Genomic DNA, 72,089 nt, shown 5'->3' with positions numbered 1-72,089 from the left:
ATGGCCTGAGGTCCCCGGGCCTGGCACCAGGGTAGGGGATGTGTATTGAGGTCCCCCATCAAGCCCTTCCAGGTGGGGGGTGTGGCCTGAGGTCCCCGTCAAGCCCCTCTGGACAGAGGGCATGGCCTGAGGTCCCCCTGGCCTGGGTTGGGGGCATGGCCTGAGGTCCGCCATCAAGCCCCACCAGCTGGGGGGTGTGCCTTGAGGTCCTCCATCAAGCCTCACTGGGCAGTAGGCATGATCTGAGATCCCCCATCAAGCCCACTGGGCTGGGGGCATTGCCTCAGATCCCCTGGCGCCGGGGTGGGAGGAATGGCCTCAGGTCCCCTGGCCCTGTGCTGGGGCTGGGGGCATGGCCTGAGGTCCCCCATCAAGCCCTACCAGGCAGGGGATGCAGCCTGAGGTCCCATGGCCTGGTGCTGGGGTGGGGGCATGGCCTGAGGTTCCCCAGCCTGATGCCGGAGCGGGGGGTGCGGCCTATCAAGCCCCACTGGGCGGGGAGCGCAGACTCAGGTCCCCTGCCTCAGCCCAGCGCCATGCAGCCTCAGGTCCCTGCTGATTGCTCATTAAGGCTCCTTACAGGAACTCGGCCTCCACTGTGGGTGCAGCCATCTTGTCTTAGGGAAATACCACCTCTGCTGTGGGGGCCACCATCTTTGTGACAGCGTGATAGTCTATTTGCCTATTCCCTCTTTATTAGATAGGACAGTCTATATCAGTGATGGGCAACCTTTTGAGCTTGGTGTGTCAAACTTCGCCAACAAACTGAGCATAACTCGGGTAGTGTGTCACTTTGAGGAAAAAACATTATTTCGCAAATGTTTCATCCTCGGCATGCGGCCGCCTCAGCTCAGCAGCCACATGTCATCAGAAATGGCTACACGTGTCAGTGCTGACACGTGTCATAGGTTCGCCATCACTGCTCTAAGGCAATATAAAACATATATGCCGGAAAACAACCATTGTCTCACTAATAGAAAAGATGTAAAAGGCTGATCAACCTTGAAGCTCTGAAAGGTCAGAGCCAACCACTCCCTATCTAATTGAAACAATGGTAACAGGCAACTTCCCCATCTTGTAATCATGTAAATCCTTACTGATATGATAATCTGCTTATTACCTGCCTAAGGGGTATGGGTGTATCCCAAACCTGCTTAAGGGTAATGCGTGTATCCCATAGTCTCAATAAAAGGGATAGCAAGGCCAGGGCCTAGCGGCAGTCCTCCCACTAGAGGTGGGCTCCCGCCTGGCCCCCCATATCACCAAATTAAATTTCTTCTAGTCTCTTTCATTTGTGTGTGGCCCTTCTCCAGAACCCGAACCTTGAACCGGAACCCTGAAACACATGGGACGTGAAAGGGGTTCCCATATCTGCCGCCTGACCACGGGACATCTGGAGGAGAAGGTATTTTTCACCTAAGAGCAAAGGAAGGAAAAAGTACACCAAGAAAAGGTGTGGAAAATTCACCAAAAAAAGGTGAGTGAGGTTCAGCCACATGCAAAAGCCCATGGCCAGCTGCAGAGTCGCGATCTGTAAGTAGGATGGGAACGTCTTTTTTTAGCCAGGCTAATGGGAAAAAAATTAGGTTATAAATATAAAGTAAACTTTATTATAGACTTTTGGTTTGCATACTTCAAGAATGTGGTTTCTTGTTCAAATTAAAGTCTTAGTTTGTATTTGGAATTTAAAATCTGTAATAAGAAATCAAACTCCACTGCTGAAACTGCCTCTGGTGTGGAGAAATTCAAAGGTGGCAGGAGAGGGCAGGGCTATCTGTTCTCCCGCAATGAGATTACTTAAGATTTCATTTAAAAATTATAAAAGAACTCACAGGGAAATGCAAATCTTGGCCAAATTGGGTGCTAGTTATTACTTCAGAAAGCTAAAAAGAAAGAAAAAATTTAAGATCTGTCTATCTTTTAAGCCTGAAAAGAAATTCGGCCAGATCTGTTGCTGAAACTTCCCCCAAAGTAAGCAGGATGTGGGGGAAGGGAGAGACACGTGGCAATCCAATATGGAAGACCACTCTCCCAGTATGCTAAATTAAAATTTCCTTCTCGCCATGAAAAAGTCTTAAAAATTTAGAAATGTGTCTGGAATTTCTGTGCTGGTGGGGAGAGAACCTAGCTGTAAGACAGAATGTGTGCATGTTCCGATTTCGGACATTTAGATTGTCTTCAGCTGGAATCTCTCTGCAAAAGCTATAGAAAATGAGAAACCTAGAACTGGTTCTTTTATCTAAGAAAAATGGCGAAACAGTCTTCTTGAAAGAAATTCAAGCTAATTCCAGCAACAGGATTCAAATTTCCATAAAAAAGGGTAGTTTTTAAAAAATGCTAATGAACCTTGTTAAAAAGTTAATTTTTTAAGGCCTTCAAGAAAATAAGTAAATTTGTCTTTGTTATAGAATTTATCCAAAGTAAATGCCTTAAAATAATTGGAATTGGATTTGAATCTCAAAAATTGTTGAAATATAGATAAATAATGTATTAATTATAAAGATATAAGTAGCCCAGGTAACTGGCTACTCCCTTTGTTAATGGAGGAAGGGGTAGACGCCCTTCCCACAGCAGACAGATAATCTAGTTTCCTGCCAGTAATCATCTTTGAAAAATGTGGTAATTTACATTCAAATAAACCAAACCTGGTTTTCCAGAGCTACTGGCAAATAAAAAGTAAAGTTTAAATTGGCCTCATAAAAAACCTAGAGGACAGAATTGAATCTATTAATTGATTATGTCTTGTATTTCTCTTAAAAATGTAAAATGTTATTAATCTAGGAAACACTAAATATATTTGATTTGCCGGATTTAAAAGATCAAAATACAAATTAAATTGGGAGAAGTTATATAGTTGTGGTAATGAAATGTCTAAAGTATAAGAACTTATTTTTGAGAAAATAAAATGTGTTTTCTCTAATAATTAGGAATTCAAAATAAGTTGCTTATTATTGGTCTAATTAAAAAAAAAGAGGATTAATTCTGTAATTCCAACCAAAATTTTTCTATGCAAAAACTAGTTTAAAATCTAATTGATAGCTTAAGATAATTGTAAAAAGTATTATAATCTTTAAATCATATATATATATATATATTTGATGGTTTTTTCTATGTTAAAATTTCAAGGCTGTAACAGAGAGATGATTCTTGGAAAGCTACAAGGGAGCCTGGAGTAACATAAGAAATTTATTCTCTCTTCTTAAAGGAAATCTTTTTAAATTTAACAGATCTAATATACTTGAAATTGCATGGAAAGCCTTATCAAATATATTACTTTAAATGTTATGAAGGTTTTGGCCTCTAAGAAGGGCAAACATGAAGTAACTAAATATCTCTTATAATCTAACAGCAGAATTTAAAATGACAAAAAGCCCATAGCCGCCTGCATTCTTAATTAAGCTAGAATCCAGACAAAATTTACGGCCTGTGAATCAGATGTAAACATTTACTAAATTTGCTTTGCTTTTTAAATGAAGATACCTACTTTAATTACTTAAATAAATTAGCTTTTTTTTTAAAAAAATGTATATTTTATTGATTTATTACAGTGAGGAAGGGAGAGGGATAGAGAGCTAGAAACATCGATGAGAGAGAATCATCGACCAGCTGCCTCCTGCACACCCACTACCAGGGATGTGCCCGCAGCCAAGGTACATGCCCTTGACCGGAATCGAACCTGGGACCTTTCAGTCCAAAGGCCGATGCTCTATCCATTGAACCAAACCGGTTTCGGCTAAATTAGCTTTTTAAATTATAATCAAGGTTTTCAGCTAAATGAAAAGCCAATATTTTTATAAACAATTCTAATAAAGACCAGAAACAGCTAGTGAGATTTTTGTTTGTCTGCAATATAAATTTGGCTGTCTTTTAAAAGAATGGATTAGACAGCCGTCATGATGGCCACATGGCTTGCCAGTCCCCTGGGGGCCGCCATCTTGAAATAACAAAGGCCAACCATTTCCTTTGGAATAAGCCAATGTCTTTGTAAGCAATTTGATTAAGTATTCTAAGAAAGTTACTGGAGGCCTCCCATGATCCCTCTGTGGATGCAAAATAAACCTAAGGGGATACTCTTTTTAAAAAATAATAAAATTCTGCCGAAACTGGTTTGGCTCAATGGATAGAGCGTCTGCCTTCGGACTGAAAGGTCCCAGGTTCGATTCCGGTCAAGGGCATGTACATTGGCTGCGGGCACATCCCTGGCAGGGGGTGTGCAGGAGGCAGCTGGTCGATGATTCTCTCTCATCGATGTTTCTAGCTCTCTATCCCTCTCCCTTCCTCTCTGTAAAAAATCAATAAAATATATTTAAAAAATAATAATAATAAAATTCTAGCTTAATAAAAAGGAAAAATTTGAAAAATTTTAAATCTCTTTCACTGGTATTTACAGGATAAACTGAGGATTGTTAGTAAAATATTAAATCTAATTCGTACTAGTGGTCACCATAACCTTAAGAGAAATTGTTTCATGGGACAAAGATTGTTAAATGAAACTCTCTGTAGCCTGAAAAATTATTTTAGAAGAAAATAAAGAGAGGTTTCCTTCAAATATCATAAGGATTGTAATTGATAACCAATGCTGATTGTAAGAAATGCCTGACGCCTCTGAGAAGAAATAGTACCATTACAGAGATGATTCAAGCTTGTCAAAATGTGGGATCAGGCACTTTTCAAGCAAATTTACTTGCTGCTGCAGTAACAGAAATAAGAGGTGTTATAAGTGTGGAAAAACAAAACATTTCCAAAAGGAATGTAGGAAAGCGAGAAGGACAGAAGGTAGTACTCTAGGAAGAGGCGTGAACACTCCACCTCCAGATTTAATCATCTCTTGGTGTCCTAGATGTCAGAAAGGGAACCACCTGGCCAGTTTTTGTAAATCAAAATTTCATAGAAACGGGCAGCCTCTAGATCAAGATAGAGGGCATGGTCAATCTCCAGGAAAGGGCCAGAGGGGCATCCCCCAGCTCCATCATCAATAGGGGAAATCTGTCCTACAAGGCCCACAGTGAATTCTATCATCCGAGCAACTCCAGGAAGCACAAGCCTGGATTTTAACACTATTGCGGTCACTTTGACCCCTAATATTGCTTGGCAAACTATTCCTACAGGAATTTGGGGACCTGTGCCACCAGGGAACTTTAGGATTAATCTTAGGGAGGAGTGGAAACACTCTAAAAGGATTAACTGTTTTGCCTGGAGTCATTGATTCAGATTATGAAGGAGAGGTTAAAGTTATACTGGAATGTAATCATGTTATGCAAACTGCTCCAGGACAAAGAATTGCTCAGATAATACTTCTACCTTAAGTTCAACAGGGTGAGGCTACAAATAGGAAAAGAGGAATGTAAGGATTTGGAAGCTCGGATATCTATTCGATACATGAAATTAGCAAAACCTGTCCTATGATTAATTTATGAATAGAGGGAAAACAATTTAGGGGTCTAGTGGACACTGGTGTGGATGTTAATGTTATCAGTAAAGAATTCTGGCCTCCAAGTTGGTCCACAGAAGAAACTATGGGCTCAGTTAAGGGGGTAGGAGTTCCTGATAACACACAATGTAGTACCACAGTGTTAAGGTGGCAAGATGAGGAAGAACAGACAGGATGGTTTCAGCCCTATGGCATCTCTGGAATTGCAGTCAACTTATGGGGCCGGGATATTTTAGAAGGATTACAAGCATGTATTATAACCAGAAAAGGAAAGCAGTTAATAACTCAGACAGGATATCAACCTTTTTAGAAGCGGTCACTGCTCAGTCTCCTCACCCTAATGCTGATCCTATACAATGGAAAGATGATAGACCTGTATGGGTGGATCAGTGGCCATTAACCCAGGAGAAATTAAGTCATATTCAAGAATTAATACAAGAACAAATAGAAGCTGGTCACATAGAGCCTACCAATAGTCCTTGGAATACACCTATATTTGCAATCCCTAAAAAGGCTAAAAGAAAATGGTGATTGTTCTTAAAGATTGTTTTTTCACCATTCCCTTGGAAAATATATCAATGGAAGGTTTTACCTCAAGGAATGGCCAATAGCCCTACTTTGTGTCAAAAATATGACTCAAGCTGTTCAGCCTTTAAGAGACAAATACTCCCAAAGTTACATTATTCATTACATGGATGACTTGCTCTTAGCAAGCCCACTGGAAGAGCAGACTTTGGCCATGTTTTCCAAATTATAAAAGGAGTTCCCTAAATGGGGCTTAAGAATTGCTCAAGAAAAGGTACAGAAATATCTGGAAACCATAATTGAAAACCAATGCATTAGGCCACTGAAGGTGGAGATAAGAAAATACTTGTCTTAAGTATTTTTGACTTATGTTCCTGACCCTTTATGGGTAAAAACTCTTATGTGAGCTAATCCCCACCTAATGCAGTAATCAATAATTCCAAACACCTTGGTTTATCCTGGAGGAACATGGGTGGGGCAAGGAAGTATAATTACACAGGTGTCACCACCCAGTTTTCCTTTTGTGTAACATAAAATCAAATCACTGCTCCTTTGTGTGTAAAATTAAAAAGAGGTTTCTGGTTTGGGTGGATACCAATGAAGTAGGGGATTATCACTACTTGTTTCTGGGAAAGGATTAAAAAGTAACTAGATCTTGTATATACTAAAAGAAATTGACAGCCAGTTTGAAATTAAATTATCATGGCTTAGAGCAAAGAATATCCTTACATGATATTATTCTACAATGTCATTATAATTTTTGATATTTTATAACAGCATATTGTGTAATTATTCCAAACAAACTAATTCTTTGAATGATTGGCACTAATATAAAAATGACAGGAAAGGATTTAATCCCTTCCACTGTATGGAAGGCCCATTGGGAAGGCACTTGAGCATTCTATATTGGCCCCTCTTGCCCTTTTTTGCCAAGAGGAACCCTTTTCTTACAATCCAATTGCCCAGAGCTGTTGCCTGAGTTTTCTGTTCATGCTGAGGTTGAAACCTCGTGGTGGCTGGTACCATAAATCTGTCTCTTGCACAATGGTGTGAGCTGGGCCCTCCCATGGAGAAGAAACCTGGGTACCCCAAGACATGTGATCAGTGCCAGGGCCCCACCGGTGGCCAAGGTGGGATCCCAAGGCAGGTGCTGGGCATGGAGGCTACAGGGGCAGAGACTACCAAGGAGACAGAAATGAAACTCACATTACCCTGTTTGGCGCTGGAGGATGGCTGGTTAGCCAGAGATGGGTAAGATTCCTCAAGGAAGGAACAACCTAAGACAGGCACAGTCACAGAGGGGCCATCAGGAGAGAACTTGGGGGTCAACAGAGGTGGGGCATAGACCCTCACCACACCAACCTTGCAGGGGCCTGAACCCTAGCACCTTCTGAGGGAGGTCTCCTGCCCCATGGCTGCTTCGCTTCTCATGCCCAGCTCAGATTGGGACCCGGGTAACAGACACAGGCTTCGCCCAGCTCAGATCAGGATCTAGCCAACAGATAGAGACTTGACCAACAGCATCTGCCCTATATCTAAATCCAGCATAGAATCGGGAATACTCGGGGCCTACTCAAGAATGCAAAAAAAAAAAACCTTTTCATTAATATTTACAGGGTAAACTAAGTTTGTTGAGAGTATTAAAATTTGACAGTAAGATAGTAGTCAAGTTTTCAGATTAATTTAAATTGGCTAATTGAAATAAGTGAATATTCAAGAAAATTTAATTGTACTGGACAAAAAGCTGTTCCTAAAGTATTAACTAAAATTTCTATTGGTAGTCCATCTCATGGTAAAATTGCTTAACAAGCAATGAACCTAAAGCAGTCATATTTTGTGCAAAATATTAAAATTTAAAGTTATCAAGTCTGCATTATAAAAATTTTCCAAAAGCCTCCTAACAATTAAATAAAAATAAAAAAGGGGGATAGTGGAATAATGTTATGTAAGGAAAAATATCCTGAAAGTCAATTACATTCAAAAAATTTTATTATTATTATTATTTTTATTTTAATAAATCTTTATTGTTCAGATTATTACAATTGTTTCTTCTTCTTTCCCCCCATATCTCCCCATCATCCGGTTTCCTCCCCCCCCCATTGTCCTTATCCATAGGTGTATGATTGTTGTCCAGTCTCTTCCCATACCCCCCACACAGACACCCCTTTCCCCCTGAGAATTATCCATCCACTCCCATTCTATGCCTCTGATTCTATTATGTTCACCAGTTTATTCTGTTCCTCAGATTTTTAATTCACTTGATTTTTAGAATCACTTGTTGATAGATATGTATTTGTTGTTCATAATTTTCATCTTTACTTTTTTCTTCTTTTTCCTCTTTTTAAAGAATACCTTTCAGCATTTCATATAATACTGTTTTGGTGGTGATGAACTCCTTTAGCTTTTTCTTATCTGTGAAGCTCTTTATCTGCCCTTCAATTCTGAATGATAACTTTGCTGGGTAGAGTAGTCTTGGTTGTAGGTTCTTGCTATTCATCACTTTGAATATTTCTTGCCATTCCCGTCTGGCCTGCATAGTTTCTGTTGAGAAATCAGCTGACAGTCGTATGGGTGCTCCCTTGTAGGTAACTAACTGTTTTTCTCTTGCTGCTTGTAAGATTCTCTCTTTGTCTTTTGCCCTTGGCATTTTAATTATGATGTGTGTTGGTGTGGTCCTCTTTGGATTCCTCTTGTTTGGGGTTCTGTGCGCTTCCTAAACCTTTAAGTCTATTTCTTTCACCAGGTGGGGGAAGTATTCAGTCATTATTTCTTCAAATAGGTTTTCAGTATCTTGCTCTCTCTCTTCTGGCACCCCAAAAATTCAGATATTGGTACACTTAAAGCCAACCCGGAGGCTCCTTATGCTATCCTCACACTTTTGGATTCTTCTTTCTTTCCACCTCTCTGTTTGGGTGTTTTTTTCTTCCTCATATTCCAGATCTTTGGTTTGACTCTTCAGGTGCGGTGGTCTACTCTGTATATTCTTTATTTCAGACAGTGTATGCATAATTTCTGACTGGTCCTTTTCCATTTTTTTGGTATTATCATTTAGGTCCTTGAAGGTCTCTTCAAATTTCTCAGCGGTTTTTAGAAGATTCTTGAGTAACCTTATAAATATGGTTCTGAACACTGTGTCATCCATTAGTTTGCTTTCATCTATCTCTCCTACTTGTGACATACTTCGATGTCTCCACATTTTGGCTGCCTCCCTGTGTTAATGGAGTGGCTTTGTGTGGTCGGTGACCTATAGGGGCCAGTAGCTCAGCTTCCCCAATCACCCTAGGTGGTCGCTCTTGGTACTCCCCTTTGTGGGCTGAGTGGAAAGTCTTGGTGTAGTTAAAAACCCTGGTTGCTGTTGGTACACTGGGAGGAATTGACCTCTGGTCCAATTGGTTGTGAGGGCCTGCTGTGTCTATAACGGAAGAATTGCTGTGCTGGAGACACAGTAGGGCTTTGGTGCTCACTGAGTCTGCCTCTTGAATGTGTCCCTTATGAGAGTGCTTGAAATCTGGTGTCGTCCACACCGACAGAAAGTCACTCTCACTCTCTGACCGATGGCCGAGAGTCCCATAGGCGTCTGGGTCCCCCGCGTGTCCCCAGAAACTGGAGTTCAGAGTGGTTGGGATTGTTGGTATCACTGGAGGGAATTGATCTCCAAGCCAGTTGGCTGTGAGGATCAGCAGTGTCTCCACTGGGAGAGCTTCTGTGCTCAGCTTGGATGGGGCGGAGTCTCAGGGTGGCACAGACAAGCTTTGGTTTCCCATCTGCTCTGCCCTAAGAGGGGCGGTTTCTCCGTGCCCTAATCAATGGCTGCGCGCCTCTGAGAGAAGGCAGCTTTCGAGCCTCGTCCGCTGCCAAACAGAGCAGTTTCTCCCCAACCGCAGCTGGATTTCAGTGTAGTTGGGAGGTTTTGTTTTTCTCCCAAACGAGAAAGCTAGCCACACAGCGTCTGCTGCCTTCCCTTTCCTTGCACACACTGCGAGCAAGCCTGCCATGTATTCAGCCGCCCACCCTTTCCGTGCTCACGGATCTCCGCACCTCCACAGCTCCTGAGGCTCAGCATCCCCCTCTCTTTTTTTATCTAGTTGTAGGTTTTCCACTCTGCCAGCTTTCCGGTGGTTCTGGACGGTGTGTGCTCTGTTTTCCAGTTGTAGTTTCAAAATTGTTGTGGTAGGCAACAATTAGGTGTTTACCTTATGTCGCCATCTTGGTTTCTCGTCCATTCAGAAATTTTTTACTTTGAAAACTAATTTTCATTTGTAATGCTAACAGCAAGACACCCATGAAAAACACACATAGTGTCAAAATAGGTCAAGGAAAATTGGTTTGGGCAAGGACAAAAAGGATTCCAAGTCAAATTTGCAGATAAGATTCCTTTATTAACTTTTGGTTGAGAATATGTTTATATATTTTCAGAAAACAACTCCAAGGCCATGTGGATTCCTTCAACAAAGAGGAATTTACAGGAATACTCCAGCCATGAAGACAAGAAGATAAATAGTCCAGAGGTGGAAGGCGCTGACGATGCCTTGCCATACTAGCAGTTAGCAGCTGTGCGTCACTGCATGTTGCCCAGGACCAAACCAGAGAGGGTCAGACCTGCATTATCACCATTTGTCCACCATCCAGAACTGAAATATCATTACTGACATGTACACATAAGGAACTGTTTGTCATTGAAACTGGACTCAGAACTGTTGGACATTGAAAATTTGGACTCAAACATTTTTTGTTCTTATATGTTTATTTCTGGTCTATAGATGCAAGATTTTTTAAAAGAAAGAAAGGGGGAGATACTGGAAACTGACAATTGTCTCACTAATAGAAAAGATGTAAAAGGCTGGTCAACCTTGAAGCTCTGAAAGGTCAGAGCCAACCACTCCCTATCTAATTGAGACTATGGTAACAGGCAACCTCCCCATCTTGTAATCATGTAAATCCTTACTGATATTATAATCCGCTTATTACCTGCCTAAGGGCTATGGGTATATCCCAAACCTGCTTAAGGGTAATGGGTGTATCCCATAGTCTCAATAAAAGGGATAGCAAGGCCAGGGCCTAGCTGCAGTCCTCCCACTAGAGGTGGGCTCCCCGCCTGGCTTCCCATATCGCCAAATTAAATTTCTTCTAGTCTCTTTCATTTGTGTGTGGCCCTTCTCCAGAACCCGAACCCTGAAACGGAACCCTGAACCACATGGGACGTGAAAGGGGTTCCCACACATATATACTGAGTGGCCAGATTATTATGATCTCTTCACGCATAATCTGGCCACTCAGTATATATATATATTAGAGGTCCGGTGCATGGATTTGTGCATGGTTGGGGTCCAGCCAGCCTGGCCAGGGGGAGGGGACATGGGCGGGCTGGCCTGCCTCCTGGTCAAGCTCGTGGTCGAGGGGACAATTTGCATATTAGCCTTTTATTATATAGGATGTACACTGAGTGGCCAGATTACTATGCGTTCACAAATCATAATAATCTGGCCACTCAGTGTATATTTACAGTGTTATATATTTTCATGTTTGCATGTTACTGATTAGAATTCTTTCACTTTGGCTTGAAGAACTTTCAGCATTCCTTGTAATGCAGGTGTAGTAATAATTCCCTCAGTGTTTGGGAAAGGCTTTATCTCAACTTTATTGCTGAAGGGCAAGTTTCAGGTGGGTATTCTTTGTTGGCATTATCTTGTGCTATAAAATTTCTGCTGATAACTTTGTGGGGGTTCTCAGCTTCATGGAATTCTTGCCAACACTGAGTAAAGATCAAAAATGTTATGAGGCTAATAGATATAAAATAATGCCTCATTCAAATCTTCGTTTTCTTTACCATAAAGGTATAATATTAACATGATGATTCTAATCAGTGGGCTTCTTTCTTAGAATGTATTTTCAAATTATTTTGGTGAGTCTTTAAGTTTCACGTTTTTCACATTTAAGCTATCACTCACTCATCATTACTAACTTTTTTTCAGGCATGTTTTCTCTGTTACACCTCTATCTTAAGCTATCTTTTAAAAATTATTTATTTTCACTTTCCACTTCTATAATATAAGCTCCCATGTAAGCAAGAACGATGTCTTTTTTAAAAATATTTTTTTATTGATTTCAGAGAGAAAGGGAGAGGTAGAGAGAAAGAAACATCAATAATGAGAGAGAATCACTGATCGGATGCCTCCTGCACAACCTCTGCTGGGGATCAAGCCCTCAACCCAGGCATGTGCCCTTGACTGGAATTGAACCTGGAACCCTTCAGTCCTCAAGCCGATGCTCTATCCACTGAGCCAAACCAGCTAGGGCAGTGATGGGCAACCTTTTGAGCTTGGTGTTTCAAACTTCGCCAAAAAACTGAGCATAACTCGGGTAGTGTGTCCCTTTGAGGAAAAAACATTATTTCGTGATATTTATAGTTTAAATAACATAAATGTTTCATCCTCGGCATGCGGCCGCCTCAGAGGTCGCGTGTCATCAGAAATGGCACTGACACACATGTCAGAGGTTCGCCATCACTGAGTTAGGGCATGATGTCTTTTCTTTTTCCACTATTGTACTTCCAGTGCTGGGAATAATGCCTGACAACATGCTAGGCACTCAATAATTATTTTTGAAGAAATGATGAAACAACAGTGTAAGGTAGACATCTCAGGGCATCATTTCATCAGCCATTTCCTGAGAATTCCTCTGTGGCTTAAAATAGTGTTCTTCCTTAAAAACTTCATTATTCTCAGTGAGTCTTTTTTAGACATTAAGAAATGAAATCAATGTGTCCATATCTTGTTCATTTTTTTTTAATTTTTAGTGAGTATATATTGATGTTGCCTAAAAAAATATAGGTTGAAAAGACAGGGATGAAACTTTTCTAATTAATCTCTGTGTCCTCTTCCCAAACACATAAGGCAATATCACAGACACTCTGAAGAGTTAAAAGTTATTAACTTATACTAACAATGTTGGTAATCTGGTTGCTACAAAGAAAAAAATGTCATTTTAGAAAGCTGTATAAAATTTTATTTTAATAGAAATATAATATTGTTATAGTAGTCATATACAGAGTTAGGCCTACTTTCATCATTGAACTTTATTGACATACATTTGAAAAAAGCACTTCTTTTCCTCTTCTACACAAATACATTGCCCTGGAAGGGATCAATTACCACCAGGAACAAACTTTAAGAATGTATCACATCACTTTAAGCCTTAAGAACCAAAATAATTTCCAGGTATCTAGCTGATTCAGAAATACCCAAATAAGCCTATATGCTTACACTCATAAAATATAGTAATTTATTCATAAATGTGTGTATACATATATACAGTTAATACATTCATTGATTCATTTGCACAGTTTTCAAATCTTCATCAAACATCTGTTATTTAATTAAACACTATGCTTATATGTTGCTCAACAAAGAGTCAGCCTGTTGAAAACATTTCTACATTTTTGAAATTGCTGTTAAAAATGACTTAGTGTTCTTTATAAAAATACTCATGCAGCACAACTTTTTCTTAGAAATAAAAGTCAAAGAACACTTGGTGTTTCCTAACTACAGTTCAGTGGTTATAGTAACAATCCCCACTTAAAAAGTATTTTATAATTCACAAGGCACTTGTTCTACATTTGGTCATTTGCCCTTTGCTACAACCCTTTTCAGTCTATAAAAATTGGGCTTTTATTGTTATATATTTTCCTGATGTAAATAGTAAGTTCAGATTGTCAGGTAAGTAGCTCCAGATGATATAGCAGGTGAGGAGCAGAGGTAGACTTGCAGAGTGCATGTTTCCTTATTCACGAAAAACTCTGCCTTTCAATAATCAGGTGGTGAGAGCTATATTGCTTTCTTTCCACTTTTAACTCTCAAAAGGTGCCTCCTGCATGTCCCCTACTAGGGGTTGGAGCCACAACCCAGGCATGCGCCCTGACCAGGAATTGAACCAGTGATTTCTTTTTTTTTTCATTTATTCTTTACTAGAGGCCCAATGCACAACATTTGTGCACTGAGGGCGGGTCCCCTTAGCCCGGCCTGCACCCTCTCGCAATCTGGGACCCCTTGGGGGATGTCCACCTGCCAGAATACATCCCTCTTACAGTCTGGGACCCCTCGCTCCTTACTGCCAGCCTGCAGTGGAGGCAGGAGAGGCTCTGGCAACTGCCGCTCTGCTCACCAGCCATGAGCCTGGTTTCTGGCTGAGCAGTGCCCCCCCACTTGTGGGAGCACACTCACCACAAAGGGGCAGCTCCTGCATTGAGCATATGCCCCCTGGTGGTCAGTGCACATCATAGCGACTGGTCCTTCCACCATTCAGTCAATTTGCATATTAGCCTTTTATTATATAGGACTAGCGTTCCTGTTGCAGGAAAAATCCTGCAATAGGGTTTCCTGCTGCACTCTACCCCGCCTTGCCTGCTCTCCTCCCTTGTCCCCCACCCTGCCTTCTCTGCCAGCCCCCCTGCTTTTCTTCCTTCTCCCCCGGCCCCACCTCCGCTCCTCCCTTCTCCCCCTAGCTTGCTTGCTTCTCCGAAGCTTTGCTCCCTTCTGCAGCTCTTGGCTTCTTTCTACGCTGTCTTGATATGCAAATTAGCTGCCAATTTTGTTGGGGTAATTTGCATACCCATCCTGATTGGTTGGTGGGCATGGCTTGGCTGGTGGGCGTGGCTTGGGCATAGCGAAGGTGCAGCAATTTGCATATTTGTCTATTATTAGGTAGGATTGTTTAAGGTATTACATATAGTATTACAATGTCTCCTTACCCCATTGACCTCTCCCAGGCCACCCCCACTCCCCCGTACATGCCCTCACCCCCCTAGTGTCTGTGTCTATTGGTTATGCTTATATGCATGCATACAAGTCCCTTGGTTGATCTGTTAACACCCCTCCCCTTCCTTCCCTCTAAAGTTTGATGGTCTATTCAATGCTCTTATCTCTGGATCTATTTTTAATAATCAGTTTACTAGTATGTTGTTCATTATATTTCACAAATGAGTGAGATGTGATATTTATCTTTCTCCCACTGGATATTTCGCTTAGCATAATGCTCTCCAGGTCCATCCATGCTGTTGCAAATGGTAAGAGTTCTTTTTCATAGCAGTGTAGTATTCCATATGTTCATGTACCACAGTTTTTTAATCCACTCATCTGCTGATGGGCACTTAGGTTGTTTCCAAATCTTAGCTATGGTAAATTGTGCTGCTATGAACATAGGGGTGCATACATCCTTTTTGACCTGTGACTTCTTTGTTCCTGGGTCAAAGTTCAACTGCTGAGCCACCCTAGTCATGCTCTACTGATTTTACCCCCACTCATCTATTGATAGGCACTTGGATTGCTTCCATTTCTTGACTATTGTAAATAAAGCTGCAATGAAAATAGGGGTGCATATATTCTTTCAAATTAGTGTTTTAGGTTTTTTTTTTTATATATACCTGGAAGTTGAATTGCTTGGTCATAATGTAGTTCCATTTCAAATTTTTGAGCACCCTCCATACTGTTTTCCACAGTGGCTACACCAATCTACATTCCCACTAACAGTACACAAAGGTTCCTTTCCCTTTTCTCCACATCCTCACTAGTACTTTTTGTTTGATGACTTATTGATGGTAGCCATTCCGACAGGTGTGAGGTGATATCTCATTGTGGTTTTAATTTGCATTTCTCTGAAGATTAGTGATGTTGAGCATCTTTAATATGTCTGTTGGCCACCTGTATGTCCTCTTTAGATAAGTGCTTATTCAGGTCCTCTGACCATTTTTTAATTGGGTTAGATTTTTTTGGTGTTTAGTTGTATGAGTTCTTTATAAATTTTGGATATTTACCCTCTGTCAGATATAGCATTGGCGAATGTTCTTCTATTCTGTAAGTTGTCTTTATTTTGTTGATAGTTTAGTTGCTGTGTAAACCCTTTTTATTTTGATGTAGTCCCATTTGTTTATTTTTTATTTTGTTTTTCTTGCTTGAAGAGATAGAGCAGAGAAATCCTTGCTAAAAGAAATGTAAGAGAGTTTCCTGCCTATATTTTCTTATAGTAGTTTTATGGTTTCAGAAGTTACATTTACATCTTTAATCCATTTTGAGTTTATTCTCTTGTATGGTGTAAGTTGGTGGTCTACATTCAGTTTTTGGGTGTTTTTTTTTTTTTTTTTTTTTTTTTTTTTTTTTTTGCATGTATCTGTCCAATTTTCCCAACACCATTTATTGAATAAACTCTCTTTACCTCATTGGACAAGAGAGTCATGTTCTTGACTCTTGTCAAATATTAATTGACCTTATAGGCATGGGTTTATTTCTGGGCTTTCTATTATGTTCCATTGATAGATATCCCTATTCTTATGACAGTACCATGGTGTTTTGAGTACTATCTCCTTGTACTATAGTTTGATGTCAGGTAGAGTGATACCTCCAACTTTGTTTCCCCCACCCCCTCAAAAATGCTGTGGCTATTTGGGATCTTTTGTATTTCAATATAAATTTTTGGAGTATTTGTTCTAGTTCTGTGAAATAGAACAAATAGGTATTTTGATAGGAATTGCATTCAATCTATAGATTGCTTTGGGTAGTATGGACATTTTAATGTTAATTTTTCCTATTCATTAACATGGTATATTGTTCCATATGTGTATCTTGTTCAGTCTCTTTAGTATCATATATTTTGTGAATAAAGGTCTTTTACCTTCTTGGTTAAACTTATTTCCATGTTTTTGTTATTGTTGCTGCTGTTGTTTTTTGATGCAACTGTGAATGGGATTGTTTTCTTAGGTTCCCTTTCTGATAGTCCATTATTGGTGCATAAAAATTCAGTTGACTTCTGGATATTACTTTGTATCCTGCTACTTTATTAAATTCATTGATCAGTTCTAGTAGTTTTTTGGTTGAATCTTTAGGATTGTGTAGATACGGTATTGTATCATATGCAAATAATGACAGTTTTACTTCTTCCTCTCCAATTTGGATGCTCTTTATTTCTTCTTTTTGTCTGATTGCTGTGGCTAGGACTTCTAGTACTATGTTGAATAAAAGTGGTAAAAGTGGAAATCCTTGTCTTGTTCTTGGTCTTAAGGGATTGTTTCCCCTTTTCTTAATGGTCTCTTTCATCATTCCTTTTACTAATATTTTATGTATAAGTTAATTAATTTTAGAAAATGAGGTATAAGATATTAATAATCACCAGTCTTTCCTATTCTACTCTAGCCCTCTCCATTCCCATTTCACAAAAGAGATTTGTCCATGTGAGGATATGCCTGTCGTAGTCATACCAAAAAAGTCTCCATACTATTCATTCTTTAAAAGGAGGAGGGATCTGTATCAGAGATGCCTCATCTTTAAGAAATAACTTCTAGCCTTAGCCAATTTAGTTCAGTGGATATAGCATTGGCCTCTGGACTGAAGGGTCCCTGATTTGATTCCGGTCAAGGGCACATGCCTGGGTTGCTGGCTCAATCCCCTAGTAGGAGTCAGCCAATCAATGATTCTCTTTCATCATTGATGTTTATCTCTCTCTCCCATGCCCTAAAAAAGAAAGAAAGGAAGGAAGGAAGGAAGGAAGGAAGGAAGGAAGGAAGGAAGGAAGGAAGGAAGGAAGGAAGGAAGGAAGAAAGAACTTTGAATAAATATAAGAAAACATTTTTGACAAATATAAAAAAATAAAATATGAAAAGTTTGTATAAAAATAAAAAGTATAAAAATAATGCCCCCCATGAAAACTTGACAAATGTCTACTACCCATATATCCATTCTAAATATGTTAAAAACTGGGAATCTAAAGTCATAGAAAGGAAAAGTTATCGAATGAGAGTTTAGAAAATGAGGAACTCTGCCAGCAATGTTTTGATTTGTGAATCATGTAGTACTTGTCCTCTCTCTTCCAAGGGCAAAAAGTTGTGTGACTTTCAGGTAGGCAGGATTTGAAGATTCAAGCACAATGTCCCAACAATTTGTGTTTTTGTTCCTCAGGTATCCATATGTCTTGGCCTAAAACATGTGGTAATTTCCCAAATTTAGTTGTTGAAGATATTATTTGAGGGACCCATCTACTCTAAAGTAGATTGGGAGTGAGAATTCATTTTTCTCCTGCACTCAGATCTTCTACCAGTATGTCCCATTGGCTGAATTCAACTGGAAGCCAGCTTTTTTTTTTTTTTTAAATATATTTTATTGATTTTTTTACAGAGAGGAAGAGAGAGGGATAGAGAGTTAGAAACATCGACGAGAGAGAAACATCGATCAGCTGCCCCCCGCAAACCCCCCACTGGGGATGTGCCCGCAACCAAGGCACATGCCCCTGACCGGAATCAAACCTGGGACCCTTCAGTCCGCAGGCCGACGCTCTATCCACTGAGCCAAACCGGTTTCGGCTGGAAGCCAGCTTTTAAGGCAGTCTCAATGATATGGTTCTCAGAGGTTAGCACACAAAAATACCAAGCAGAGAAAAAAATGGAAAAGAAAGTAGCAAACAATAACATCACAGAGGTATTCAACTGTTAATGTTGATTTTAAAGCTCTTTATTTCTTAAAGCTCTTACAACTTTTTTCATCTTCATTACATCTACTTTTGTTATTTTGTGATAACTTATCTTGGTTTTGAACAGGCCTAGAGTTATTCTGTAATGTACTAGTTCTTTTGATCTCAGTTGCTTTGGATGGTAAGGTCCTGAAAACGTCCTGTACGTTCCCCCAAATTATTTCTCAAGTTATTTTGCATAGTCAAAGAGGCTCTGTTAACAGTGCTTCTGAGTATGTAATGACCAATCTATTATGTTTGATCAGAAAGTGATATGCAAATTGATTGTTGTATATGGCAAGAACATGGAGAACACAGATTTTCTGTTTCCCATGCCTTCTTTCATTGCCAAATACACAGAAGCTCCTGCAGGTTACTCTCCATGGGGTTTTCCAGTATAAAGCAGATGTGGCTTCCCAACTTGGCAAGGCTTTACTACTGCTACTACTACTACTACTACTACTACTACTACTACTACCAGCAGTAATGGTTTTCCCAGTTACTTATAGAGTTATAATCATACTTTTGCCTCTGTCCTCATAGTTATTCTGTTTCCTGTTCATATGTGATATGTCTGTGAGAATCCTTTTTCTTCAGCTAAAAATGACATGCAAAATGTCTAAGTTGCTTCAATACTCAGCAGTTCACTTTATTATTTTTTAGATTTTATTTTATTGTGATAAAATGCTTAATATGAGATATAAATTCTTAAATTTTTAAAATACATATGTGTATAATACATATTGACTATAGGTATGATAGTGTACAGCATCTCTAGAGCTTACTAATTTTGTTTAAGTGAAATGGAAAGTTACTAATTATCAGGCATAAGTGAGTTCAGCAGCTCACTTTAAACCAAGACCATGTTCCCTTGATAACAATGTTTGGTTTTAAGGCAATAAAAACTTCAGGTTTTTTTGGTTTTGGATACTATTGCCTCAAGGGGAGCAAGACCCAGAAAGCAGCCTTGTGGACATAGTTAGATAAGATCTTCTAGAACTCAAGTACTAGTTTGGAGTTAAGAAAATGACTTCAGGCTCCAAATGAATCAGAGTATGTGAAGAATACCTAAGTAGAGCCTGGTTGTTTTGACAGAGCAAACAAGAAAACTGTTTTTGTAGGCAAAATAGTATCTAGATGCTCAACTGTGGTACACTGTAACTCAGGTTTAAGACAATAAAACTACTTCTAGGCCATGACCCCTGAGGGACTGATTTAACTCAGGTTCTTCTTGACTAGGTCTAATTTGATTCAGAACTCAGACGAAGTTAAACATATAAGGTGCAATTCTTTTTAATTATTATCAGATGCTATTAAAATAAAATCACATTGCTTTCTTAATTTATACTTAATACTTAAATGAGACATTATTTATATTTAATGGTATATTATTCTACTATATCTAAAGGTGGAGATAAGTCACCTATAGTTATATATTGTGAACGAAAGAAGCCACCTGCTAACCTGACAAGCTCAGGGGAGGCCTGTGTGGCAGTCTTGAAAACTCAGAGACCTAAAATAACCACAAAAGATGGTCTGAAAATTAAATATTTAACTACAAACAGGTTATAGTGGGCAGTCATTCCTAAGCTGATATCTTCCCTGATAAAGATCAACTTAGATCTTCTTTCCTGAGCCCATTTGCCTTTTTGCCTCTAAGATAACATATCTGTGAGATGTCTGGGTAACTTGTAACTTCCTTCTTTTGCTGGAGCACCTGGGGCACAACCAAATGTGGTGGGCTCCAGGACTGATGCCTCAAATTCCTTCATTATCATGTTAATTGTTCCTGTACCCACCTAAGTATGTGTCCATCATTTTACTCTTTATCCAATCCCAGGGGTTTCCCACCGTTTGACTTTATCCCACCTCCTTAATCAATCACCAATGAATTTCATGTAGCCGACCTATGTCCCTCCTTTGATGGCAATGTATAAATACAGATGTAACCTACCATTCCTTGGAGCATTATCTCAATTCATTGAGGTTCTGCTTCCCGGTATATGTCGACAGTTTGGCTCAAATAAACTCACTAAAATTCTTTACAGGTTTCAATGTTTTTTTTCGTTAACATTACTTGGCAGTAGTCGTGGCAGGATTCCAAAGAAAACTCACCCTGGATCATCCCTTGGACTTGGACTTGGAGCTAGGATCCAGCAAAGGGCCCGTTGAGCCCACCGGTTCTCCGCCCATTGGGTGAACGTGGGTGAGTGGTCTCTTGGATCCAGGACCTTCCCTTGCTTTGGTAGAGGGTCTGACTTTATTTGAGCTGTGTTTTAAAATCAGCGAGGTGGAACCAGGGTTGACAAAACCCCAGGTTAAGGGTTGGCAGAACCCAGGCTAAGGCGGGACTGGAGGAAAAAATGGGTGGCTGGTTTTGATTTTGGCTTTTCAATTGGAATTGCTGAGAGTCTGAGCAAAAATAACCTTCACCGTATAAATGAGCTGAACTCATTCAGCTCCAAAGATAAAGGGGCAACATTTTTTTTTTATTTTTAAAGAATAGTCCGATTCTGAGGTGTTCTTAGGTGACTAAGAATTTTGTGGAAGTGTCAGAAATGCAGGAGCCCCATCTGGAAGTTCCAACACAACTGTAATTAACTAAATGGCTTTTCTAGGGGGCCACCATAAAGGCTTGGTCTGCCCGGGCTCCAAAACTTTTTTGTGGTTTTAGACAGCCAGGAGAGAAACTGAGGCCACATTTCACTTACTACATAACATATCTAAAGTTTGCTCAGACTACAGATATCCAAAAAAAATAAAAAAAATTAACATGGGAAATTGTGCCTCCAAGGCTAGAAGCTCCCAAGACCCCAGCCCTCATTTAATACTCCTGATAAGAAGTCTTTACTTGCAAGTACTTTACAGAAATGAGAAAATTTAACTAGAAAATATTAACTGTGGAATGGCCAGAAAAAAAAAATGCAGTTTGTTTGGGGTACCTATGTTAATATTTTGCATGCAGGAATTAAAAAAAAAAATGCCGGCTCTGAAATTAAAGTGAATGAGTATATGGGAAGCGTACCTTGATTTGGAAACTAGAAGCTTCTAAGAAAAAAATTTTCTTCCAATAAGGTGGAAATTAATAAAAAAGATTTTCAGGGACTGTCTCAGAACTATTCTGAAGTTAACAAATGTCTACAGCCATTTTTGAATAGTCCTTTGGGAGTGTACTGAAATTCTAGAGAGGGGCAGTTCCCAAACCGGGGACAAGACACTACTTTGGTAATTTTAATGCTAGACATTCTCTGGTGTGAATTCTTAGTGTGGTTTCTGCGAGCCTGTATAAGAGTGTTGATGTTTTTGTGTCTCTTTGTTGTTGTTTAATTTGTTGAAAGAAGAGGCAAGTCCCTCTCTGGGGAAGCCTAGTTGTGTGTGGTGGGGTTGAAAGCATGAGAGAGATTGCAAGAACATCCCAGCAGCTGCCAAGAATTCTTAATCTTGGGGGCTCTTCTTGCTCTCCCTCTCAGGGTTCAGCCTCCAGAAACAGCTAGTGAGATTTCTGTCTGTTTGTCTGAAATATAATTGTGGCTGTCTATCTTTTAGGGATTTCGGTTTGCTCTTTCCTTTGTTGTGAGAATAAACAAATCATCTTTTCTGTCAAAGAATAGTTTAGACAGCCTCCATTTTGGACTGTGACTTGGCAGCCGCCATGTTGGCCGCATGGTTTGCTTCTCCCCTTGAAAGAGCAAGGGCCAACCCCTCCCTTTGAATTAGCCAATCAGGAAAGACTGTGTGCCTGAGCTCCAATCAAGAGCAAGGACAGGTCACGTGTGTTGTTAAGGCACTCTGCTTCAGAAAGAAACTTGCAAAGATTCTCAGAGCCAAGTTCAAACAGGAAACTTTAGGAGGGTAGCATGTGTCCAGTCAGGGACACTGGCAAGCCAAGAGTCATGATTCCCTGTGGGGGCGTCTGCCAGTGATACTCTGGGTATTTGCATTTCACTTATTGGGAGTTTATGTATTATTTTCAATGCTCAATACACTGCTTGCAATAAGCCATGTGCCTTATTTTAAACTCTTACATATTATTCTTTATATGTTGAAATTATAATTGAATCTAAAGGTATACAAATTTTATATTATTCTCTATGTCATTTTATAGGGATTATTACTTACCAAGAAGTTGTTGTCTTGGAATGTTACATTTTATAGAAAAGCAAAGTTTTATCAAGTCTACAACCATGCTACTTTTAAATTTTTGTCATTTGTGGACAGCTTTATTCTGATGCATTTGTAGCTATATATGTCTAGAAAAATCCATGAAAAGGACTTGGATTTACTCTAACTTGCAGGCTTCTAAGCAGGTCATATTTTGAACTGGATGAAGATTTATAGAACTTCAAGGAATAAATAAACAAAAACAACCATGGGACTAAATGAATTGAGGATAATTATTCTTATGATTCTATTTAAAATATTGTTGACTCTTAAATCTTTTGTTTCCCGAATATAGGGAAAAGTAAAGAGCAGACATTCTGCATTGTAGGAACTAACAAATTGGTAACAGATTTATTTCACAGTGCGCTCCCGGGAGATGAAGGTTTCAAAGATCATGGCTTACAACCAGGAGATTTGGTGTCTTGGAAAAGACACCAAATAAAAGACTCTCTCCAACCTCATTGGAGGGGACCTTACCAGGTATTACTAACTAACCCATGTGCAGCTAAACTTAAAGGAGTTAGCTAATGAATTAACATTTCTCATTTAAAAAAGGCATCTGACTGTGAATGGACGTCTACTCCCATCTCTGACACCATCTCCGTCTGCAGCGGAGATCACAGACTTTTCAAGGATGAGAAGTCACTGACCAGGGAGGCAGACAGCTATCCCAAGACGACGTCAACAAGGCCTGTATACTCACAAACGGATATTGCTTGTTTTATATCATCTGATTGATATTGATTGAATGTACATAAAATGATTTTCATATTATTATTATCCTTATGGTTCCCTAGTGGAAACAATATCTACCTCCCCAGACCTCTTCCTTTATTAGATATGAAAAATTTAACCTAAATACCTGCTAATCTTTTCTACCTACTACACAATGATGTTCTGGTTATCAGGTATGATAGTGAAATTAATGCCTTGTTAGCCACACATTGGTCTTCTGCTATCAATATAAGATTTGGTTGTTGTTGTTGTTGTTTTCTGGCTCTATCTATTATAAAGGACCCACCTTAGGCAAATACCTCCAAGAATATCTCTGTTTGTCTGAAATATAATTGTGATAATTCCACTGGTAGAATTGTATATGGATGTAATCTGGATGAATATTGTATGGCTATAGAGATGGGTGATGAATAACTAAGAAAAACACCTGGATATGATGGCCAAAGGCTTGCAGCAGCCTGTGCTATCTGTCATAGAATATCATGTCCTCAGATTCACCAGCCATGCTCTTATGGCTGGATGTCTGTGAAATAAGAAAGAAATCAATGGGTTCCCATTTCAGAAATTATTGACATCATTTGGTGGGTAGATATGTTTATAATTACCCCACCGTCCTTGTGTCCTGGACGTTTGAGGAGCCCTATAAATACTCTAACTCTAGCTCATTTGGGAGTCTCCTTCACCCATTTAACTATGGCATGGGAAACTCAACATTTTTGGCTCCACTCAGTATACCCTAACTGCTCCCAAGTCATAGCTACCCAATGGCAACACTATTTCTGGTGGATCCAACAACATTGGTCTCCCTAAAAGAAGCAAAAGGGGAATACTTGGAGGAGTAGGGGCTGGCCTTGGTATCCTGGGACAAGCTGAACTTGCAGCTAATGAAGAACATAATTCATTAGAAAAGGATTTTTATCTCAAATAGGTCATCTAGAGGGAATGCTGTTTCTGGAAGAAGGAAAAACAGTGGGAAGCAGCATGGAAAGACAATAAAGCCTTAGTTTCATGGATAGAACAGACTCTAAAAACTCATGCACAAATCCAACAATGGGAACGTGCCTGTGCCCTAACTCAACTGGGCCTGTTGTCTATGTCAATGCAAGGAATCTGAAGTGGCTATGCAACAATGGCCAACTATAATGGCTGCAGAAGCCCAGGCCAGACACTTATGGGACTCATATGGTTCCCCAGGAATTTGGAAAATTTTAAATGGGAAATGTGATCTACGATATTGTGTTTTTAAAAGCCCAGGTGCAAGTTAAATCCTAAGCTGAAAATTCCCAGTAGTTCAACTGGCTGGCGTAAGGACCATCCTCAGTAATACTAGAATACTTCCAATGGGAAGTAGATGGGCCATATTTAAAAATAATAAACAATGTGAACCCATCTCACTGTCTGTGAAAATTGGAAAGGTGAATGGTTATGCCCTCAATCCATATGGAATACTGAATTCACCCAGTCCTGGCTTATTGTATCTACCCCAACAAATAACAATATAGTATATGGGAAAGGGGCGTTTTAGCTGGGAAGGGTTAAAAGCAATCTTTACAGTAATATCACCAAGTTTACATTAAATAATACTAGAATATAGTGTAATACTGAAATTATAGGCAGAATGACTTTGCCTGAAGTTCATAAAATCTGTGATAATATTGATACTGAAAAACCAATGTATTGGGAAATTGAACTCCTCCCCATGAAGCCATTTTTATGGGAACTAACTGGCCAGAAGAAAATTAGAGCTTCTAGATAATGAAATAGTAGAGTCTTAATTCATTTGGCCAAACATATCATAAGGTACAAATGACAGTGGATGAAGGAGGAAAACATAATTAGCTTAATAAAAGAATATGATAATGCATGTAAAGGGTTTTTCGGTTGGCTGTGATGCTTGTTCCCTTTAGACTTTTCCTTGTCTAGTATTAGACATTTTCTGTTCCTAATCAGTGTTATTAGTTTAGTATTGTTACTTTAGTTCATAATATGTAAATGTTATATTAGATGCAGAAAAGCAAAATGTAAGACAAACAGCAAAAGACTCGGATCATGGTGGCTCAAAATTAGAAATGATCCAGAATACTTTTTAACAAGGACATATAGGATTTGACTGCCTCCCATTTACCTGCCTTTTTAAAATATATAAAATTCGAACTTAAATGCCATCTAAGGTTATGGTCTTGCCCCATCCCCAGTGGTCCACCTGTTCAGCAAGACATGCTGACACTGAGACATCCTAGGAATGAGCCTTCCTAGCACCGTGGGACTCCATTATCCAACCAAAAGGTTGGTCATCAATGCATCCTTTGGACTGATTTATGACCAAAAGGGGGATGTGTGAACAAAAGAAGCCACCTGCTAACCTGACAAGCTCAGGGGAGGCCTGTGTGGCAGTCTTGAAAACTCAGAGACCTAAAATAACCACAAAAGATGGTCTGAAAATTAAATATTTAACTACAAACAGGTTATAGTGGGCAGTCATTCCTAAGCTGATATCTTCCCTGACAAAGATCAACTTAGATCTTCTTTCCTGAGCCCATTTGCCTTTTTGCCTCTAAGATAACATATCTGTGAGATGTCTGGGTAACTTGTAACTTCCTTCTTTTGCTGGAGCCCCTGGGGCACAACCAAATGTAGTGGGCGCCAGGACAGATACTTCAAATTCCTTCATTATCATGTTAATTGTTCCTGTACCCACCTAAGTATGTGTCCATCATTTTACTCTTTATCCAACCCCAGGGGTTTCCCACCGTTTGACTTTACCCCACCTCCTTAATCCATCACCAATGAATTTCATGTAGCCGACCTATGTCCCTCCTTTGATGGCAATGTATAAATACAGATGTAACCTACCATTCCTTGGAGCATTATCTCAATTCATTGAGGTTCTGCTTCCCGGTATATGTCAACAGTTTGGCTCAAATAAACTCACTAAAATTCTTTACAGGTTTCAATGGTTTTTTTCATTAACAATATATTTTTGAGGTTGGGGAACTTTGGTTCCTACCATTGTCGTAGAAATAGAAGACTTTTAGGTCACTGATACTTTAAGGAAAAGGTGTGTTATGTGTGGCTTGAAAAGTAGCTCCTCCCAATATCCTTTGCAAAATAAAAATAATCTTATAAAAATGTTAATCAATGTGCATAGAGATTAAGTAGGTACCTAAGAGGAAAGTGCTATAACTCTTATTACTTATTTGTTGAGATTCAATATTATATGAACTCTTTTGCTGATTGGATTGATATTTAATAAGATTCATTATAAAGAAAGGATATCAAAACTTCTAAATGAAATCTCATTATGAGTTGAGAAGTTGTCTAGGCTGATGACCAGGGTTGACAAAAGAATTATAAATCAGATGGACCATAGGAAGAATCTCTGGGCCAATGTTTCTGGATTAATAGCTGAACATGTAAGTATGAATCAAAAGAACTAAGATTTTATACCTAAACAAGTTACAGAAATCTGGGTTCTTGTGGCAACAATGAAAGTGAAAACCTTGGTAGATTTAAAATGTCTTTTCTCAGTTTTCTCTCTCCTTGATATTTGGAAGCAAAAATGATCCTTGGGTTATTGAGTATTAAAATAGGAGTAAGGGGGAATGAGCAGTGATCAAGGGAGACACTATGGAATTTCTGTTAACATGGTATGATAGATACTTAGAAGAAAGGAGATTTGATTGATTTGTACCCAAAGTTGATGAAAATACAACACATTGATTATGCATGATTTTTTTTGTTGTTGGTTATATTTTAATGATCTGATTCTGTGCCTCTCCCACTAGCTTGTGAGTATTTTGAGAAGTCTTGTGTTTTATTCACCTCTGTTAGTTCTTAAACAGTGCTTGGCATATAATAACATTTTCTGCTCAGCATATGTTTGGTCAATAAATAGGTTAATTAATTCAGCACAACATTCAGAAGAAAGGGATAGATTTTATTGGATTTGCCAAGCCATTGCATATATTTTTTTTCTTATTTAGGATGACCATTGAATTTCAAAACAAAAAAGAAAAATAAAGGAAAAGGGAAGATAATTAATTTATCTAACAAACATGTATTTAGGTGTGCAAAGTGATTTAGGAGATAACAAAATGTGCTCCCTGATTCTAGCAATATGAGAAAATCTAGTTTTACCAAATGTCAGATTTTATTGGTTAAAATATTCTATTTTAATTCAAATAATTTGGCCAAATAATACTTACTTTGAATTATATCTGTAGCTTTTTTTGTCCAAATGCTTTATATGGCATACAGACTTTGAAGTGAATGGAAAATTTATTTATATACTTAATATTTCTTTTTACTACATGTTCATTAGTGGATAGAGTCTATTTTGGTGACTGTATTTACCATTGGACATAAAATGACTTACCCTTTAAAAGCAAATGCACATGGTGTTCAAGTATAACTTGTGCTAGTCATACACTCTGTACTTTTGTGACTCATACATATTTTTGGAGTTGAAATATTCCTGGAATACTCATGGTACATCCCCCCCCCCCCATTTAGTATATTTTCTGTTTAATTTATCTCTCAATTTTAGTGCACATCAAAAAGAGCATTTTAAAATTAAACAAAAATGATGTTTTCCCCAAAGAAATAAAAGCCTACATCATTAAAGCATATTCAGTTTCTTTTCATTACATATAAATGGATGGAAACAACTTTGGTTATGAAGAATAACTACCCAAAAAAATCAACCTGTATATATGAATAATATTACCTCCAAAATATGAGCAAACAGTGTGATATGTCAAAAGAATGTTTAGGTAAACTATATTTTATCATACCAACTGGACTAAAATGTTAAACACTAGAGTTGTAACAACTCATTTTATAAAAAATATTTTTAAATTATAAAAAAAGTTTTCCATAGTATGACATATGAGAGAAATGCAATGAAGCTCTTTGATTTCTTTCAGAATAATGCAGTTTCAACTGGTTTGTCTGCAGAAGTGAGAGATGCATAAAATATTGGATTGTGAAGAGTTTGATTAAGTTAGAAATAGTATTTAATATTCTCCTTATATTGCCTCAAGTGAGTCTCACTAGACTACAGAATTGATTTAATGTAGAGCAAAAAATCTCTGGCAAAGGAGAAGGGAAATACATCACTTTAGTTAGTAGAAGTAGAATGTCTTAGATCAGTGAAATCAGGAATGAGCACAAGTAAATTATTGGAAAACAACAGACAGGAAAAGAAAAAAGAAAGCAGAGTATTTGCACTCTTACAACCAGAGGAGTGAGGTAAGTCATGAACATAGCTGAGTTTGACCAAATTAAGCCTAAGTTATAACTGAGATGGAATTGCACTGACCCCACTCCTAGTTGCCCTGGCTATTTCCCGCCACCCTTATAATGAAAACAAAGGCCCGGTGCATGAAATTCGTGCATGGGGGCGTGTGTCCCTCAGCCCAGCCTGCACCCTCTCCGATCTGGGACCCCTCAAGGGATGTCCGACTGCCCATTTAGGCCTGATACCGGTAGGATCAGGCTTAAACACACAGTCGGACATCCCTCTCATAATCCAGGACTGCTGGCTCCCAACTGCTCGCCTGCCCACCTTGCTGATTGCCCCTAACCACTTCTGCCTGCCAGCCTAATCACCCCCTAACCATTCCCCTGCCAGACTGATTGATGCCTAATTGCTCCCCTGCCAGCCTGATTGCCCCTAACTGCCCTCCCCTGCTGTGGGATCCCTTGTCACGTCCCGCATGTTTCAGGTTTCCCATTCAGGTCCGGTTTCTGGAGAAGGCCGCAATCAAAATGAAGAGACTGAAAAAGCGTTCATTTGGGTAGATGGGGGGCCAGGTGGAAGTCCACCTCTAGTGGGAGGACTGCTCACTGCTCTGGCCTTTGCCATCCCTTTTATTGGGGTTCTGAGATACACCCATATCCTTTAGGCAGGAAATTCCAATAATAGACAATCAGCAAAAATTTACATATGATTAACAGGTGAGAGTTGCTTTAACTACCAATGTCTCAACTAAACAATGAGTGACTAGCTCTGACCATTCAGAGCGATTAAGGTTGACCAAAGCATTCTGGATTCCCTTTTCACATTTAACTTCCAATGTCTCAATGTTTGGTTTCCGGCACCCTGCAAGCCTGGTCCCCTCCCAACTGCTCTCCCCTGCAGGCCTGTGTCCCCCACAACTGCCCTTCCCTGCAGGCCTGGTAGCCTGCAACTTCCCTCCTCTGCCGGCCTGGTCACCCCAACTGCCCTCCCTTGCAGTCATGGTCCCTCCCAACTGCCCTCCCCTGATGGCCTGATCCCTCCCAACTGCCCTCCGCTGCTGTCCATCTTGTGACAGCCATCTTGTGTCCACATGGGGGCAGCCATCTTATGTTGGAGTGACAGTCAATTTGCATATTTCTCTTTAATTAGATAGGATAAAGGCCTGGTGCATGGGTGGGGGCCAGCTGGTTTGCCCTGAAAGGTGTCTTGGATCAGGGTGGGGCTTCCCTTGGGGCATGGGGTGGCCTGGGCATGGGGCCTGTGGTGGTTTGCAAGCCAGCTATGCTCCCCAGCGACCCAAGCGAAGGCCCTGGTATCTGGGATTTATTTATCTTCTATAATTGAAACTTTGTAGCCTTGAGTGGAGGCCTGGGCCAGCCAGGGTGTGCAGGAAGCTTGGCTTCCTCCATTGCCGGGGAAACCCAAGCCTCTTCCTGCTCACTCTGTAGCCACAGCCATCTTGGTTGGGTTAATTTGCATACTCACTTCTGATTGGCTGGTGGGCGTGGCTTGTGGGTGTAGCAAAGGTAGGTCAATTTGCATATTTCTCTTTTATTAGATAGGATAGTTTATTCAAATGAAGTAAATAATAATCAGAAAGTTGATCAGTGATCAGAGTAAATTATGATCCAATCAGCTTCACCCTCAGGGAGAGACTGGGAAGGAATTTATTTCCTAGGGGTCTAGTTCCAAGAATAGACAAAGTATAAAAGATCATATAGACTACAGAGACATATTTAAATTATACATAAAATGAATTGTACTGTACATGCATAAAAGAGCTTATTTTTATATACCACAGACCGTTGTATAACTGACATTATCTTAGTGTCAATAAAGTAAATATTTCATGAGTTCATGTCAACATATCTCTTCCATGCATGGCCATTGCCAGGGGAACTCTAGCACTGATAGAAGGTAAATCAGTTTGGGTTGCTAGCAATTGTGGCAGCTTGCTCCTTTGATTAGTCTCTATTGTGTTTGATGCTACAAAAGGGGATGAATCCCATCCTAAGGGAATGGAATAGGGAGGCAGGAAATTTAAGAGTGTTTTAAACACTTTTTATGCCAATGACTTCAATATGTATTTGGTACTTTTTGTTACTAAGATTGACAGTATTGCTTATGGCATTATCTTCACAATTACTTTTATTTTTAAGATACATATCTCACAGAACAGCTCAGTAAATAAATGCTTTTGTAGGGGAGACTGCTTTTTGAAGTTTTACAGCTGCACTGACAGGCACAAAAAGAAGTTTAGTGACAAGGTCAGGCAGTGAGTCACAGAGCAGCAAGGATACTAGATACCATCAGATGTTGTCAGTGTATTTGCTTCCCTTGTAAATCACAGTGCTTTGTACTAGAAAAGACTCGGCAATATTTACTTACAGATACATTTTGAAATTATCTTTTTCTTAGGCAATGCAGTCACATGGATGTTTTTGTAGTACTCCACCAGTATTTCTTAACCTCTGAGCTATTTAAAAGCCAGTCATACATTATTCTCACTTTTTTTTTAGGCACTTTTGTGTGTGTGGCAAAATTCTGTCTGGGAATTTAGAATGTGCCATACACTCAGATGCATGCAAATAATTATTTCCCATATTACCTGTGTATATAAAAGGCTAAGTGTCCATCCATCCAACTGGCAGCTATGACATGCACTGACCACCAGCGGGCAGACACTCAATGCAGGAGCTGCCATGATGTGCACTGGCCATTTAAATATAAATGGCACCACAGATCTGGTGCTGACAAACCAACACTTGGCTTCCCCCAAGTGGGACAGAGGCCCCGCCACCACCTGGAGCGACACCCCACAAAATCGCAGCCAATGCTGCCAAGACCCCATGGTGCAAAATGTGGCCTACAGCCCAACCCAACCTGGAAAGGGTCGCTGTGGGCACCGGGTAATTATGTCACATAGTAACACCCGGCTTCCTCTCCCTAGCAACTAGCCTCCTTGGAGTTTCTTCAGCCCAGGAATATGACTTGCTTTAGCCAGGTACAAACATTTTACACTTTAACCAAATGTCTGTGAAGTATTTTCCCATCCTCATCTCATTTGATCCTCACAGAAGTTCTGGAGTAGGTAGATAGGAGACTCGGTGGAATCCTTTTTTCTTTTCATTAGCCGGAAAACGAAGATTTAGAAAGCTTAGAAACTTGACCCGACTGAAAAGAACTAAGAAATGGTGGAACGTGAAAATGACTTCAGGTTTTCTCACTGAGTAAAATATAGTCAAACAATGCTGCAGTTAAATATTTTACACTTTGTTCTCCCTGTGTGATCTATAATAATAATCTGCTTTGTGTTGATATTTACTGCTGTGTTGCTGATAATTACCTGAAAGAGAAATTGGGGTGACTCATTGGGCTGGAAAACGTTTAATTAAATCAGAAAGCAGGTCTAATTAAGCAAGTTAAATATATATATGGCTAAGTTGACCCGTGCATTCTCAATACATATAAAACTCTCGCTGGCACCAATAGCACATGTGTGTTTTGATCTGTCATTGTTGATAGTGAATTTGATTGACACATCTATTATAGAGAAAGGGTGAATAACAATATTAACATATTTCTTCCAATTAATTTCCTTTCAATGTGCAGCATGAATCTGTGCACCAAGACACTAGTTTATAATAATCATCTGGTAAATATGTTGTTAAATACAAGAATACTTCTTTAAGCAAAACATGTTTCAGACTAAATTTATTTATTTAACTAGTGGCCCGGTGCATGAAATTTGTGCACGGGGTGGTGGGGCGGGGGTAGGGGCTCAGCCCAGCCTGGACCCTCTCCAATCTGGGACCCCTTGGGGGATATCCCAGGGATCGGGCTGAAACCCGCAGTTGGACATCCCTCTCACAATCTGGGACTGCTGGCTCCTAACTGCTCATCTGCCTGCCTTCTTGATTGCCCCTAACTTCCCCCCTGCCAGACTGATCACCCCCAACTTCCCCCCCTGCTGGCCTGGTCACCCCCAACTGACCCCCTACACTTTTATTTTTATAGATATTGATTGAGCTCCATCTCAGATAGGCTAGTAAGGATAAGTTAAAAACAACTAAAATATGGCCCCTGGTATCAGGAAGTTTACTGTCTATAAAACTGACATACAAGGAAGCACACAATAGAGTTTAATGTACTACTAGAATGTGGGTGGGTATGGCCCCTGCCTTAGCTTTTCACATTCTAAAGCTAAGCAGTCTCAGAAAGATTCCACAGGGATTAATGCATTTGTGAATGGTCAGGCTAATGTGTAGCAACCATTAGTATAACTTGTATGTGACACCCAATGTAAGTAACCATGTTGCAGAAGAAAGTATTTTATATAGAGTTCATGGTGGTCGGCAAATTCCTTCAGTGTTCTGAGATTTAAAAAAAATATATAGATGAAAGAAAAATGTTTGAATATCTTCCAAAGTTCCCTATAGCAGTGTAAACTAAGTGAGAATTCTTAGTGACCTGAAATATCTAGATGATTAGGCTTAATAGTTGAGATTATACATGGCCAATAGTATATAGAATTGGTTGAAAGTGAAAATCTATATTTATTGGAATGGTTCACATTTTGAAACTTTACATTATAATACAAAGCCAATAACCTCTTTTATTCAGGACCCATCCAGTTTTACTGGTCCCCATATAAATCTAAGTGCATAAATGTAGGACAATTTTAAATTTATATCCCCCAAAAAACTAAGCTAAATTCAAGTTCTGAAGTCTTTTTCTACAAAATAGAAGAGTAGTGTGATTATAAGAATCCTCACTAATAAAATCAGTACACTTTCTACTGAAGGTATTGATTATTTTTTCAAGATAGTCCTTGAGAATCTTTTTGAAGATCTTTCCTGGCCAGCAGTATCAACAATGGGCCACAATGAGTTTCAATTTAATATATTCCTTTGCTTAATTCCCATCATACTTTACACTTGAATGGATATGACATATCTTCTGGCAATATTTATATGAATGTAAGATATTAAATAATATGTACCATTTCAAATTTGTTTTACTGAACTGTTTCCATGGGAACCAAAGACATACTGAAAATAAAAACATGAAATTTTTCTGTATTGGATAGGTATGAGGCATCTTCTTAGAGATTCTGCTGCACAAAAGCTAAAATCCCTAACTCCATCAATTAGACATTAATTGCCTAACTGAATTTCTTAAAGGTCAAGGGAGGAAACATAAAAATGTATTTTAGGCAATTTGACTTTAAACACATCACCTTTATAAAAGGCCAAATCAAAAATTCTAAATTACCATCAATATAAAATGGTTGCAGATATTTTAACTTTAATTATAACATAGAGATTATTAATAAAGGAGATTCATTCTAATTTAACCTATACAGTGGACTGTAGGATATTTTTTTGATTATTTAGAATTGTCCATAAAGAGGAATACATTATTTTAATAGATTTTCCTAGAAAGATATTACATAAATGGCATTCAGATTGTGGAGAAGAGAAATACATTTTAATGGGATTTTGTGAGGGATTAGCGAAAAGAAGTATGTGTATTGAATTTCACATGTTTTAACTAGAATTGTAGGTTCCCAGAAGGCAAAGCATTTTATATTCATCTAATATGTTTGGCAATCTACCTAATAAAAGAGTAACATGTTAATTGAGAGTACCTTCTTGACACCCACCCACCAATCAGGAGTATGCAAAATAACCCAACAAAGATGGCAGGTTAATTTGCATATGTGGGCGCTGAGTGGTTGGGAGCAGGGCGGGACGCTTGCATGCCGCATCACCCCAGCTGCTCCAGGCCTCTGGGAAATGTGGGAAGACTGGCTCCGGGCCGGAGCGAAGGCGGTGCCAGCAGCCAGGGGAAGGAAGGCCCATTCTTGCATGAATCTTCATGCATTGGTTCTCTAGTCCTATATAATAAAGAGGTAATATGCAAATTGACCATCACTCCAACACACAAGATGGCGGCCCCCATGTGGTCAAAGATGGCCGCCCCCATGTGGACACAAGATGGCCGGCAGGCGAGGGCAGTTGGGGGCAATGAGGCCTGCAGGTGAGGGCAGTTAGGGGTGACCAGGCCTGCAGGGGAGGGCAGTTGGGGGCGACCTAGATGGGAGGGGAGGGCAGTTGGGAGTGACCAGGCCTGTAGGGGAGGGCAGTTGGGGGCGACCTAGCTGGCAGGGGAGGGAAGTTAGGTGCAATTGGGCCGTCAGGGGAAGGCAGTTGGGGGCAATCAGGCCTGCAGGGAAGCAGTTAGGCATTGATAAGGCTGGCAGGGGAGTGTATAGGGGGTGATCAGGCTGGCAGGCAAACGTGGTTAGGGGCAATCAGGCAGGCAGGTGAGTGGTTTGGAGCCAGCAGTCCTGGATTTTGAGTGAGATATCTGACTGCCCACCAGGATCGGGCCTAAATGGGCAGTCAGACATCCCTCGAGGGGTCCCAGATTGGAGAGGGTGCAGGCTGGGCTGTGAGACACACATACACACACCCATGCACGAATTTCCTGCCCTGGGCCTCTAGTATATTAGAATCTTAGTAAAATTTTATTCATGAAAACAAGTGTATAGTATCAAGAAGAAAAAAGGAAAGTGAATAAATGTAAGCCAATTTTAAATTGATAAAACCTAAACTAAATTTGAGTTCTGAATATTTTCTCTTGAATTCTATTGTAAGTATCAAGAAGCAGGCTGCACCTTCAATATTTTGCTTGAAAATCTTGGCTAAATATTCAAGTTCACTGCTTACAAGTTCTGCTTTCCATGTAACTATAGGGCACAATTCAGGAAAGCTTTCTGTCAATATAACAAGGATCCTCTTTCTTCCAGTTTCTGATAACATGTTAATCATTTCCTTCTGACCCCTCAGCAGCAGTGCCTTTATAAACATCTATATTTCTGTTAGGTCGAGGGAGGGGGGAAGTCCAGAGCTGATGCATGCATCTACAAGGTAGATGGTGACAGAGATAACTGGCGCCTTCCTAGACCCCTGGCCCGAGGCAGAAATTCCACACCTCTCATGCCCTCTGCCCTCCCCCCACTAAACAGCTGTATAAAAGAAGTACCTATGCCCCCTTTTGGTGCAAACTTCCCTGGCCCAACCTCAGACCAGCGAATTTTTCCTGGGAGCGTAAGGTTAAAACCTCCCCCTTTTTAATCGCCTGGACTCTCTATGTTTTGTCTCCTGCGTCGCAAACCTCTCATCTGATGCCGAACCCGGGAAAAGATATTTAAAAAGGCGGAGGATGGCCCTCAGACTCCTTTTTGGGATCTAGTGAATATGGCATTTTTAATGCCTGTGAGGAGCAGGCAGAATCTGATCAGGAGGCCCGCCTTCGACAAAAGGTGAATCTGCAAACTCAAGCCTTGGTAGCAGCTCTGAGGCCCACGGCAGCCATTCATGGTCCAAAGGGGACTGTGCGTGGTGGGGGTGCAACGAGAGGACGAGTGCCACCTGGAGGATGATTCAAGTGCGGGAATGAAGGCCACTGGGCAAAGCAGTGCCCCCAGTCTCGGGCTCCAACCAAGCCCTGCCCGGCGTGTGGTCAAAACGGCCACTGGAAAAGTTACTGCCCCTGGAAAAGTGATGGCCCTCTGCGTCTCAGCGTAGAGGGGCTGCCCTTCCAGGTCATGACCCGCCGCTGGCCATGCTAGGACTGGCTGAAGACTGAAGATGCCCAGACTCGACGACCCCCATAACCCTCACTGAGCCCAGGGTAATGCTCAGAGTATCGGGTAAGCAGATCTCCTTCCTGATCAATATGGGGGCTAACTTCTCTGTCCTGCCCTCCTTTTCCGGGCCACTCTTCCCTTCCACGATCTTGGTCATGGGTATTGACGGCAAATCCACCTGCTCGCTGGCCACTGGGCCCCTTCCCTGTCTCCTCAACAATAGCCCTATAACCCACTCATTCCTAGTCATGCCTTTGTGCCCCGTGCCCCTTTCAGGATGGGATATCCTCACAAAACTAGGGGCCACTCTGCAGCTCATTCAGAGTTCTTCAGCCTCCCTGCTTCTTCCTCTCCTGGCCCCCTCCCTTCACAGGAACACTGATCCCCCACTGCCTGCATCCCTTATCAACCCAAATGTATGGGATACCTCTACCCCGGTGGTTTCTAGACACCATACCCTGGTCAGGATCAGACTTAAGGACCCCCCTCGTTTTCCTCCCGTCCCCAGTTTCTTACCTCCCTAACTCATCGTCAAGGGCTCAAACCCCTCATTACTCGGCTTCTGGGGCAGGGTCTCCTCATACCTATCGACTCTCCCTGCAACACCCTCACCCTCCCCGTTAGGAAGGCAGACGGGACCTACCAGAAGGTGCAGGACCTCCGACTAATCAATGATGCGGTGGTCCCCAATCCTTACACTCTCCTTTCCCACATCCCAACTGGTACAACCCACTTTTCCATCCTTGACCTCAAGGACACCTTCTTTACCATCCCTCTGGATCCAGACTCTTACCATCTGTTTGCATTTACTTGGGAGGACCCAGATGAGCAGGTATCCCGCCAACTCACCTGGACGGTTCTGCCCCAGGGATTCAGAGACAGCCCTCATCTGTTTGGCCAGGCCTTAGCCAGAGACCTCCAACAATGCTCATTAGAACCCAGCACTCTTCTCCAGTATGTAGATGATCTCCTTCTCTGCAGCCCCTCTTTAGATATTTCTCGGAGGCAGACAGCTGGCCTCCTCAACTTTCTAGGGGACAAAGGATACCATGTGTCCCCTGCCAAGGTGCAACTGTTGGCCCCCATCGTCACTTACTTGGGGATCTGTCTGACTCCCAATTCCCGAGGACTGGCAGTTGACTGAGCACAGGCAATATGAGACCTACAGCCTGCCACTTCTGCAGAACAAATCTTGTCCTTTCTAGGGCTGGTAGAATTCTTCTGCCATTGGGTCCCAAATTTTGCTCTCCTAGCTAAGCCTCTATACCAGGCCGCTAAAGAAACACCAGTAGGCCCCCTCTCCTCACCCTCCCTCATTCGCCAGGCTTTTCCTAAGCTCCGGGATGCCCTTCTGGCATCTCCCCCTCTCTCTCTCCCGGACATCTCTAAGACTTTCCAACTATTTACTGATGAGAAACAGGGAATAGCTATGGGGGTCCTCACCCAGCCCCTAGGGCCAGCCTTCACCCCCATAGCCTACCTGTCCAGACAGCTTGATCCCACGGTTCGGGGATGGCAGCCCTGCCTCCAGGCTCTGGCTGCAGCTGCTGCTCTCACCAAGGAGGCCCAGAAGATCTGCCTCCAGCAACCCTTACAGGTCTCCACCGATAGGATACAGGATCTTCTGTCACACCGATCCTTATCTCTTCTTGCCCCCTCTCGCATGCAGGAACTCCATCTCCTTTCCTCAATAGTCCTGACATCTTCCTAACTCAGTCCCCAGCCCTGAACCCAGCTACCTCCTTCCTGCTGCCTCCACCCAACCTGTGGCAATTCACTCCTTCCCCGAGGTTGTCGAGGCCCTCACTCAACCTCGGGCGGGACTCTCAGATCTTCCTCTCTCCAATCCTGACTTAACTCTGTTTGTGGACGGAAGCTCGTGCCTAGACCCCCAGGGATGTTGGAAAGCTTCCTATGTGGTAGTAACACTCGAACGGATCCTGGAGGCGGCCCAGCTCCCAGAGGGTACCACCTTTCAAAAGGCTGAGCTCATTGCGCTGACCAGGGCCCTGCATCTGTCCAAAGGGAGGAGGGTAAACATATATACAGACTCCAAATATTCCTTTCTGATAGCCCATTGCCACACATTTATTTGGAGGGAGAGGCGCTTTCTCTCCACTAAAGGCTCACCTATTATCAACGCTAGACTCATAACACGCTTACTTGATGTCTTACAGCTTCCCTCCCAGGTAGCCATCATGCACTGCTGAGGCCATCAGACTGACTCCTCGAAGGTTACACGGGGAAATGCCCGAGCAGATGCGGTGGACAGAGGCTTAACTCAGGGTGAAGGGTCCCCAGTCCCAGTCCTGTTCCTTTTCCTTCCCTCCGTTACCCTTCAGTATACAAAAGAAAAAAATAAACTCCTACAATGAGGAGGCTCTTCTGGTCCTGAGGGATGGATCTCCATAAATAACAAGATCGCCCTTCCCAAGGCTCAGGTAGGGGCCATTGTCCAACAGGTCCACCGGTCTTTGCACATTGGACCGCTGGTACTCTGGAGGTTCCTCGAACCTCTCTTCACCTCGCCCACACTGCGAGAGGCAGTCACGAGTGCCTGCTCCTCCTGCTCCACGTGTGCAGCTGTCTCACCCCAGGGAGGAATGCGCCCCAACTTTCCTACCCATCAAATGAGGGGACACCTTCCAAGGCAGGACTGGCAGGTAGACTTCACCCATATGCCTCCCCACAAGAAGACCAAATATCTGCTTACCATGGTAGACACCCTGACAGGGTGGGTAGAGGCCTTCCCTACCCACAAGGAAACTGCTGAGGTTGTGGCTGAGACCCTGATAACACACATAATCCCTAGATTCGACCTCCCCACCTCCATACAATCAGACAACGGCCCAGCTTTTATATCAAGGGTCGTTCAGCAGGTTAGCACCTCACTTGGCATCTCCTGGAAACTGCACATACCCTACCACCCACAATCATCGGGTAAGGTCGAGAGGGTCAATGGCCTCTTTAAAGACCATCTAACTAAACTCTCTCTAGAAATTCGCAGCTCCTGGCCGGACCTCCTGCCCATGGCCCTGACCAGAATCCGGGCTACACAAAGGAGCCCCACTTTCTTAAGCCCTTTTGAACTCCTATATGGGAGACCCTTCTTGCTCAACCATCATCTCCCTATTGACCCTCCTTTCCTGGCTACTTATCTTCCATACCTGTCTCTACTCAGGCAGCTGCTCCGGGAACACGCTGACAGGTTTCTGCCCAGGCCAGAACCAGCCGACCAAGGCTCCCGAGGACCAGCCCTCTAGCCAGGGGACTCAGTCCTCCTTAAGAATCTACATCCCAAGGCCTTGGAGCCCAGGTGGACGGGACCTCACACAGTAATCCTCACAACCCCCACTGCGGCCAAACTACTTGGAGATCCATCGTGGCACCACCTCTCCAGACTCAAGAGTACCCTGGAGCAGCATGACTTCTATAAATGTGAAGTGTTGGGCCCCACTAAGGTCTGCCTTAGCTGCCCTTCCCCTCCTCCTTCTCCTCCCAGCCCTGGGCAACCTACACCCACCCCCACCTGCTTATGTGTGGAGGTTCAAGGTCGGTGAAACCTACAACCAGAACAGCACACAAGTCACCCGGCAGGTAGGATATCAAGACTGCCCTCTGGTCGGATGCCAGGCGGAGATCCTGATTGCTGTCGACCTCCGGTCAGTGTCCAACGGTGGCCGACCAGCGGAACCCAGACAGGTGTAATCGAGACGTCAACACCTATGGGGGTTGCCACTGGTTAGGTTGTGTCATCCATGATGCCTACAATGAGGTCAGGACTGGCCCCTTTTTCTGGAAGGACAGGATCTTCAACATCAGGGTCCAGGACCCTTGAGACCAGCGATGGGTTGCGGGCATTATGGGAAATCTATATGGGGGTGATTGGAGCTTGACCCCTTCAGGGACCATCTACATCTCCCGGGAATATGTCATGGCCCAGGAGGCCCAAATCCAGGTCTCCAACAGCATCCTACAGGCCAAACATTCCCTTAAAGGGAAGCTGCCTGATTCCCCCCGGGTAGAAGTCTTGTCTTCTTGGCTCCAACTTATCCAACACACTCTACTATTCCTTAATGAGACCCACACCTTGCCCAATGTCTTGCACTGCTTTCTGTGCGTCTCTCTCCAAAGACCTTTGCTGGCTGCCGTCCCACTCTTGACTCCTCCAGGAACCCAAGGAAATGGTGAATGTCAGCCTCCCCTAAATGGCATTCCCCTCTGGGAACCCGAAACTCCAGAACCCACCTTGCCCCCGCGGATATGCTACCAGACGAGCAACCCGGTAACTGTGGGATGGGTCACTTGGAATTGTACCCAAAACCACACTGCAGCCAGTCCCACCAAGGCCAGCCCGGGTACCTTCTTTTGGTGCAATGGCACCTTAAGCAACTGCATAAACTCCTCTGACCCCGGGCCTTGCTTCGTGGCCACAGTAGTTCCCCAACTAACCTTGTATGGAGAGTCGGAGCTTGCCTGGTTGCTCCCTTTATCCCACCCCTGCGCCCACCGGGCCGCCTTCCTCCCTGTCATGTTGGGGGTAAGTATTGCTGTCTCGGTAGGCCTAGCTGGGGGGGCCCTCGGGAAAAGCATAATCTCTGCTCAGGATTTCAATGACAAACTCCAGATAGCCCTGGAGTCCACTACTGCCTCCTTAGTCTCCCTGCAGCTGCAAGTAATATCGGTAGCCCAAATAGCCCTGCAGAACCGACGGGCCCTAGACCTTCTTACTGCGGAAAAAGGAGGAACCTGCATGTTCCTTCAAGAAGAATGCTGCTACTACATCAACGAGTCCAGAGTGGTGGAACAGAACATGCAGACCCTGACTAAGCTGAGTGAAGAATTACGTGCAAGACACTCCCGGGACAACTCTCTTTTCAGCTGGCTCCAAAGCCCTTTAGCTACCTGGATCCTACCCCTGATAGGGCCCCTAATTCTCATCTGTGTCTTTTTTTCCCTAGCTCCCTGCCTCCTCAAATTCATCCGCTCCCGGATCGTGGAAATGTCTCAGGTGACTGTAAACCAGCTCCTGCTCCACCCCTACACTTGGCTGCCCTCTGACCCGCCTATGCCTGACCCTGGCCTTTAACATCCCCCATCCTCTTCGCCCCTGGTCAGCAGGAAGTAGCCAGAATGATTTTGGTGTCCCCTATCACCAAAAGGCCGGAATGTTAGGTTGAGGCAGGGGGAGTCAAGAGCCTATGCATGCATCTGCAAGGCAGATGGTGACAGAGATAACTGGCACCTTCCTAGACCCCTGGCCCAAGGCAGAAATTCCACACCTCTCATGCCCTCTGCCCTTCCCCCACTAAACAGCTGTATAAAAGAAGTACCTATGCCCCCTTTTGGCGCAAACTTCCCTGGCCCACCCTTGGACCAGCGAATTTCGCCAGGGAGCGCAAGGTTAAAACCTCCCCCTTTTTAATCGCCTGGACCCTCTGTGTTTTGTCTCCTGCGTCGCAAACCTCTCAATTTCTATCAACCATCAGTTTATTATAACTTAGGTATTCTCTAAGGCAGTGATGGGCAACCTTTTGAGCTTGGTGTGTCAAACTTCGCCAAAACACTGAGCATAACTCGGGTAATGTGTCACTTTGAGGAAAAAACATTATTTCGCAAATGTTTCATCCTCGGCATGCGGCCGCCTCAGCGGCCGTGTGTCATCAGAAATGGCTACGTGTGTCAGTACTGACACGCGTGTCATAGATTCACCATCACTGCTCTAAGGCAATATAAACTTTCCCTACTATGTTCCTCATTTCCTTGTGCTCTCACCAGCAACAACTTTAATGTAACAGTCTGTTCAGGTCAAACTAGGAATTTTTTATCATGTCCCTCGAAATTCTTCCAGACTCTGACAGTGACTCAGTTCTGAACTCACTTTTGTTGTGGGGTTGAACCCTGGAGTCAAAAATAAGACCACCGGACGCTGCTGATTGATTAAAAAAATCAGGCAAGGATTTATTGAACTGGCCAGGATGGCCGTGAGAGCACCACACGCAGGTGGCCACCCTCACAACCACGCTGTCCCAGGTGTAGGCAGTCCTTTTAAAGGTCCAAACCACAAAAATTTTCCTTTGTTCTAAATTCTGGGAACAGCCTGCAGGGGGTTTCCTAGCCCCTGTTGGACATTATTGGAATGTGGCCCTATCTTGGGAAAGCAGGTTTTTACAGAAGCAGACCCAAGTGGAGTCAGTAATCTCTAAAGGTTATCTACAATTTCTACTCCTGGAGCTACTGAGTCAATGGGAATCAATCTCCTGTAGTCCTGGTCCACAGGCACAGGAAAATTACCTCTGTGTCTCCAGGTCTCAGTCTGGAAGCTGAGGTAACCACCCTATTGTCCAAGCAAGCAAGTGTGTACAGAAGCCAGAATAGCAGGGTTAAAATTCAAACAGCAGTTTTTACCTAAGTATGGTTGCTACCATACTTCAACTTTCACATTTTAGATATTTGTGACAGAATCCCATAGTTGCTATCAAAATCCATATTAGTTCCTATAACAAATTACCATAAACTTAGCAGCTTGAAGCAACATATTTATTTTCTAATAGTTCTACAGATTAGAAGTCTAAAGTCAAGGTGCCATCTTGGCTGTGTTACTTTCTGGAGGCCTCAGGGCAGAATTCTTTTCTTTGACTCAGCTTCTAGAGAGGTTCTCACATTCCTTAATTCATGGACCCTTCATTATATTATTCTAACCTCTTGCTTCCATCCTCACATCTCTTACTAATAACTCTTATCCTCCTGCCTCCATTTTATAAGGACCACTGTGATTATTTGGGGCCCACCTACATAATCCAGGGTAATATCCCAATCTCAAGGTCCTTATTTAAACACATCTGCAAAAAATACTTTTAACATAGAATATGACACACATACACATGTTCCAGGGGTTTGGATGTGAATATCTTTGGGGTATTATTATTCTGCCTACCACAGACTATAAGGTATAAACCCATAACAATAAAAAAAAAACAACAGGAAAGAAGACAACAATGAGAGATTTAAATTGTTTTCAAAGATAGAAGCATGATAGTTCACTTACAAAGTCAGGGTAGAATGTAAGTGCCAATTGAGTAAGACACTGACCAAAACAAAATAATTCACCCTGAAGGATCCCTGAGGGCCTCAATGTTTAGGCAATGCAGAAGGTGGAAGTAAGCTGTGTAGGTAGTATCAGATGTTTGTTCCTCTCCTAACTTCTAAGATAAATTAAATCTGAGAGTCTCCCAACTTGGGGATGCCACAAGAAAAATTGAATGAGACACATACCTAAAGGGGAATTAAGTAAAATTTAAATTATTAAGCTTGTGATCTCATTCTCTACCTTGTGCCCAGAAACAAGCTGCCAGGCATAAACATATTTAATGAGGTAATTGAAGAAGTCTTCTCTGAAGACATTGAATAGTCAGTAAGAAGACTTTAAGATACTAAGTATTTTTAGTCTTGTATTCCATACCAACTCAACTATTAATCAAGTGGAAAATAGAATATGGGAGGATTCAAACATTTGCCTACTGTGTACTCTAATTGAGAAAGGTACTGGAGAATGTATTTCAGAAAAGAAAAGCATAAATTAAGACAGGAAGACATAAGATTCAAAATATAGGAGATGAAGCTTTGGGAATGATAAAAGGAAGTTGCAGAATAACAGCTTATGAAGCAGGCATAGGAACAAACAATCCAGGTGAGAAAGGGGAAGCTGAAATATACGGGAGGAAGATCACTAAGTTTAAAAAAAAAATAAAAAAATTATAGATTATATGATGTTTTGGAATATTTGGGGAAATTATTAACAGATATTTTATAGATATTTTGGAGTATTTGGAGAAAAATGGAACAATAGGCACTTAAAAGCCAATCAAATAATGGAGAATAAGGAAGTGGAAGTGGGGGAGGAGATTATTAACTCCAGGACAAATGTGTTTTAACAGAAAGTCAATGTAGCCATAGTTCAAAATATGGTCAAGCAATGAACAATATTTACGACATCGTTAAAGAAAATGTTGAATACTGATTTAACAGCAACAAAAAACTAAGATATAATGACATAGGGAAATTGGCTTGGGAAAGTGGGGTGGACTGTAGTATAAAATTGTGAACAAAAGAAGCCTCCTGCTAACCTGACAAGCTCAGGGGAGGCCTGTGTGGCAGTCTTGAAAACTCAGAGACCTAAAATAACCACAAAAGATGGTCTGAAAATTAAATATTTAACTACAAACAGGTTATAGTGGGCAGTCATTCCTAGGCTGATATTTTCCCTGACAAAGATCAACTTAGATCTTTCCTGAGCCCATTTGCCTTTTTTGCCTCTAAGATAACATATCTGTGAGATGTCTGGGTAACTTGTAACTTCCTTTTTTTCTGGATCCCCTGGGGCACAACCAAATGTGGTGGGCTCCAGGACTGATGCCTCAAATTCCTTCATTATCATGTTAATTGTTCCTGTACCCACCTAAGTATGTGTCCATCATTTTACTTTTTGTCCAATCCCAGGGGTTTCCCACAGTTTGACTTTATCCCACCTCCTTAATCCATCACCAATGAATTTCACATAACCTACCTATGTCCCTCCTTTGATTGCAATGTATAAATACAGATGTAACCCTCCATTCTTTGGAGCATTATCTCAATTCATTGAGGTTCTGCTTCCCGGCATATGTCGACAGTTTGGCTCAAATAAACTCACTAAAATTCTTTACAGGTTTCAATGGTTTTTTCCCGTTAACATTACTAGTAACATTCATTGGTGATGGATTAAGGAGGTGGGATAAAGTCAAAAGGTGGGAAACCCCTGGGATTGGATAAAAAGTAAAATGATGAACACATACTTAGGTGGGTACAGGAACAATTAACATGATAATGAAGGAATTTGAGGCATCTGTCCAGCCCACCACATTTGGCTGTGCCCCAGGGGCTCCAGCAAAAGAGGAAGTTACAAGTTACCCAGACATCTCACAGATTTGTTATCTTAGAGGCAAAAAAGGCAAATGGGCTCAGGAAAGATCTAAGAGGATCTTTGTCAGGGAAAATATCAGCCTAGGAATGACTGCCCACTATAACCTGTTTGTAGTTAAATATTTAATTTTCAGACCATCTTTTGTGGTTATTTTAGGTCTCTGAGTTTTCAAGACTGCTACACAGGCCTCCCCTGAGCTTGTCAGGTTAGCAGGTGGCTTCTTTCATTCACAAAATGAATAATCTTCAACTATCATAATGCTTTTTCAATAGTCAGTGAATAATGTCTGCAACCTATGAATCCAAAAAGAGCAATGTATGTATATTATTTATAAATATGGCAGTTAATACCAGTAGAAACAGCTACAATAATTGAATTGATTGCTTTTCATGAACAGAATTAAGGGATAGGGAGGGTGGGACAGATAAAGAAAGATTCTTATTATAAGCCATTTTGCATTTTATTTTTTAAAACTATATGCATGCTGCCCAGCCAGTGTGGCTCAGCAGTTGAGTGTTGACCCAGGAACCAAGAGGTTGCTGGTTTGATTCCAGGTCAGGGCACATGCCTGGGTTGTGGGCTCAATCCCCAATACGGGATGTGCAGGAGGCAGACAATTAATGATTCTCATCATTGATGTTTCTCTCTCTCTCTCTCCCTCTCCCTTCCTCTCTCTGAAATCAATAAAAACATACTTAAAAATGATGTGAAGATATAACTGGTAAAATATAAATCACATTTTAATTGAAACAATACAAATATACAAATAATGTGAAATCCCCCCCATATACTCTCCAATTTCAATTGGCTAGGAAAATTCATTATATCTCTTAAGTTCTAGCATAATATGTGACTCACATTACTGGTTGAATGATCTATGGATATTGTGCTATAAATAAACAGTCTGCTATTATTTAGAAAACTTGTATGGAATTTATTCCTTGCTAGGCTCTATTTGGGGTGCTTCAACATATATTAAGTCATTTCATTTTCATAACAACCCTTAAGGTAGTTACATATAGCATACAATTTAATTAGTACATAAACACATTTGGGTAGTATTATTCTCATTTTAAACATTAGAAAATATGGCTATGGAAACCATTAGGGAATTAAACCAAAATTTTCTTGGTTATAATGTCTTTGCTGAGCATTAAATAATAAGATATGTATGAGGCAATTAGCAAGAATTCTGGATCACAAATGATGTTCAAAGAATAATGTATATAAATATTAATCTACAAAAATAATTTCAAGATAATTTTATAAAATCCTACTCCCTGTGTATAGTAAAGGGTTATATATTTGTTTAAGGTGAATAAACAAATTTATGTTTTCCACAGTATATTTGGTTTAGTATTTAATATAAAAGTCCCCCTTGTTTTATATGTACTTATCTACATTTGTCAGATGTAATTTTTACATAAATTCTATATACCTTCAACATATCTATACTTAGTAGCTTACTGTATGTTCATTTAAAAGAATGAGATAAACATATATATATATACTAATTTAGAAAATAAAAAAAACAAAATTAAATGCCAAAAATATGTATATGACAGTCTCTCCTTACCCGTGGTTGGTTTTGCTTACCAAGGTTTCAGTTAACTGTGGTCAACCACAGTCTGAAAATATTAAATGGAAAAATCCAGAAATAGGCAATTCATAGGTTTTAAATTGTGCACTGTTCTGAGTAGTGTAATGAAATCTCAAGCTGTCGCACTCCATCCTGCCTTGGACATGAATCATCTCTCTGTATAGCATATCCATGATATAAAGCTCCCTGCCCAATAGTCACTTAGTAACTGTCTAGGTCATCAGATTGTCACAAAATGGCAGTGCTAATTTCAAGTAACTGTTGTAATAGCCTATGGCTATGTCAGAATGCCTATGTCATTCATCTCACTTCATGTCATTACATAGGCATTGTATCATCTCACATCATCACAAGAAGGATGAGTATAGTACAGTAAGATATTTTGAGATATCATATTTTGAGAGAGAGACATAACTTTTATTAAATTATACAGTTATAATTGTTCTATTTTATTTCTAGTTATTTTAATATCTTACTGTGCCTAATTTATAAATTAAATGATCACAGGTATGCATGCATAGGAAAAACCATAGTATATATATAGGGTTCTGTACCATCCACAATTTTGTTGTTACTCTTTAGAGCTTTTGTATTACCAACCTTATAAAGCACAGTGCTAGGCAGCCAGACCATACTCAATATGATACTTAATAAGTATTTACTTAGTGAAACAATTGTAAGTTCTGCTTGCAAGATATCAAATCAGGAAAAAAAAAAATTGAAAGGGACTATTGTTCTCTGATCTCTTTCACAATTTATTTAACAAATATATCTGTACTCACTTGCCAAAATTAGTAGTTACTCAACAATTAATGACTAGTGTACAATACAGAGAGTACATAATTACTAATGCTTAAACAAGATCAAAAGCCTAAATCAGAACAAAACTTATGGGAATAGTTATAACAGTGATTTAATTTTCTCACTTCATTTTCTTTGTCGTTCTTCTTTTTCCAGCTTTATTGAGAAATAATTGACATAAGTCACTGTATTAGCTTAAGGCATACATAATGATTGTTTGATTTATATATATTGTGAAAGAATTACCACAATAGGTTTAGCTAACATTTATCTTTTTATATAGATACAATAAAAAGAAAAGAATAAAGAAAAAATTATCCTTGTAATAAGAACTCTTATGATTTATGATTTTTGTTTTAAGAGACCCTGTGCAAAGTTGAGAGCACATTAAGTATTAAAAGTTTATGGCACAGTAAGACCTTTGTAAAGGCCATAGTTTATAAAATGTAGTTCTTTATTATCTCAACAAAACAGACCCATAAATTTATATGAAAGATTTTTAAGTGGCATAATTTATAATAAATAAAAGATAATAAACAACTATTTCAAAGAGAGATTTTAAAAAGCAGTTGATTTTAAATCAAGATTATAAATAGAAGTGGGTCAAACATCTTGTGAGAATCCTCCTAAGCCTTAGTGGCCTCGCCTCCTTAACAATTGACTGGACGTATCCCCTACCTTTTGTGCAAGATGTGGAGAAAAAGATCTTAGGGACAATAGTAAAAATGCTTCAATAAAAAGGAATTGGGCAATGATTTGGAAAGTTTTCATTCATTTTTATTAGCTATAGACACATTCTGAATGTCTATTGACTGTATGCATTGAGTATATTATGAATCTTGAAAATTTAGACACATTTAAAAATCAAGTTGTCTGAATTAAAAATGTAGAGGTGCTATATTTTCTCTCACTTATTTATTCATATAATCAACAAACATTTATTGAAAGATGTACTGTGTGCCAAGGATTGTGGTAGATGATGGAAACACAAAAATAAGTAAGACAATCCTTGCCTTCAATGATCTTAGAATCAAATAATAAATTTACTGTCTCATACATGATGTCATGAAAGAAATAAGTACTGGGAAATATAGAACCATGTAGAAAAACATCTAGTTCTGCTTTTGTATAGAGGAAGTGGAGTTATAGAAAACTACTTGAGATGAATGCTGTTCCTGTTGATATTTCCAAGATTTCCTAAATTTGTCATTCTGATGTGATATATTCCCCCTTTTTTATTTTAGAACAGCTTTAGATTTACAGAAAAATTGCAAAGATAGTACAGATTTCCCATTCATTCCACACCCAGTAACCCCTGCTATTAACGTCTTATATTAGTACTAGAGGCCCGGTGCATGAAATTTGTGCATGGGTAGGGTCCCTAAGCCTGGCTGGCAATCAGGGCCGATCAGGTCCTTCCTTCCCTGGCTGCTGGATGCTGGCCAGGGCCTTCCTTCCTTAATTCCACGCCACCCCCTAGTGGTCACTGTATGTCATAGCGAGCGGTCAAACTCCTGGTCAATCAAACTTCTGGTCAATTGAACTCCCAAGCGGACAATTTGCCTATTAGTCTTTTATTATATAGGATGATTCATTTGCTATAACTAAATTTATTTTCACTAGAAAAGTACAGTTGTTCAAAAGCCCCAAGGACATAAACAGAATATTATTTTCTTGGGTAAGAGATAAAAAGCTTATTGAAATAAAATTCTTCATATTATAGTTGGGGCACTTACACTTTCAGCAACCAAATCACTCTTTCCTGGCAATTCTGGAAAAAAGTGACAATCTAACCAATATCACTATTTATTTATTTTTAAAACATATTTGTATTTATTTCAGAGAGGGCGAGAGAGATAGGAACATGAATGATGACAGAGAATCATTGATCAGCTGCCTCCTGCACATCCCACATTGGGGACTGAGTCCACAACCCGAGCTTGTACCTCGACCAGGAATCGAACCATGATCTCCTGGTTCATAGGTCAATGCTCAATCACTGAGCTAGGCCAGCCAGGCCGTCAATTTAATATTTCCACAAAATCAGGTCAAAAGAGTGAAAATTTTATTAGAGGGTTACAAAATTAATAGGAAAGGTCCTTATTCTTAACCTCATAGTAATGTTATCCATAAAAAATAGGTCAAATTAACAAAACCAGAACCAATTCAGGTTTTACACACATTAGATCATATATAGACTAGATAGAATTCTCAAATTAACTTAATTATTTTTGTAATAAATAAAACATCTACTTATGTTTAATACCAAAACATGGTACTGTCATGCACTGCATAATGATGTTTCTGTCAAAGGTGGACCACATATACAGTGGTGGTCCCATAAGATTTTAGTGGAACTGAAAAATTTCTATTGCCTAGTGATGTCATGACCATTATAATATCATAGTGCAATGTATTACACACTTGTGGTGATGCTGGTGTAAACAAGCATACTATACTGCCAGTCATATAAGAGTATAGCACATACAATTATGTGTGGTACATAATACTTGGTAATGATATAAAAAAAGTTTGCTATAAAGCAGTAGTATGCTGTGTTATGCTGGCAGCAGACTCATACTAGTACATCTCATGCATACCTCATTTCTTGATTGCATCATTTTTTTGTGTGCTTTATTTGATCTTGTGTTGTTTTGTACAGTAACATGTTATGCAGGTTATTCAGGTTTGTACCTAGGAGCAATAGGCTATCAAGTTTATTTAAATGAGACATGTGGCTTACTGGCTGTAAGTTTGACATGCTTGGGCTATACCATATAGCTTGGGAGTGTATTAGGCTGTACTATCTAGGTTTGTGTAAGTGCACTCTATGATGTTCATACAATGACAAAATTGCCTAATGATGCATTTCTCGGAACGTATCTCTGTAGTTACATATATGACTATATATACATAAAATGCTTTAGAAAAATTTAATATATTATTTGATGAAATTCTAAATGAAGAAGTCATATGATAAGTAGTTGAAAAATCAGAATATCATGTGTGGTATAATGTGAATTATATTTAAAAAAAATACTAAGCTATAGCAAGCTGTAGTTATCTAGATTTAGGTATTTGTAAGTGAGTGCCTAGGAAGAGGTCTGGAGTAGTCCAAACCAGAATGTGTTAAGTGGTTATCGCTGAAGGGAATTTAGATTTGGGATAAAGTAAAGAGGTATTTTCACTTACAACTCTATATTTCTAACCTGTTTCACTTGAAGGGGTAAAATCCATGTGTTACTTTTATAATTTATTTATTTTCTTTAATAAATTTCACTTTTAAAATTATATACCCAAAAATGAATTTATTTCCTATTTATTGAGATAATTTGCCAGATTTTGGTGCTTCTCTGTAACCTATATAGTCACATACAAAAGGAGAATGACAAATAGTTGAACAGCTGTTTTAATTCTCCTCAGAGAGAGAATACTATAACAATAAGTGACCCATATGTAAATTCTGTACAACCTAGGAAAAAGGTAACCAGAGGAGATAATAGAAAGCAAGCAGTTTGGGGAGGGGATTGTATAGCATTTTACAGGATTCTGAAGCTTGCTTTTTAATTTAACTACTAGAGGCCTGGTGCATGAAATTCATGCACAGGGTGTATCCCTCAGCCCAGCCTGCACCCTCTCTAGTCTGGGACCCCTCGAGGGATGTCCGACTGCCCATTTAGGCCCGATCCCGGTAGGATTGGGCCTAAACCAGCAGCCAGACATTCCCCAAGGGGTCCCTGATTAGAGAGGGTGCAGGCTGGGCTGAGGGACCCCCTCCCCATGCACCAATTTAGTGCACCGGGCCACTAGTAGAAGAATAAAAATATATTAAAAAAAAAAGAATAACTGAAATAGGTTTATCCTCCTGGCTGGCAAGATGGAGGCTCTGGAATAAACATATATTAATTGAAGTAAATAAAGAATGTGTTACATCTTTTACAACTGGGCTTTTGTACTGAAATTTATACTTGCCCCTGAGGAGGACCTTTCCTTGGATTTCAAAGAATGCATGCCCATCTTCGGCAGAGCCTACCTCAGGACATACCACTCACAGAATTGAAGAAAGTTCATTTAGAGACCACATATATGATTACTAATGAGCTGGTATGCAGATATGAATGTGGACTCTCAGAAGTCACTGATACTTTTACATGTGGTGGTGGGCTGTGATGTCATGCAGTTTGACAGATTTGTCCCTGTCTTGGCTGGTTGATTTTCAGAAGAAATCCTCAGGAAGGGAAGAGGCTCGATGCATTCAGACTAGATTTTGCTGATGAGATTAACTTCTCTATGATTTCTAGGAGAAAGTGTAAAGGTATGAAATTTCATGTTTAAGGCTCTTTAATAGATTTCAAATTTCTTTAAACTAAAACCAGAAACAAAACAAAATAGGAAATTATTTCCTGAGTGCGGGGAAGATTCAGTAGTAGATGTTGGCAGGTCCTCTGGTATAAAAGATCTCTAACTGTCCCTTGCCTGGACATGTTGTTTAAGACATAGATTATCTTATTTGGACAGAATGACTTGTGTGTATGAATGATAACCTACCCAAATTTGAGGAGATTTGTACATTTTATTTAGGAAGGGATTTGCAAATTTTATTTAGGGAGAGAAGACTTTTGGATCTTGCTTAGGGTAGACACAAAAGATGCTATATAAATGGAAAGCATCTGAGACCAAGAAACTGCAGATCCTGATGGAATGCCTAAAGGCACTTGGGTCCTCAAAGCATACAAGTGACTTTAGCTGAATCTTTGAGAGCTTAGAAGAGGCTTTCTTTCTTGCTAAAAACAAAAGTGCATACTAGATAAGCCTCTGGAAAGCTAGAGAAAAAGTCATCCACATTTACACACATGCTAGAGATTCTGTTACAGACAAGATTGGCCCAGGAAATTGATACTCAGATACCATTTAGCACAGATTTTGGCGGGAGAAGAAGTCCTGACAGCCACTTTGCAGACTTTTGGGAAGCCAGGTGGTAGCATGCTGTGTTCTATAAGCACAAGTTGCCAAGTCAAAGGGAACTTTATTCCTCACCAGATGGACACACTCTTGATTATGCCCCAAGATGATAGCCTAGGGCACTGGCAGAGAAACTGTAATTAATGGCACTGCTGGGCCATTAAGGGTTTAGAAAAATGAAAACATCCCTCTTTTTGCCTTGCTTTGTAGACAGCCACAGATATTTCATGGTAGATTGTGCCAATTAAGAAGACAAAGCTTGGGGAATTTCATAATATCTTGGAAATTCCCCCCCCCCATTCTATATTGGTATAGCTTGAGCCAGCCCATATTTCCTCCATTGGGTCAGACAACTGAGACCAAGTAGTGGGGGAGAAAGAGGCATGAACAGTTATCAGATGATGGATATTGGGTGGGTGAATGAATGATTGATTCATAAATAAGCTATCCTCCTGCTCTATACCCAAATGTTAGACAAAATAGCATCAGGGAAAATAGATGCCAGAAAACACCCACAAAGAATAATAGAGAAAAATCAATAAATCCAAAGACTAGTTGCATAAAAAGACTAATAAAAAATTTAAAACTATTAAAATATATCAAGAAAAATAAAGAAGGAAAGAATGCAAAAATGAACAAGGGAAAAGTTGACATAATTACAGAAATTTCAAAAATCATAATAATAGTATTCATAACACTTTGGTTAAATTTTTAAACTTATTAATTAAAATATATTTAAATAAATCTATAATTCCTTAAATTGAACTGGTAGTCAATTTCTAACTGTACCCCAATTTAAAATAAAACACCTCCTGGCTGGAGTGGCTCAGTTGGTTCAGTGTCATCCTATGCACCAAAAGGTTTTCAGTTCAATTCCCAGTCAAGGGGCATACCTGGGTTTTGGGTTTGATACCCAGTCAGAGAGTGTATGGAAGGCAACAGATCAATGTTTCTCTCTCACATTGATGTTCCTCTCTCTCTCCCTTTCCCTTCCTCTCTCTCTAAAAGCAATAAAAACATATTTTATATATATAAAGAAACTCCAGTAAGGTTGCTAAACACAACTCAACAAAGGAAAACCAATAGTATTTCTATACACTAGCAATAATCAATTAAAAATATAATGGAAAAGAAATGACCCAGTGTTATAATAGTTTAAAGTGTAACTTCTTTGGAGTAAAACTAAAAACATGTAAGAAAACCTTTTTTAAAAAAGTATGTTATGTTTTCAAAGAACATAAAAGTCCTGAACAATGGAGCATAAACCATATTCATTAATGGGAGCATTCAATATCATAAAATAAAAAAAATTTCCCCCAGATTAATCTGTAAATTCAAAGTCATTCCAATCAAAATCTTATAAGAAAAATTTGACACTAGAATGATTCTAAAATTCATATTGAGGACTAAAAGTCATTCTTCCATACATTAAGATCTAGGACAAAGATATATTAATAATACTGATGCTGATCAATGGAACAGAATAGATGAACTAGAAAAATATCTCTACACATTAGTACATGATGTGGTTGGCACTACAACTAAATGGGGAAATTGGCTTACCTTGTGCTAAAAGTAAGAGAGCCGTACCTCACCATACAGAAAATAAATTAAAGGTACTTAACCATGTAAATGTTTAAAATAAATTTTAAAACTATAATAAAAACATTTAAACAATAATTTGTGACACTGTGGATCTCTTAAATGTGACACAAAAACACACATAAAGAAAATGATTGATTGACTTATATCAAAAATTTAAATATCTGTATAAAAATGGCATTAAGAGAGTTCAAAGACAAATCATAGATTTAAAGAAGCTATTTATGATATTCATTTAAAATAGCACTTAGCATCTGGAATAGAAAATCAAATCCATGAAATATAATAGAAAATTACAGAAGAGGGAAATGGAATGTCCAAGACTAAACAAGAGATGAGCTGCTCAACCTCACTAGCAATCTGGAAAACAACAACAAACAAAACCAAACAAAACATAATCATCTATCAGATTTTGAAAGAAAACATACAAAAAAACCCCACCTCTTAAATGTTTGTGAGAATGTGTATAGAATTGTAAATAAGAGCAAACTGATAGCTGGCCAATGCTAAAATTTTACATTTTTAATAGAGGCAACGAAGGTCATATGAATAAAATTAAGTACTAGATGGATTTAGCTCCTGTTAATGATGGCCTTGGATTAGACAAAAAGGGAAATCAGACTGTGGAGAGATACAAAGAAGAGATCAATTCTATCTGCAATATTGTTTTGTTAAAAACAAAATTTGAATTAAATGTTTACATTTATTAATTCTTGGTAGTAAACATATGGGTGTCAATATTAGCATCTTAGGTTTTTCAGTTTTCTGTATATTTAAACTACACACACACACACACACACACACTATGATTCAAATAGAACTCACTGGACCTTTTGAATAGGGTGAAAAACAAAACAGGATTTATATTGGGAAACTAGTTCTAGGCTAAGGTTGAGTTGAGGTAAGCAACAATAAAGGAATTAAGAAATGGAGGGAGATTGAGAGAGAGAGAGAGAGTCTCAGCCAGGGTAGAAAGTGGTGAGGTGACTCAGGGGAGAGGCTTAGAAGTTATCATAGACATTAAGCAAGGTTCATGTAGTGCTTGAGAATACAAACAATAAACTTGAGCAAAAGATTAGTCGGGAGCCGAAAACCAGGTATTACAGGCTTTATTAGGAGAAAGACCTGCCAGGCTATCTCGCAATGGGAGAGCAGTGGCACCAGCAGAGGTGAGCGCTCCTTTTGAAGGGAAGAATGAGGAAAGAATGGGGGCTTAGGGTACTCGGCTGGCGCTGATAAGTGATTCAATGTATAGTCCATATAAGGTACAGAATTGGGCCTCCTGGTATTTCCGGGCTGTAGGCCACCAGCCGCGTCATGATTACTGCCACTTCTGGTATTTCTGGGCTGCAGGCTGCATCATGATTACTGTTATTCTACCTGCCACTTCAGGGAAGGAGTGATCTCTCATTCCAGGCTTTTGATAATAGTGAAAAAATTGAGAGTCTGGGCAGGGTCAGATGGTGCAGGTCCATCTTCCATAGCTGCTTCCTGCTAAGAGGGGGCGTCGTCATAGGCATTTACCCAGGGTCTCAAAGATTCTGGCAATATAGATGTCCCTGTTCAGAGTTCAAGGCCAGATAGATCTCTCCCACCTTATGGTTGGCGAACACCTGCATTCTGTTCTGTAAGAAACTAGTGAAACAGCACATGAGACAGGGGCCAAAGATCAAAATTAAAAGAATAGATACCAGTGGGCCTAATAATGGGAGAAGCCATGGGACAAGTGAGCCAAAAATGGCATACCCCCCTTCTTGCTGGTTACGTCATCTTTGGTAAATCCTGTCTTGGAAGGATTTAATGTGATCTTTGACAATTCCTGATTCATTAGCAAAATAGCAGCATTCTTCCCCAAGAAAGATACAGGTACCCCCTTTTTCTGCTGTCAAGAGATCTAGAGCATGCCAGTTCTGTAGGGCTACCGCTGCTAAGGAGTCTACCTGCCTTTTAAGGGATTCAAGGGAATTGCTAATGATGGAGATATCTTCTGAAAATTCAGCAGACAACTTGTGGTAGAAATGAACAGAGGAGGAAATGCCTTCCACTCCTGTCCCTACTGCAGTGAGGACTCCAATACCCACTAAGAGGGGAACAAGGGCCGCCCTTTTGTGGTGAGGCCTGAGAAGACCAAGAGAGGATTCCAGTTCTCCTTCTGTTCTAATAGAAAGATTTGGGGTTAGGAAGACATAAAGTCAGAGCAAGTGTGATAGGTCCTGGAGGACACAGTTGTAGGCCATAGTCCCACAGAGGAGAAAAATACCAGGTGGAGGGCAGGTTAAGGGAAGGGGTAAATTAATAGATTGTGCACAGTAGTAAGGTGTAGGGGTAGCTGAGGTAGTGGTTTGAGAGGTATTTGTTAAACAGGTAGTGTTTTCCGTATTAAAGAGAGATATATTGTATAGGGTGCATTGAGGTTTGGTATAGGTAAGAGTTAAGTTAGTGGCCCAATAGGTTGGTATTGGAGGAGTTATGATGAGAATTTGAGTCAGTGACAGACGAATCCAGCAGGATGTAGAGAAGTAGGGATTGATGTTAGAGAGTAGATGGAAGGTTGTGTTGATGAGGGTGGGTAAAGGAGTAGGCTCAGAGTTTGTGGGGCAAGAAAGAATGTCCTTTAGTAGGGGAGGGATAGGTCAGGGATTAATATAGGTTTTGATGAGGACAATTATACCCCCAGGATCCCTGCCCCCTCCATCTATTCTAATTCCTGCTGGCTGATCCTGGTTCCAGAGTGGGTCTGCTGGGTTTGATATGGTAAAGCTGACAGGATTACACGTAAGGGTGCCACAGTCCAAGAGGGGTTTGAGGTTTACTAGTGGACTACGTAAAGCACCAGAGTGGTAGTGAGAATATTGCCAATATGGACACTAGAATTACCCTACATTGTCACAGTCCCCCTTCTGGAGGTATTTCATACATAGATGTTTGTGGTCCATGGCATAGGCCCAATACCACCCACTGTAGTTAGACCTACCCAGGATCATGGCCTCACAGGCATTGAAATAGAGAGTGACACTAGAGGATTTCCCATCCCAGACAGTAGAATTGATGACTCCCTCATCATCCCAAGTCCGTTTCACCTGAAAGGACCAAAAACCTTCATTGGTGCACTCACTGTTAGCTGCCTGTAGGAGGATTATGGTGATGAGACAAGGAATATAAAAAGGAATTCAAAAACCTGAGCTTCTTCCGGAGTAAAGAGTCAGAGGGTCCCTTGCCAGGTAAGATCTACTATCCATGAGTGTAAATCTTCTGGGGTAGCAGATCATGGTCGCCACCAGGACTAGTCCTCCAGGATACACTGCAGGAAATAGTAGAATTTAGCCTGTGAGGAATGATAAGTCATCAGGTCCTGGATGGTGCCGCTGAGTCTTTTTTGGGGATGGTGGGAAGACATTTGGTGAGCCTGAGAGAGGTAGTTCCTGTGGAGGTAGAAGTGTTAAGAAGGTAGTGTTTTGTGTAGAGGTTTGTATGGCTTAATGTGTGACAGGTGATACCAGTGGTGTATTCCTTGTACCTTTGCTACCGTAGGGATAGATAGTATGACTGGGAAAGGCCCCTCCCATGTGGGTGTTAGGATGCCTTTCCTTTTTTCTTGACATAGACCAAGTCCCCTGGGAGGACTGAGAGATGAGTAGAAGTTGTAGGAAAGGGACGGGGGAGAAGATTATCAGCATGTTGTTTTAAGAGTGCCCTTATATGGTCAAAAGCAGGGAAGTGGTCTCCCAGGGAAGGGGAATTGTCCTCCGGGGTTTGGAGGACAAAAGGCTGCCCATACATGATCTTGAAGGGGTTTAGAAGTAGTGGTTGTCGTGGCATGGCCCTCAGTCTCATTAGTGCCAGGGGGAGTAGTTCAGTTCAAGGCATATTATAGTGGTATTTCTCTCTTTTCCGCGCCATCACGGAAAAGGTTCTGGTCCGGTTGCTGAGTGGAGGAGCTGGGGACTAAGAAATTAAAGAAAGAAAGAGGCCCAGAGGCAGAAATAGATTCATGAAGGTGGGAGCTAGGTGGGCCGCCATCCTCTCTGATGGAGAGGCAGCATGTCGCGCCCAAGCCACGCAGCGCGTTTATTTTAAAGGCCTAGATTTACATATCTAGTCCCACCCCTGCCTACACCTGGGCTGCTATGATTGGGGAAGTATGTTCCCAGGGTGTGACTCGGCCTACGCCCTGAGTTCAGCTGGTGATAATTAAGGAAATGCCCAGGTGCCTCCCAGGCGGCCCTCTACAGCATATGGAGCTCTAAGGATAGCTTGGTTAGATATGTTTTTAAGAGATGATTGGCCTTTTTTACTTTACCTGAAGACTGAGGGTGGTAGAGAATGTGGAGGTTCCATTTGATGTTTAAAGTTTGAGAGACCAGCTGCGTTATCTGAGAGACGAAAGCAGGGTCGTTATCAGATAGAAAATACATCAGAAAGCCAGCGCGGGGGATGATGTCTTGGGTGAAGGCTACCACTACTGTTTGAGTATTCTCCCTGCTGGTAGGATAGGCTTCTATCCATCCTGAAAATGTGTCAACCGAAGTAAGGAGATAACGGTGTTTTTTATGTGTGTGAAGTCTATCTGCCAGTCCTGCCCTGGGAGGTTTCCCCTTATCTGGTGCATTGGGAAAGAGCGAGGGCGAGCTCCACCCTGAGGAGAGAAGGGACTGCAGATATCACATGTTCTAGTTATCTTCTATATTAAGGAGGATAAAGATGGAAAAGACAGAGAGCTAATGACGTACAGCAGAAGGGGTTTTTGTCCCACATGGAAAGTATTATGGATTCCCTGGAGTATCTCTATTGCTTGGGACTGTGGAAGGATGAATTTTCCTGCCTGAATGTACCACCCTTGCTTCTGGGCATACCCTAGATCAGTGATGGGCAACCTTTTGAGCTTGGTGTGTCAAACTTTGCCAAAAAAGTGAGCATAACTCGGGTAGTGGGTCACTTTGAGGAAAAAACATTATTTCGCAAATGTTTCATCCTCAGGAGCAGCAAACGTTTCATCCTCGGCATGTGGCCGCCTCAGCGGCCGCGTGTCATCAGAAATGGCTACGCGTGTCAGTGCATGGAATTTAGATAAGATGTCTCTCCCCAGTAAAGGATGGGGCATTGGGGAATAACTAAGATGCAGTGTGTGAACTGTATTCCTTCGAAGGTACAGAGTAGGGGTTGAGTTAATAATGGGACTGTCTTTGTCCCAGAGACTCCCACAATGGTAGTGGTGGACAGTGTTAGTGGGCCCGAGAATTAGGGCAAGGTGGAGTAAGTGGCCCCAGTATCAACAAGGAAAGAGACCGGCTTACCTGCTATGTGAAGATTTACCCTGGGCTCCTGATGCGTGATCGCCACCGGGGCCAGAGACCCAGGGCCCCGTCAGTCCTCTGTTGCCAATCCCAGCAGATCTGTCAGGAATCCGGAGGTGGGGGTTTTTGTTATAGAGGTAGATCCAGCCCCACTTCAGCGGCTGGAACAGTCAACTCCCCTCTAATTGGCAGTATGGACAGGGGCCAGGAGGTGGTCTGGGATTTGGGCATTGTCTTGCCCAATGTCCATGTTGTTTGCATTTAAAGCAGGCACCCAGTGGGGTTGATGTAGGCCTTCCTGTCTGAGTTGGCTTAGAGCCTTGGGATGTGGAGCCCTGTAGGGCCTTCGCCAGCATAAGGTATTTTTCCTGGTCTCTTTTTTAAAGGTCCTCCTTTTCCTCTTCTTCTCTATTATTTAAGTCCTTGAAGGCCATGTTAAGGAGTTCCCTCTGGGGAGTCTCGAGTCCCTCTTCAAGTTTCTTTAGTCTTTTCCTTATGTTAGGAGCCAACTGGGATATAAAGTGTGAGTGTAGTAAAGCCATACTCGCTGGGGAAGTAGGATCAAAATGGTATATTTTTGAAGTGCCTGTGAAAGACATTCAAGGAATTTCCCAGGGTTTTCCTGTGGGCGATGGGTAATCTCCTTCATTTTATCATAATTTACTGCCTTATTAGCCAGCCTGGGTAAGATTGTCAAGCATATGATTCCATGCCTCTCTATTCTGATGTCCAGGCTGGTAGTTCCAGTAGGGATCTTCCCAGGGAACTGCAAGGGTGCCAATAGGATTGGTGTTGTTGCGAGTGTGGGCCTTGTTCACTATCTGTTGAGCTGCATCCCAGACTCGGTCTTTGTCTGATGGTGTTAGACAGGAAGTTGGGTGGGGAGACAAGAGGAAGAGGAGGACCACAATAATAGGAGCACAATAATAAAAATGTGCCAGGTGAGATCATAAGATTGATGTATTTGAATTCCTTGATGTAGTTATCTGGGTCAGAAGAGAAAAAGCCAAGGCGTTTTTCGATTTGAGAAAGATCAGAGAGTGAGAAGGGGATGGCTACCCAGATGATACCCTCTGCCCCTGCAACCTCACACAAAGGGAACTGGCCAGCCACCTGTGAATTCGGTTGCTGGTGGTAACGGGGGCGGAGATTCAGCTGAGAGCTCACAGGGAAAGTCAGGCAGTTAGAATTCTCAGAGGGTAGAGCGGGGGAAGTGGGTTCCGTGGCAGGGTTGTAAGGAGGTGGTGGGGGCAGGAGAGGTAGAGAGGAATGATGGGCTGGGTGGAAAGAGTCAGAATACAGAGAAAGGGGCTGAGGACCAGTTTGAGGGGGTGAAGGGGACGTTGAAAGGAGGATCTGATGAGTGGAACATGAGGAGCAAAGCGAGGGGTGGGAGCGGAGGAAAAAGAAAGCCTGCATGTAGGGAATCTTGGAAGCTTTCCCTGTCCAGTAGCAAAAGTTATCTAGGTCTTGGAGAATGTTGAAATCAAAAGTGCCGTTTTCAGGCTATTGGGAGCCATTGTCAAGTTTGTATTGAGGCCAGGCTGTATTACACAGAAAGATGAGCTTCTTTGGCTTAATGGAATCAATGAGACCAAGGGTGGAGAGGTTAGCAAGAACGCACCCCAAGAGGGTGTTTCGAGGGGGCTTGGATTGAGAGGTACCCATGACCAGAGAGAAGGGCTATTGGAGGTTGGAGGAGAGATCAAAGAGCTTCCTCTTGTCTCCCCACCCAACCAGAGAGAGAGAGAGAGAGAGAGAGAGAGAGAGAGAGAAAGAGAGAGAGCCAAGAAAAGGTTCCAAGATCATCACCTCAGAGACACTTTTCCAGTGGAGTAGAAAAGAGTATTTCCAGCTGGGCACCTGGGCTTTTGAGTGCGAGAAACTGAGTAGATGAGAAACTCTGAAACCCTAATGCCCCTCCAGGTCAAGGGAAGGGGTGTGGTGGGGGGAGAGAAAGGGAGTCCCTGAAGCCTACTGGTGGACAGGAAGTGGCAAGATCCCCACGTGTCCTGGTCCGGCAGGGTTTGAGAGGGGACCAGGACTGGCCAATCAACCCAGAACCACACCACCGAGCAAAGTCAGGCAGTAAGCCTGAGTTGAGCTTCCGCTGCTCACAGCTTCCCTGAAATGCTCAGGATAAGGTACTGGGGTAATCCGTGTTCCCGTGTGCCCCTCCCGGGTTTCGGCACCAGAATGAAAGATCAGTCGGGAGCTGAAAACCAGGTATTACAGGCTTTATTAGGAGAAAGACCTGCCAGGCTATCTCGCAATGGGAGAGCAGTGGCCCCAGCAGAGGTGAGCGCTCCTCTTGAAGGGAGGAATGAGGAAAGAATGGGGGCTTAGGGTACCTAGCTGGCGCTGATAGGTGATTCAATGTATAGTCCATATAAGGTACAGAATTGGGCCTCCTGGTATTTCCAGGTTGCAGGCCGTGTCATGATTACTGTTACTCTTGGTATTTCCAGGCTGCAGGCCGCGTCATGATTACCATTACTCTGCCCACCACTCCAGGGAAGGGGTGATCTATCATCCTAATAAGAAAAGCTCAGGGTTGTAACTTGTAACAACCGATCACGACCAAAGGCTGACCAACCAGAAGTCAGTGCTGGGTTGCTGTGGCGACCTTCACAGCAGCTGCCACATGCTGTGGGCTCGACTGGTTGGCTCCCCCAGCCCATAGGAGACTGGAGAGCTGCAGCTGGTGGAAAGCAGTGAGCCCAGGCCAAGCTGCCGTGTGATCATGGGGAGAACAGGCCAGGCCCAGCCACCCTGCCATCACAGGGCGAAGAGCCCAGGCCAAGCCGCCCCTCAATCACAGGGCAAATAGGCCAGGTCCAGCCACCCTGTGATCACAGGGTGAAGAGCCCAGGCCAAGCTGCCCCATGATCACAGGAAGAACAGGCCAGGCCAAGCTGCTCCGCGATCCCAGGAGAAGAAGCAGCTCAACTAACCAACCTGCGCTAGGAACCTGTTCCGGTGCATGGAGCAGAGTCTGGGGCCTCTAGCCTGCAGCCACGGGAAGTCTCCCTCTCCCCAGAGTTAGGAGCACCAGCCCAGGTCTACCCAGCGGCCTGGTCTTGATTGCGGGGGTAAGTTCCTGCAGGCTGGGGTTTGATCCCCACGCATTAGCAGTACGAAACCAGTGCCTTTGTTATTGCTGTGTGTCCGGATTTTAATTGGACAAATGCCCGGCATCCTGGGCACCAGCTTAGCAAAATCTTTTAGGAGGAGAATTCTGTCTGGATTTCCTCAGCCCCTACTCACCCCTCTGTAAAGGATCAGAACAAGTGAGGTCCCTTAAATAAAAATCAGAGGTCTCCAACAATGGTGGGCCTCTCTCATCACAGTCATTTGGACTGGATGGCATTTGAGTATTTATCTAGGCACCATGACAGAGAAACACAAGCTCAAGTCATGATCTCTGCCCTTAAAAAATGCACAATCTTATTAGAGTGAGTAGATGATAAAAGCGCAGTAATAACATCAGAATGTAAGGCAACAATACAGAGAGGAACAGAGGCAATTGCTAGGATGATTTTCCAATAATTAGTACAAAAAATATGTGCTGTGAATTAAATAAAAAATATGTGTGTAAGTAGCTGCTTTATGAGTATGGCATCCCTTCCTATTTTAAAGGAATCTCAGTTCCATGTGAACTATGTACTATGCTATGATATCTGAGGCACAGGACAAAGGAGGCCCTAAGTGTAATATGCTTTGATATTTGGGTCATTCTTTATTGTTCAATGTGATTTATTTCTGTATGCCTCAGTTTTTTAATAGTTAAATTACTAGAATAATACATATTGCTATAAAATATTACTAGAAGATCAAATTATTGGGTGACATTTATTGTTATGTTCTATAAATGAACACAATCTCTGGTATGCTAAAGTGATAGGTATTATAGAAATATTCAGATAGGGAGACCTACAGGCTTGATTACAAGTGAGGCTTACTATCACAACCCAAATTTATTGCTTAAAAAAAAAAAAGCAGGGAGCCAACTAGAAACTGAACCAAATATAAGCCCTTAAAGGGAAAATGTAAATTGGATAAGCTTTGCTATTACAAGAGCAAGAAGAAAAAATTCAGATGCAAGAATGAAAACCACATTGCATCCACTCTAAGTAGCTGTTAAAGAAAAAGAATGATATACTATGAAAATACTTAATACAGATTGTAAATACATTTGTTCAAAGAGGATTTCCTAGGTGATATTTCAGTTAATTTTTTTAAAATGTGAAGAGGTTAGCTATATAAGAAAAAGGTGTAGGGGTCCCGAATTGCAGAGGGTGCATGCAGGGCTGAGGGACCCCCCTCCGTGCATGAATTGCACTGGGCCTCTAGTTGAGTAATAAGGAGAGTCATACAATCATAAATGAATATGTCTTTTATCATAGGCTATTGTGGGTAAAACATAATTTCTGAAGTAGTGACAATTGTCATCTCTTAGGAAAATCACTCTGATGGGAGTTATGAGCTGGTATGACTCAAGTAAGCCTCCTCCTACTTGTTCAGAAACAAAGGCAGAGCACAACAGGCACTTTCACTCCTGAATTTCTCAGTCTCCTTCAATAGGGAAGCAATCAAAGACAGGTTCTTCTATATCCTGTCTGCCAATTTTCTATTCAAAGCAGCATAGAGTTTAGCAATTTGGAGATATTTTTCACATACACTAGTCATTGTATCAGATTGTTCATCTATAAGGTGGCATTTTCAATAAGGGCACATCTCTTCCTGCCTAAAAAGTTATTTTGAAGAATAATTTTTCTATTTGCTGGGATAAATTCATTGCTGTCTATCATATTTATTTTGCAAAAAGAAGTGAAAGAAAAGAAGCAAATTATTCTGCATCCTCAGCACAGACAAATACTACATCATTTCTACTGAATGCTTTCAAGAGTTATGACTGATTTTTATAATAAGAGTGTAAAAAGAAAATCTGGGGGGAAAACTCTTTAAAATGTGTGATTCAAAGGGACTGATATTTCACATTGTAAGTTTTATTTCCTATTGCTGCACTGTAGATAGTTGAAAAATAATCAGATTAATTAAAAAATCTATAGCTTCATGCAGAGGAGAAAATAACATTTTTTCCACCTGAAATTTGGAAGTTAACACAGGTTTTCAACAAAGCACTGGATTAGGATTTAGGGAACTTGGAGTGTGGATTTAACTCAGAATGTAGATCCAGCTCCAACAAGATTTTGCTGGTGGTCCAAAATGGAGAAATGTCATTTCTATTCCTCATCTTAACTGTGAAGCTAGGATGATAATTAGCTACTGCTGGATTCATTATAAGCTTTAAAGTACTGTTTGAAGGCCCTTTGTTAGTTTATGATCTTGAGAAAGTTTACCCAATAAAACAAAAGAATTGAACAGAGGAAATACCAGTGTGATAAGGGAAAAAGTTCTTGGGTTTCATTGCAACTTTTAGTTCCCCCTGATATCCTTAAAAAGACTCAAACATCTCACCAATAGTAGTATATTTATGTACATCTACACTAATAAAAGAGAAACATGCAAATTGACTGTACCTCCACTACGCCCACCAGCCAATCAGGAGCAAGTATACAAATTAACCCAACAAAGATGGCGGCGGCCACAGAGCTGGAGCGAGCAGGAGGCTTGAGTTGCCGCCAGCGATGGAGGAAGCCAAGCATCCCGTCCGCCCTGGCCTACCCTGGCCTCCGCTCAAGGCTACAAAGTTTCAATTATAGAAGATAAATAAATCCCAGATACCTGCTTCCAGCCAGCCCTGGCCTCTGCTCAAGGAGACGCTGAAACAAAAAAGAAAAAAAGGAGGGGCTGGGAGCCTGGGTCACTGAGGGGGCGTGGCCAGGCTGAAATGGCCCTCAGCGCCTTACCCAGGCTGACCACATCCCCATGGGGTGAGGGTCCCTGCTGTGGGGCTTGGCCAGCCTCCAAACAGCCATCAGCCCATCACCCAGGCTGGCCAGGCACCCCAGTGGGGACCCCAACCCTGAAGGGGGTGTGGCCAGCCTGAAAACGGCCCTCAGCTCCTCACCCAGGCTTGCCAGGCACCCCAGTGGGAGCCCCACCCTGAAGGGGCTGTGGCCAGCCTGAAAATGGCCCTCATCCCCTTACCCAGGCTGGCCATGCCCCCATGGAGTAAGAAGTCCCTGCTGGGGGGCATGGCCAGCCTGCAAACAGCCATCAGCCCCTCACCCAGGCTGCTCATGCCCCCCCAGCGGGAACCCTCACCCCATAGGGGCGTGGCTGGCCTGTAAAACCACCACAGGCCCCTCACCCAGGCTGCCCCACACCCCAAGGGAACCTCCACCCTGATCCAGGACACCCTTCAGGGCAAACCAGCCGGCCCCACCCATGCACCAGGCCTCTAACTATACTAATAAAAGGGTAATATATTAATTAGACTGGGAGACCTTCCAGGAGACCTTCCGGATGTTCTTCTGGACAAAGCCATGGTGGCGGGGCCAAGGTAGAGGTGGTTAGAGGCCAAGAGGGGAGGGAAGTTGTAGGTGATCAGGCCAGGATGGGACGGCAGTTGTGGGTGATCAGGTTGGTGGGGGGCGGGGCCGTTTGGAGTAAGCAGACCAGCAGGGGGGCCAGTTGGGGGTGAGCAGGCTGTCAGTAGGGGTCAGTTGGGGGTGATCAGGACAGCATGGGGGCAGTTTGGATTGAGCAGGCCACCAGGGGGGCAGTTGGGGGCAAGCACACTGGCACGGGGGGCATTTGGGGGCGAGCAGGCCAGCAGTGGGGGGCAGTTGGGGTTGAGCAGGCTGGTAGGCAGAGTGGTTAGGGGCAATCAGGCAGGCAGGCAGGTGAATGGGTAGAAGCCAGCAGTCCTGGATTGCAAGAGATATGTCCAACTGCTGGTTTACACCCAATCCCTATAAACCGGCAGTAGGACATCCTTCGAGGGGTCCCAGATTGGAGAGGGTGCAGGCTGGGCTGAGGGAAACCCTCCCTCGCCCGTGCACGAATTTTGTGCACTGGGCCACTAGTTACTGCTATAAAATATACTGCACTACATGCCCTTTCTATGCAGTGTCAGCATGTAATGTACAGAATTATATCCATTGTATGAATTAATTATAATATAGTTCAAGTGGATGGTAATGGCACACAATAAAAATAAAAACTTCCTTGCACAAATAAACGAATGAGAAAAAGTACTTCATTTCTCCTTCATAAAAGATTTCTCATTAAAGGAGAATTCCAAGATGAGCTAACTAAATATCATCCATTGTGGTGGTAAAAGAAAATAATAAAAATTCCATTAATATTTATTTTTTATCACATGGCTTTTAATTCCCATGTTTTGTTTGTTTTATAATTCATATAAAATTAATATAGTGATATATGTTTATGTTGAATAAACAAATATATGTTAAATAAATAGATACATAAATAAAGCAAGAACACCATTTCATATTGTAGGGAAGAAAAAAATTTTTGCTTTAACCTTCTAGGTCTTGGCTAAGAACCCCACCATGCCCCTAATAAAAGGCAGATTAACAGGAGAAAAACACAATGTTTAATAACAAGTATACCTCCTCTTCACATGGGAGAGACCCAGGAAAACTGAGTAACCCTAAAATGGCCCAAACCACCACCTTAAATACCATTTCCAGCTAATTATATATATTTATTTAGGGGGATAGTCAGTTATGGAAGGTTACCAAAAATAGCACAGTAAACAAGAGTTTAGTTGTTATGTAGATTGAAGTCTGCCTTCTCCATTAATAAGAATTTCTAGAGATACAACAGCCTGCTCTTCCTGGTACACAAAGAGAGAGAGACTCTCTCAGAAGTGAAGATTTTCCTTATAAATATAAATGTCACTTACAAAATAGTAACTCATACTAGATTTTCAGAGCTTCTCTCGTTACTGCTGTTTTATAAAAATAGCCATTTCAAGATAAATCTTATGCCAAAGTGGCATATTTTGGAGTGACAAATTCTGCTTCCCTTCAATGTCTTTATCAAGTCTTGTCTAAATTAGTCTTGTAATTGGTTCCTCTGCCTCTAGCCTTATTCAGATCTTCCCAACCCTTTATCTGAATGGTCACCAGAAACATTTTTCCAAAGTGTACATCTGATTTTGTGATTCTCCTGCTTAACATCTGTTCAAAGGCTCCTTGTTGCCTAAAGGAAAAAAAAAAAAAAACACAACACAACAACAACACCCAGAAGGAATGTCATGATCCAGTCTGTGCTTACTTTCCAGGTTTATTTCTTGTCATAGTCCCTTGATATGCTTCATTCATATTGTACTGAACTATTTCAATTCATGTTAAATTTGTTCAGATAACAGTTCACTTGTTACAGTACTTTAAATTGGAGGTTTGAATTGAGTCACCACAGTACAATTGACATGGAATTCCAAAGTGAGTTTATAGAACACAAAGCAGATTTTCACAATGGAAAATCTTTAGAACCAGTTAGAAATTTTAGGTCAGACTTTTTTGGAAACAGACTGTGAGATGAGTGGTTATGTGCAGGAAGTTTGTTTAAAGTGTTCTAGGAAGATGTACCTGTAAGGAAGTAAGAAAGGTAGGGTTGAACAGAGAAAGACTATGTTCTCCACTGCTTTGCAAATGAGGCCTTACAAAATATTCCAGTAATCTCTAGAGCTTGGATAGCCAGCTTTTCAGAGTTGTACCAAATTGAAGAAAAGGGTTTAGGCCTTTGAACCCTCACATCAGCCAATCATTCCATAGATCACCTGGTGGAAAGATAGTTGCACTTTAGGATGAGGCAATGCCCTTTGAGGGGCCCAGTTGTGATATAATAGCAGAAGATATTCTCAGCACTGGCACTGAAGAAGGATTTCAGTGGATCAACCCTACTATAAAGTTCTAAAGCCCAAACAAAGATATTAAAAGTTCAAGTGAAGAGAAGTAAGGAAAAGAATTGCCAATGTTTTTTGTGCTCTGGATATAAATGTTGCAGGGGCACTCTTTCATTTCAAGACTACAAAAGGAAACTTCAAGACCACTTAAAAGTCTGAAGTAGGTCTATTGAAGTTTGAGAAACAGTGATTAATATTATAGCCTTTAACAAGTTATGTAAGTTCTTTGGACTTCTGTTTCTTTAACTATAGAACAGGTACAAAAATATCTACTTTACTGGTGGTTTTGAAGACTAAATAAGAGACTGGATATAATTAATTTAGCACAGAACCTGACAGTAATTTATTGATCAATATTAGTTCCCTTTACATTATCTACTTCTAATCTTTACTCAAATCGCACATTCTTTAATGAGGTTGTAAATGAGCATTAAAAAATAAAATCCCTACTCCGCATGCCAACATTTTTTCATATTTCACCAGTTGTTTACTATTCCCCATTGTACCCATCATCTAACATATAATATATGTTTATTTATTTTTTGTTTGTTATCTGACTACTCCCACTAGAATGTCACCTCAGTGAGAGCAGAAACTTGATCTTTCTTATTGTCTACTGTATTCTCAGTGCCTAGAACAGGGCCTAGCACATAATAGGTACTTAGGAAATATTTGTTGAATGACTGAATGAATGAATATGGGATACTATTTAGGGAAACATAATTAATTTGCACTATAATCAAGTCTATTTTATATTAAACCACATTATTACTTAATTTGAGAGCATTCAACCCAGGAATTAGAACTATAATTGACATACACTGAAAGGCTTAAACAGTTATGGTTTGACAGGACATTAGTATTGTGAATAAACTTTACATTTCAGGTTTGACAGGCACAGCAGCTCTCTAGGACTAGCAACAAAGCTGATTGAAGAGTTTAGAAATTTTACCATTTGCATTGGCATGGAGCAGGCTTATATTAACAGAGAAATTATAAGATGACAACTTGTTATCCAATGAAGTAGACTAAAGAGACAACACAAAGAAATTTAAAATCTACATTGCACTAGACTTGCTTTGACTCTAACAAGCTATGGACATTATTAAAAACCAGATATGACAAAGTGTCTTCTGATGTTAGAGACAGATAGTATTTATATTGCAACTATTTGCACACTAGACACTTTTGTATATATGTTAACCCAATTAATCCTCACAGCAACCCTATAATGAAGGTAGTGTTATAAATTTTATTTTATAAATGAAAACACCTGAGGTTCAGAGAGGTGAAGTAACACAATAAAGCCACCCAACCTGGAAGTATCATTCGTAATATGAACCTGTGTCTTTGACACACAGGCCATTGTTTTCTCCACTCTGCCACATTGTCATTTTATCATTAATACTAGAAGCCCAGTGCATGAAATTCGTGCACTGGGGAGGTGTCCCTCAGCCCAGCCTGCACCCTCTCCAATATGGGACCCCTCGGGGGATGTCCAACTGCAGGTTTAGGCCCGATCCGGGACCACTGGCTCCTAACCGCTCAACTGCCTGCCTGATTGCCCCCTAACTGCACCCTTGCTGGCCTGATTGACACCTAACTGTTCCTCTGCAGGCCTAATTGCCCCCAAATACCCTCCCCTACTGGCCTGATCACCCCCAAGGCTTTTATTAGTATAGATATGACCCTGCACAGAAAATTTTACTAACCCTGCTTTACAATAAGGGCTTGACAATTGAATCATTAGGACCAGACACCAAGATTTCCTTTCTTTGAATAGTGCAGGGAACAATTATCTTGTCTTTAAGTTGCCCCAAAATTAAAATGAGATAATGACTTAGAAAAGCATAAAAGCACCATATAAAGACAATTCTTTAAAATGAAAAACACTATTTTTATTCTCCCCTTCCTTCCTTTACAGCTTTTATTTAAACTTTGAAATTTATAAAAATTTCACTCCAATTTTCATTTCTTTACATTCAACATTATTTTGTATTGGTTTCAGGTTTTATATTAGTTACAGAATAGTGGTTAGGCAATCAAATACTTTACAAAGTGTTCCCCGATATTTCTAGTACCCACCTGGCATCATACCATCATTACAACACTATTGACTATATTCCCTATTTAAGTGACAATGGGTTTACAGGTTCCTTTCAGTCTTTCTTTTGTGTTGCTTGTCCTTCCTTTTCTTTCTCACTTCTTCCTTCATTTTCTTTATATAGTATCTCAATTGGCCATCAAAGCTCAGTGAAGGCCCTGGGACACGCTTCATCCATTTTATAGACCAGGAAACTGAGGCCAATTCCAGTTGGCTGTGGAACTTGACTCGGCACACAGGAAGCCCTCAGAGCCATGCTCTTTGCGATTCCTAAGGGGCAGCGGCCCAGCAAACAGAACAAACCTTCCAGTCAGGCTTCCCAGCCTCTTTCTCAAGCACCTCTTCATTGTGGATGCTCCACATTCTTTCCTCTTCCCGTCCCCTGCCCCCCATTCTTTACTGCCCCTGCTTTTCCGGAGCAGGTGGAAGGCTTCACACTCACTGCCTAGGCATGCTCTGCCATGGAGCAGGGCACCCCGGGCTTGCTTTTGGGTCAAGGCAGGAGCAGGAGTCACTGCCTCTGAAGTGTGAAGGCCGCCTGAGCGAGGCCCATTAACACTGGGAGCTTCTCTGAATCACATCAGTCAGTCTAGTACCCTGCAGTGCAGCACCCCTCCACTGAGGTGACACCACCCCTCAACCCCCGCCTCAGGGGTGAGGGTCCTTGCTCCTCTGCCAGGAGTCCTTCCATTACCCTTGATCCCTGGCTGGGCTCTAGTACCCACCTGGCATCATACCATTATTACAACACTATTGAATATATTCACCTGTGTCTTGGGGCCACTGCAGAACCTCTGTCTCTCTGCAGATGAGGCAGATTCCCTTGGTCTCCGCGAAGCTATGAAATCTGTGGCCAGAGGCCAGGTCTGGGTCTCAGCAACCCCATCCCCCGAGAGGTTCTGGATTGCGAGAGGGTGGTTCTCAAGTGATGTCCCCTGGAATCAGGCTCCCTCCTCTATGATTCCAGGTGCGTCACCCAAGGACCACTGCTGCCAAGTCACCACAGCCCGGCAGCTCCTGCATTGAGTATCTGCCCCCTGTTGGTCAGTGTGTGTCATACCTACCAGCCAGTAGGCTGGTCATTTAACCTTTTATATATATATACTAGAGGCCTGGTGCACAAAATTCGTGCACTGGGGAGGGTGTCCCTCAGCCCAGCTTGCACCCTCTCTAATATGGGACCCCTCGGGGTATGTCAAACTGCAGGTTTAGGCCCAATCCCTGTGTAATCGGGCCTAAACCTGCTGTTGGACATCCCTCTCACAATCCGGGACCACTGGCTCCTAACCACTCACCTACCTGCCTGATTGCCCCCTAACTGCTTCCTTGCTAGCCTGATTGCCCCCTAACTGCTCCTCTGCAGGCCTGATTGCCCCCAAATACCCTCCCCTGCTGGCCTGATCACCCCCAAGGCTTTTATTAGTATAGATATGACCTTGCACAGAAAATTTTACTAACCCTGCTTTACAATAAGGGCTTGACGATTGAATCATTAGGAACAGACACCAAGATTTCCTTTCTTTGAATACTGGAGGGAATACTTATCTTGTCTTTAAGTTGCCCAGAAATTAAAATGACATAATGACTTAGAAAAGCATAAAAGCACCATATAAAGACAGCTGTCTTTTTAATGAAGTGGCAAAATGAAAAACACTATTTTTATTCTCCTCTTCCTTCCT

The sequence above is a fragment of the Eptesicus fuscus genome, chromosome 1 (genome assembly GCF_027574615.1).
Source record: "Eptesicus fuscus isolate TK198812 chromosome 1, DD_ASM_mEF_20220401, whole genome shotgun sequence".
Taxonomy (NCBI): domain Eukaryota; kingdom Metazoa; phylum Chordata; class Mammalia; order Chiroptera; family Vespertilionidae; genus Eptesicus; species Eptesicus fuscus.
This window is presented reverse-complemented; position numbering follows the sequence as displayed.